The 72,089-nt window shown below is 39.8% G+C and overlaps 1 long non-coding RNA gene across 1 annotated transcript; it reads right to left on the reverse strand.

Annotated features, from left to right (window-relative positions):
• Positions 1 to 10,692: 10,692 nt before the first annotated feature.
• On the reverse strand, positions 10,693 to 52,354 carry LOC103279902 (uncharacterized). The gene is made up of 3 exons (XR_010006666.1): positions 52,136 to 52,354; positions 32,290 to 32,630; positions 10,693 to 11,843 (listed from the first exon to the last, which is right to left on the reverse strand). It is a non-coding gene; the product is annotated as an uncharacterized LOC103279902 (long non-coding RNA).
• Between the last annotated feature and the right edge of the window lie 19,735 nt (positions 52,355 to 72,089).

The raw sequence follows: 72,089 nt of genomic DNA on the forward strand, positions 1-72,089 counted from the left end.
CTCCAGGCTTACAGTAATGTCCTATGCACACTGTGAAGTAAATCCTACGTTAATCTTATTTACTAGCATTAAAGGTCTGTATGTGTAGAATTGCCTTAGGCTAGATTTATACTGTCAGTTTAGAAATTTAGTTATTGATTTATTTACAGAAGTTATATTCCGCCCTTCTCACCCCGAAGGGGACTAAGGGCAGATCACATTGTACACATATAAGGCAAACATTCAATGCCATATAACATAGAACAGAGACAGACGCAGAGGCAATTTAAACCTTCTCCAGCTTCCAGCTTCCTGAGGGTATGCTTGATTCCGGCCACAGGGGGAGCAGCTGTTTCATCATCTACTGCGACGGCAACTTCCTCATTCCAACGGCAGCTGGATGATTTTTATGGTGTCATAAATTAGCCTCCCCACATATAAGTGGTACCTACATTTCCTACTTGATAGATGCAACTATCTTTCGGGTTGCTTAGGTCAGCAACGAGCAGGGGTTATATTTTATTTTTAATTGTCGGGTGCTCACCCCGACATGGGCTGGCCTTGAACTCATGACCTCTTGGTCAGAGTGATTTATTGCAGCTGGCTGCTAACCAGCCTGTGCCACAGCCCGGAATGCATTATATGGTCAGTGTATATCCATATAATGCAGTTTAACTACATTGAACTACATTCTACTAGTCTGCACTGATCATATAATGCAGTTCCAAACTGCATTATAAGGTAGTGTAGATCCAGCCTTCATCCAATAGGATGAAGTAATGCAGTTAACGTGGTAAATAGTGCACTATACTTCTGTGGTGCAAAAGGACTGAAATCCCATTGAATTAATCAGAGCTCCTGAGTAGGCTGCATTTCAAATCTTATCGATGCAATTCCAACATACCAGTAGCGAACAGTATAAGTTAAGCATCCCATATCTGGAATTTTGAAATTCAAAAATACTCCAAAATTCAAAATTGCTCACATGAGTGGCTGAGACAGGCAATGAGAAAATTTTAGATATGAAATTGCTTCAATGTATACAAACTCTGTTGCACACACAATTGTATGAAAAGGAATTTTGTGTTTAGATGCCATGACATCTCATCATGTACATATGTGTAAATACAAGTATTCCAAAACCCAACAAATAAATACATCCCCAAATCCAAAATTCTTCTGCTTTCAAGGCTTTTGGATGAGGGTTATTCAACCTCACCTCACACCTCAAGCTTAGAAATGTTTCTTTTTAGATGACAACCTTCAGAATCCCTAAGCCAACATAGCCAAACTATCTGAAATATTCTAGGGACCTCATCAGACACAGGGTTCCCTCCCATTTTTACACACTTTGAAAACATTTTAAAAATGCAGTTAGCTGGAGCCCATCAAATGATGCAAGACTACTTCCAACAGTTTTCTGTGGGACTCTGTCCTCAAAATGTTTTTAAAGTGTGTAGAAACTGAGTTTTTTTGGAGTCAGGGACCTATCATCTTCAGAGTTGCTGATTTGCACAAACACGGCTAAAGGCGCTTATTTTAATATGGGATGGGAACTGCCAGATTCCCTCATTTAAGATTGTTGTAATGATGGCAAAGTGTGGGTGTTTCTTTAGGCGGTCTCAAAATGTGCCCCAATATCCCTATTCTTACCATTACTCCTCTTCCATGGAACTTTTTATGGTAATTATTTTAAAATAATGTATTCTTCAGGAATTGTGCCGTTTTGATGTATTACCAGATTGCTGTAGATCTATTTCCCCATTTTTAGACCTAGATTTTGGACTTCTGCAATTCCGAGGGTTCTCCTTTTTAAAAATTTTTTAAAAAAGAAAGTGGTATGGGCAGAGAATATACTTGCGCATGCAATAGCTCAGAAAGCAGACAATTTTTGTAGAAATGGACAGAGTACTATATATACTCGAGTATAAGCCTAGTTTTTCAGCCCTTTTTTAGGGCTTATACTCAAGTGAGGGTCCTGGCTGGCTTCTATTCAGGTCGGCTTATACTTGAGTATAAAGGTATTCAGAGTTGGACAGTTTTATCTTATTAAAGTCTTATTATTGTCTTAAATTACAGTTTTATATAAATATTTAAAAACATTTAACCTACTGATGCCTCAAATAATGCAATTTTATTAATATCTATTTTTATTTTTGAATTTGACCCGAAGCTGCTGCATTTTCCACCCTCGTCTTATACTCGAGTCAATAAGTTTTCTCAGTTTTTGTGGTAAAATTAGATGCCTCGGCTTATATTTGGGTCAGCTTATACTCGAATATATACGGTATATCATGTGTGTTGGAGGCAAATTAATTATCTGTTTTTCTAAAAAATGGAAAGGCACAAAATGTAAGATGATTCCCTCCACTTTATGCTTTAACAGGATGGAATTCCTAAAATGTCACCATTGTCATAATTCTCATCATCATAATTAGATAAGAGTACTTGACCTTTCCAAGATTTCTCCCAAAACAAGGAACTGGAAATCTCCTGAAACATATAGTGTCATGATGAAATCTCAAGAACATTCCTACTGCTTCATATCTTCCTCATTTCTTCTGTATAATTTCATTCTTAGTAATGCATACACGCCAACCCTCTGTATTTACCATTTCTGTTTTTTGGTCCCTGACTCTAGGAAATCAATGTCCCCATTCTGTCGGTTTCTCACCTTGACGGGTTCTTTGCTGTTTTCAGGCTCAGTACTGCAGTTTGGCTTTGCTGTGCACCTGCCAAGAACCTAGAGGCTCAGAAAAGCTTGTCATTGACCCTGCCAACTCTAACAGTCATTCACTTTCCTTTTGCCTTCAATGCTTTTACAGTGAAATGCCAACAAGCTGCATGTTTCAATTGTAATAAAATCTGCATTTTCACTCAGCTACATTAGGTGGTTCCTGAATCTGGTCAACATCTTCAAGACATTACTTCTTTAACAAATGGTGCTTTGAAAATATTGGTCAGTCAGAATCGGTGAATTAAAATGATAACCTGGTGTTTGCTGATAATTTTAACAAGAATGACACTGACTGGGAGAGGGCTATAGCGAAGCTACATTGAATCTACAGATGTTTTACATTTTAAGGCAGTGATTCTCAACCTGTGGGTCCCCAGATGTTTCAACTCCCAGAAATCCTAACATCTGGTAAACTGGCTAGGATTTCTGTAGGCCAAAACACCTGGGGACCCACAATTTGAGAACCACTGTTTTAAGGGCATTTTAAGATGTTTTTGGAATTCTGTGTAAATAACTTACTTGGCTGGGGGAGTATCTACACTGTAGAATTAATACAGTTTGATACCACTTTCATTGCCATATCTCAATGTTGTGGAATTATGGGAACTTTACAACATCTTTATCTCTCTCTGCCAAAGAGTGCTGGTCCTTTATCAACTACAACTCCTATAATTCCATAGCATTGAGCCATGGTAATTAAAGTCATGTCAAATTACATTAATTCTACAGTGGAGATGTACCATTGTAGTCATTCATGTTGTGGTTACTTGCAATTAAAGCCATTTATTTTTTTCCTGCTTGGATGGTGTCTATTTGTTTATTGATTATTTTTGCCAATTATTATTATTATTATTATTATTATTATTATTATTATTATTATTATTATTATTTTATTATTTTATTTTTGTACCCCGCCTCCATCTCCCCGGGGGGACTTGGGACGGCTTACTTATACAAAGTTGATTTGAGTCAGTTTTTATTAAAGTGGAAAGATATCAGGATAAAAATACATATTTTTAAATAACCTAAGTTTCAAAGAAGCTTCATCTGGGGAAGAGGAAGGCTTTTTTATCTAGCAAAACTATATCAGTGGCTGAAAGTAAAAGTTGCAGATATTTGACTTTTTGAGAAATAAGATATACATGAGAACTGTAGCATGTTCTTCTCATGATGACGTATGAAAAATTTCTGGAATGTTTTCACTGCATCTGATAGGATAAAACACAGAATTCTGATATTGTAACATCTCCTTTGGCCACATAATCATTGTCTTTTTATGTTTTTCAGTTTTTCAAAATTGTAATGTAATTGCAATGTTACAATAAATCAGAAAGAACCCTAATATACCATGAACATTTTAAATTCCCTCCTAGATTTAATTAAACTTCCAACTTAAATTATTCCCCCCACTTTCACATGCATAAATAAACTAAAATTAATTTCCTACATTCCACCCCAAAGAAAAAGTAGTAATATTCTCACTATGAGAATATAGTCTTTGTTTCTACCTTATAATTACAAAAATAGTATAAAATGAAATCTTCAAGTCCAAGTGCTACACAATCATTTTCAAACTGACACAGATAGTGAACATGAAACATTCCAGGTATTGCTGAATTGCCAGCGGAGAATGGTGGCTCTCAATGGGTTACTGAATTCACTTCAGGAATGAACCCAAACCTTAAAGGAGCTATCCAAGGTACTGAATCATGGGTTCCTTCTTTAGTTCTAAGATAAAAAGAGAAAACTGCTTAGAACAATGGTTCTCAACCTGTGGGTCCCCAGGTGTTTTGGTCTACAACTCCCAGAAATCACAGCCACTTTACCAGCTGTTCAGATTTCTGGGAGTAGAAAGTCAAAACATCTAGGAACCCACAGGTTGAGAACCACTGTTCTAAGCCGTTTCCTCTTTTTGTGTTGATGCTGCTCCTTGGCCACTGTTTTGTAATATCTCCAAGAGCTTTTATTTAGCATTTTTCCAGGTACTGATGCTAGGGATGGAAGACAGGAGAGCTAAGACAGTCATGTCACACACAAAATGGACAATATTTGAATAGAGCAATGTATTCCTAATAGGTGATCAAAGGTGCTGTTGGGGTTGTATGTATTCCCGGCTGTATGGCCATGTTCTAGAAGTATGTTTGTAGGTGCTGTTTTTCTCTTACTTTTCCCTGAATATTCCTTCCTCACACTGCAGACTCTCTGGGCCATCTGTTTTTCTCAATCTCAAAAAAAAATCCTATTGGAATTGGAGATTCTGGTGGCTGGACAATAAAAGGTAGACGAGCAATGAAAGAAAGGACTTTTGCACAGAAATTCCTTAGCCACCTCATAGCTATATTAAGTTCAGTAACCTTGAACTTCACCCATGAGGAATTCCACAAAATGTCTTCTCTTCTAAACATCTCTTAAAGAAAAAAATACTTTTGGATTGAATGAGATGCTGATGGGAAAATGGGAGAATTCTTCAGCACCATGTGGCTGAAAATCAAGGAAGATAGTACTACCAATTTCATAGGCAGGACTGGGAAGTAAAAGACAATATTTGTGGAGGTGGTGATGAGGGATGACCACAGGCAGGTTGTCTATGTATGGTGAGATCAGAAGAGTGGGCAACCAAGAATAGATTTTACAAAGTTTCCTCCAAAGCCTACTCTTAACATTGGACTTGGGGAGGCTCATGGTAAAAATGTCATATGCGCATGCCTGATTTTTTTATTTTCTTTCCTTGGTGACTTCACAGTCACATTCACAGTTTGATTGTGCCAACATTCGATCCTGTATTTTGATGAATACGATAATTAAAGGTTTAACATCACTCTCATTGTTTGTTTTCAACTTCTTAGATAATATATTGGGTTGTCTTAAATATTTATTTATTTATTTATTATTTACAGTATTTATATTTTGCCCTTCTCACCCCGAAGGGGACTCAGGGCGGATCACATTATATACATATAGGGCAAACATTCAATGCCCATATACACATAGAACCGAGACAGAGACAGACACAGAGGCAATTTAACCTTTTCCTGAGGGGATGTTCGATTCTGGCCACAGGGGGGAGCATCTGCTTCATCATCCACTGTGACGGCACTTCCTCATTCCAACATCGTAAATTAGTTAAATTTGCCTCCCCACTTTATAAGTGGTACCTTATTTCCTACTTGATAGATGCAACTATCTTTCGGGTTGCTAGGTCAGCAATGAGCAGGAGCTATTTTTTTTAATTGACGGGTGCTTACCCCGCCACGGGCTGGCCTCGAACTCATGACCTCATGGTCAGAGTGATTTATTGCAGCAGGCTGCTCACCAGCCTGTGCCACAGCCTGGTCCTGTCTTAAGGAGTGCAGGTTGAACAGCAACAGAAAAGAAATTAGAAAGTTAACACAATTTGAGGAAGTACTAATGAATCAGGGTTCTAAAAAGAAAAATAGCAGCTAACAATTCCAGAATGAAGCCAGAAGAATGACTGAATATAAATGTTCTTTCTTGGCAAGATTCATGAACATAATCTGTTCTTCGATAGGTAATAAATACAATCAAGGCCGCTATTATTTTGCAAGATTTAGATTATGGGGCATATCCTATTAAACTTTTTTTCTGTCTGTTTCCCTTTCTTTCTTCTTTAGTCTGCTGTGCTGTAGTGATTTAGCTAGGACCATGTTTAGAGAGTCCATGCCTGGTGAGTCCATGCTAAATCAGATATACCAGGACAGAAAAACAAATTCACCAGTCTGAAGACAAGTCACAGAGGTTTAATACGATTCAGCCAAAAAGAACGCAAGTACAAGCCATTTGCTTCAAAAGAGACAGAGGAATGCAAGATATCTTATACAGTTCTGACAGCAATTCAAACCTTACTCTCTCTCCTCTGATTGGCTGGAAAGGAGGCTGACCAGGATCTATGTTGAGATTGGCTGAGAGCTTCATTGATGTCACGGCCTCCAGGTGGGGGTTCCCTTGGTGGAGAGAATGGCAGCAGGGGATTGATCAGATTGGAGGACCAATCAGCTGTAGAGATGTCCCCTGGGAGGGCACAGTCCAGTGAAAACAAATGACACAGATATGCTGATGAGTTTTTGAGTAGCTCAAATGTCCAGTTCCATGGCAAACAAAGATATAGATCACAGGAAACAAAGGTGCAAAACTCAAGGGACAAAGGTGCCAATCTTGGGTAATCAAGGGTTTGACTATCAATAAAACAGCCTGTGGCACAGGCTGTTGAGCAGCTGCAATAAATCACTCTGACCATGAGGTCATGAGTTCGAGGCCAGCCCGTGGCAGGGTGAGCACCCGTCAATTAAAAAAATAAAAAATAGCCCTGCTCGTTGCTGACCTAGCAACCCGAAATGGCCAGAAGAATTTGCCCAAATTTCTCCATTCCTAGGAGATTATTTTAACAGGGTCATAAAGGGGTGGCTATCTCTAAGCTACATTTTGATACATTTCTAAAAAGCAGTTTATAAAATATATATATATATAAGAAGTAGATACAACACACAGTTACACCAAAAAATCATCAAATTGATGGATTTTTTACAAGGGTTAAGCACAATATAGTTCATGGGGTTACAGCTGTTGCTGGGTTTATTCTTGATCTTCTAAACTTCAAACTTGCACATCTCTGGATCTTCAGGAAAGCATTTTAATAAAAATAAAAATAATATATTTATTTGTGGTCCCTCAGTTAACTATATATATATATATATATATATATATATATATATATATATTTGGGGGGTGGGGTTACAGTGGCTTGATAACAGTGCCACCAAGGTGACACTTTGAGGCAGAAGACCAGAGACATTTTATAATACATAGTGAGAGTACTAGGGTTCCAATTTAATGGCCAAGGCAATATCCTATGGAAGGTGTGGAGTGGTAGTTTAGGGGAAATTATTTAGAATCACATCAGAAAACTGTAGTGCTTCCCCAAGCTACAAATCCCCAGATTTTATAGTATGACCAGTAGAATGATCAAGATTGCCCCCTAATATAGTAGTAATATCCAAATAAAAAGTATTACCATCTAAAGAAACCTCTCTCCAAGTACTAAAGAGTCTGAGTTCAAATTGGCCAACTGTAAAGCTACCTTTAGTTATCTACATGATGTAAGTTAAACATATAACCACTATTTCAGCATCTGCTTTATAGTATTTTCATTTATATCATTCCTACAAACGGGAATGATTCAGCCAAAAAGTATTATATTTTCCCCATCACCTGTTGTTGCTGTTGTTGTCATCATCACATATGTCATCATTTCACAATTGTCACTTTATGCCTTTGCAATACAGTTTCCAGCAGTTGCAGGATGAGTGATACATAAGGCAGGCATTGCTGTGTTGAGCATCATGGTGATTCATTTTTGTTCAGCTGGCAAAATGTTTGGTTTTTTCTTCCAATATTTTACAATCTGTATGACATAACTTTTTTTTGCTAAAAACAAAACAAAAGCTATGTTAAAAATCAATTGATATTCACTATAGCTTCCCTAGAGAGAAAAAACTCTTACATGATACAGCACTGAATTATAAGTTGAAACCCAAAGATAAACAAAGAATGGTGCATAATAAAGACTCTAATAGTGTGGGTTGTTTTAAATATAGTTTGTGTGTAGATGTCAGCCTTCATACATCCAGTCAGTACAGTCAAGTGTTTAAAACACCACAATCTTGCTTGGACTACCCAATCAAACTATTTCTTATTATTTCAAAATGGAAGAAACAACTGGCCTTACAAAATAGCCTATCTTTCCTTTAGAAAGAACTGCTCTTGTCCATAATAATGGCAAGACATATTATTAATGGAATAACACGAAACATTTGGATATTTCTTAAAGACTGTGTAAAATATCCTGGTAGCACCAGAGCTAATCTGTCCTTGGGAGCTAAGCAGGGTCAGTCCTGGTTAATACTTGGATAGGAAGCCCCTATGGAGTCCTGGGTGTTGTAGGCTATATTTCAGAGGAAGATAGCAAGCCAATTCTGAGTATTTCTTAACTCAAAAAGTCCTATAAAACACATGGAGTGATACAAAGACACATGCACATACACAGTATTTCATAAGATTATTCTGAAACTCAAAGAACATTTGAGGAAGACTTTTTTGATTTCTTTTTTTGCTGTGGTTTGGAAACATCATGGATAAAGCATTGAGGAGTAAATTTGGATTATTTCTTCCATATATGATAATAATGTTTGCTCAAACCTGGGAAAAGACTAAAGCACCGAAAATGGAAAAATGAATTAAGTTGCTCAAAATTCCCAAATTGACACGAGTTCTAAAGGATATGTTAACTGAAGAATTTTTGAAAAACTGGCAACTATTTATGGATTTTTTAGTAATAGGAAATCCAGCAATGTAATAAGCTAAGATTATGCTTAATAGCAATTTAGTAGGGTTTTTTAGTTGAATCTCTAATGGTAGAAAAATACTTTTTTCAATTTTATTTCCATTACTATCAGGATGTAGGTGTGTGTGTCAGGGGGGAGTTGTTAGAGTCCTGTTCTGTATTACTTATATGTCTTTTTTCTTTTTTCTCTTGGTCTTTTCTCTCCCTTGTCCTTTTCTTTTTCTTCATTTTTGAATGCATATTATTTTGAATGTAAATAAGGTTGCATGTGTAAAATTGATTTGAAAAGGCATCTAGAAATATGTGAACATTAAAATATTTATTTTGTTCAGTAAGCATTATCCAGCCTTCACTACTCATAAAGCATGATTTAACATATAAGTGTAGTATATGATATCTCTTTATCTGAGTCACTAAGGTCACGAAGACAATATTTGTGTGTGATGTTCATGTCTCTCTGTGAGTTCACATCACTCCATAGACAATAGGACTTCAATTATTAGTAGCTAGTGAATTCCAGTCATTTCAATGGCTCTATGAGACCAGGGATCCTCAAACGTTTTAAACAATGGGCCAGTTCATAGTAGTCATCTGCGCAAAATTAGTTTCTCCCGTTTCATCCGTTTCTTTGTTTCCTTCGGAGGCACGGAACAAGGAGGCCTCTCCCAGTATGAAAATAGACTCGACACGAAGGCAGGTGGGAGTGAGCAGTGGCTCCAAGCCTGAATCATAGATATAGAGGAGAGAAAAGGGATTGCACTCAAGGAAACATATCTTTTAGGGGCTGGAACATGCTGAGTTCACTAACAGCTTGCCAGGGCTTGCCCTCCATTGTGTTTGCTGGGGGCCTTGCTCTGGAACCGTGCAGGCCCAAAGGCTCTGTCAGGCGCTCACGCTTTGGGCCTACATGCCACATATACACTGTGAGTGTGGCGTGTAGGCTCAAACCATGAGTGCCTGCTGCTAGGGCCTGCAGCTGAGTACCAAGTAAGGAGTGCTCCTTACTCGGTGCTTGGCTGCAGGTCCTGGCAGCAGATGTTTGCGGTTTGGGCCTACACACCACATTCACAGTGTGTATGTGGCATATTGGCCCAAAGCGCGAGCGCCTGCCAGGGCCTTTGGACCTGTACAGTTCTGGAGCAAGGCCCCCGGCAAACGTGATGGAGGGCAAGCCCTGGCAAGCCATCAGTCAACCCCGGGCCCACCACTAGACCTCAGCAGTGGCTCAAGGTAGGAAAATGGCAGCAGCCCTAAAACTGAGAACATGGGGAGCATTTGTATAGAATCACTTACCCATTGCCGCCAATAGGATGAAAATATTTGCTTTTTCGGACCCAGGACAAAAAAGTTCATTCAGAAAGGTGCCTGTTTTCTGAACCAATCCACGAAAACAGGGCCATAAGAATGAAACAAACAGAAACAGTGATCCTATACAAAAGCACAAGACTAGTTCATAGTCCCTCAGACTGCTGGGGGGGGGGGGGAGACTCTAGTTTGAAAAACATGAATTAATTCCTATGTAAACTACACATATCTTATTTGTAGTGTAAAAAACATGAAAGAACAACACAATATTTACAATGAAGAACAATTTTAATCAATATAAACTTACCAGTATTTCAATGGGAAGTGTGGGCTTGCTTTTGGCTGATGAGATAGTCAAGTTAATCAGGATTGTTGTTGTTGTGTTCCTTCAAATCGATTCAGATTTAGGGTGATCCCAAGTCTACAGTTTAGTTGGGGGCTGGGTAAATGATTTTGGGGAACCACATCCATCCCATGGGCCTTATTTTGGGGACCCCTGTATTAGACCATCATCTTCTTGTTGTCCTCATCCTTTTCCATGGTCATGTAGGTGCCTCTCCTGATGCCACCATAGGGCACCTATGACAACCAGGTGCTCTTAATGAACTCTGTTGCTGTCTAGCAGCAGTGACATGAGTCCAATCCATCACCTTTTCCATATGCTGGTGATCACAGGGAAAAGGGGCTGGTGGCAGCAGCCTATGTGGACAACAGACTGGTCCACATCAGACCCAATTGTACTGTCCAGAGGGGTAGTAGTTATTTGGGAGATTCTGCCAAACCCCATAGCATCACTCAACTTTCCTTAATATCAGGCTAAAATGGATTAACATGGTTTACCCAGTAATAAGAAATGGAAGTCTCTAGGTGTCTGATGAAAGGTAGGAACAACTTCATGGTGAGTGTGGGCTATTCGGCTCATGTAGACAAGGTCTCAGACTCTTAAAAGAGCCAAAAAATAATAATGGTGCTACTCATTCAAAGTAGCATATTTCTTATCCTTATTTTTAAGTCTATCTAACCCTTGTTTCAAGATGGAAAATGAAAGGTCAACCCATACAATTTCCATTAAAAGTTCTTGTAGAATCCAGATCTCTAAATCACTTCATTAAATCCTCTCTTCTTCAAAGGCTGTTTTTTTAAAAAGAGAGAATATGATCTTTGGTTACAGTTATGTGTGGAGTCCCTTTTGTGTGTTTAGAGTATACAGTGACCAGGCAGAAAACAAAAGAACAGTTGCTCATATCTAAAGCTCAATGGGATCCTAGTTTTACTCTGTGTTTAGAGTTTCCTTCATGGAGCTCTTTATTTACTGTACTTTACAGAGCTGTTTTGAGTGATCAAATGCACTTTTAGGTTGGTCACAAGGCGAACTGAGAATGTCATGTCACAACAAGAGCCAGGGGCTGCTGTGTCCTCAAGTATTGGGTCGTCTCAGGGTTGTAGGGTTCAGTTCATTGTTTCCTGAAAATAAAGGAGGAATTGCAAACGAAAGAGTAAAGGGAGGCTTATTTAAGACAAAAATAAAAGACTTTAAAAAACAAACTAAAGTGAACTTCATGATCTTTATATTCTAAACAGTATTTGTCCATCTTGAGAACTCTTAATTAGATATATACATAAACACACACAGCCTTATTTAAATTATTTCTTGTATAAGAAAACATACAAAATTTAAAGGTTTAGCCTGTGCAATGTGGCTTACCTCTTGTTGTGGGATACAAGAGTGAAACAACACAAATCAATAGATGCCAGAAATAATAAACACCCAGTTCAGAAGACAGCAAAATGCAGCTAAAAATAATTCACATGCGAGAAACTCAAAAAAAAATTCAAGAAAACAAAGATGTCTTCTGATTATTATTAAAGGTCTATTGTGATGATCTTAAAAATATATACAATATAGATGGCACACTTGTTTCTTCTATCCCTGATATTCTAAATACAAAGGTGTCTAAGTTGGAATGAATATGAAAAAAAATTCTTTAAAATATCCAGTCCCTTTACCACTCAAATATAACCTTCTGGAAGACATAAAAACTTCCCTGCACACACACACACACCCTAATTATTAATTGATTAAAATTGAAAATGTTGAGTATTTTGGAGTAAACATGATACAGGTTGAGGATCCATTTTCTGAAATGCTTAGACCAGAAGTGTTTTTTTTTTTTACACCCTCGCCCTCCCCCCTCCCCCAAATCTTGGAATGTTTGCACACACATAATGAGATATCTTGGAGATAGGAACCAAATCAAAATACAATATCCATTTATGTTTCATATACATCTTAGACACATAGCCTGAAGGTAATTTAATGCATGATATTTTAACAATTTTAAAATTATTAAAATTTAAAATTATTAAAATGTTGCAGCTGGCTGCAGCTGGCTGGTGAGCAGCCAGCTACAGCCAGCTGCAACAAATCACTCTGACCAAGAGGTCATGAGTTCGAGGCCAGCTCGGAGCCTGCGTTTGTCTCTGTCTTTGTTCTATGTTAAGGCATTGAATGTTTGCCTTATATGTATAATGTGATCCGCCCTGAGTCCCCTTCGGGGTGAGAAGGGCAGAATATAAATACTGTAAATAAATAAATAAATAATTTTGTACACTGAACCCTCAGAAAGTTAAGGTGTCACAATCTCAGCTACTGATGCAGACATTTTTGGATATCGGACTATTTTGGATTTTGTAATTCCAGATATGAGATATTCAAGCTGTACTATAGCATAACTGTTCTACAATACATTATAAAACACTTCACAATGCACACCATTGGATACAGTGGCCACAATCCAAAACCACTGCTAGTGAAGCACAACCCCACTGGTGTAATTCTACCAGTTGTTCAGTGATATGTCTTCCAACCAACCCTAGTGGAAAGGTATCATGATCACAACTGCCCTCCTTGGCTGACACCTCCAAACCACTGGGAAACATCCACTGCCTAGTACATCAGGGATCATATTAACACAATCCAACAACAAAAATCTTGGTGTCTTGGTTTTAAGGCCTGTTCCTCGGTTTATTTAGGGTGCTGATACAGAAAATTGCATTGGACAAACTGTATCAGCTCTAGATATGGTTATCATGATTTTCTATGGGCAACCGGATGGCAATTGATAGATGGCATATGTTCTGTATCGGATAGGGGGAAACTAGTGCCATTTTTGGAATAATCAGGTAAAATATACTGAGAAACAGAGCTAACATTTGAGGCACCAAAATGTGTGTTGGAATGGCCAGTGTATTAATGGACATCTTCAAGGACCTTGTCCTTAGAGAACTGTATCATTAAACCAGAGTTGAACTACACAGCCTTTCAAATAGCAAGTACCCTCAAACAAAGGGCTCATAAGATACAGACACCCTAGAGCTGCCCATTGGTTAATGTAGCACTGGTATAGTACATGCTACATACTTGCCAGTGGCATAACTTCACACATTGTAAGTTTGACAAACATTTTGCAGAGCGACATTTAAGCAGTTACTAATGCAGCTCTCCTTCATTTAACTGCCTCTGGCAATCAAATGCCATCGGAGCTCTTGTGCCTTTTAAGGGCTGAGCAACAAAGATTTATCCTCACTCTCTCTTTGTCATTTTACAAGAAAGGGCTGATACGGCAAGCTGCCACCTGAGAAATAGGAAGCACAGAAAATTAGGCACACAAAGTCTAGTGGCTAATTTGGAACAACGGAAATCTGTATCAAGTGTTTGGAGAATTGAAAGGGTAGTTCTGCAGATATTGTTATTTTCTTTTCCTCAATCCCCATAACACTTGACCCTAGGACCAAAAACAATAATTACCAAAAAGAGAAAGCAATGTAAATGTTTTACTTGTTTCCAAGTCCAACCTTGTGATGAAAGAAGGAATAAGGCGAAGGATGCTGTATGGGTTCCTAATCTCAAGTTAAGTTTATTTTGCCTGCTGAGACTGATAATAAAACTGTGCTATTAATTTGCCTTCAGGATCTTATTTTACATCCCACAGATGGAATGAAGGTATTTGCTTGAATGAAGCATCAGACCAGTATGTTCTGGCCAAGCTATTCTCTTTGATTTCAGATCTGTTCATCTAAGCCTAGATCTATACTGCCCTATATCCCAGGACCTGGTCCTAGATTATCTGACAGTGTAGATTTATACATATATTCCAGTTCAAAGCAGATATGGGATCAGACCCTGGGATACAGGGCAGTGTGGATCCAGCTTAAGAGGTTTGCTCCAGCCTACCTGACAATACTTTTGCTATTACCTTTCACAACCATTGATAACACTCAACACTAGGCAAGTTTAAAAGGTGAAATACAAATGTTGAAAAGCAATTAAAAGCAATTAAATAGTAGCAATGTGGTAAAACAAAATTAAAATAAAGTAGATATACTAAAATGCCATTTAAAACTCATATTCCCCCCAATCCTACCCACAGCACCCCTTGAATTGAAAACCACAGCACTCCCTGAACCAGGGTTGTTGTATGTTTTCCAGGCAGTATGGCCATGTTCCAGAAGTATGTTTCACCCACATCTATTGCAGGCATCCTCAAAGGTTGTGAGACATACCTCACTACCTCTGAGGATGCCTGACATAGATGTGGGAGAAATGTCAGAAGAGAATACTTCTGGAACATGGCCATACTGCCCGGAAAACACACAACAACCCTATGATCCCGGTCATGAAAGCCTTCGACAACACTCCCTGAAGCGAACTTAAAAACCTTCATGAAAACCCTGCCTGAATAAAAAGGTTTTAGCTTGCCACTGGAAGGACAGCAGGGAGGAGATCATTCTCTCTTCCCTGGGAAGAAAAGCGTTCCAGAGTTGAGGGAGTAACCACTGAGAAGAAAGGTCCATTCTTTCATTCCCACCAACAGGCTTGAGTTGGTGGTGGGACCGAGATAAAGGCCTCTCCTGAAGATCTCAGGGCCCGAGCAGGTTTGTACAAGGAAATGCGATCAGCCATATAGTCTGGACCTGAACCATCTAGGGCTTTAAGGGACATAACCAGCACTTTGAATTGTGCCTGGAAACAGACTGGCAGCCAGTGGAGCTGCTGCAACAGGAGGGTTGTCCGTTCCCTGTAGTTAGCCCCAGTGAGCAACCTGGTTGTAGCTCTGACCAGCTGAAGTTCCTGAGCACTCTTCAGAGGCAGCCCCATGTAGAGCGTGTTACAGTAATTCAGACAGGATGTAGCCAGATCTGCATCACTGGAGCTTGGACACCAGGTGTACCTGTTCCTCAGGATATTATATCTACCCAGAGAGACGTATGCTTTAGTTAAATTCTCTTGGGACTACTGTAATATCATCTGCACAAAGTTATCTTCAAATGGTGTTTAGAAATGTCAGCTGCTCCCAAAACTTCAGCCAGATTGCTTAGCTGGGCTAGATATAAGGAGTGTATATCTCTATCTTGTTAAACCTCAAGTAGCTACCTATCTATTTCCAGACACAATTGACAATGTTGATGATATATAGTATTATAAGGCCACATCTGAAGAACTGTAGTCTCCCTTATGAATGCCCTGATTTTGAGATCTTCAAGGAAAACCTTTCTTTCTATCTCACCACCATCTAGGATAAATCCAGTAATAAAACAGGAGTTGTCTTCTTGGTAACTGCATCTGATTTTTGAACATCTATCCTAGAGAGTGGGAAAGGAGTGAGTCAGGGCCGTATACTTTCACCCTATCTATCTATCTATCTTGTACGCAGAACACATCATGCGACGTGCAGGGCTTGACAAATCTAAGGCCAGAGTTAAAATTGCTGGAAGAAACATTAACAACTTTAGGTATGCAGATGATACCACTCTGATGGCTGAAAGTGAGGAGGAGCAAAGGAGCCTTATCACCAAGGTGAAAGAAGAAAGTGCAAAAGCTGGGCTGCAGTTAAAAATTTAAAAAACCAAGATCATGGCAACCACACCTATTGATAACTGGCAAATAGAGGGAGAAAATGTGGAGGCAGTGACAGACTTTATATTTCTAGGCACGAAGATCACTGCAGATGCAGACTGCAGCCAGGAAATCAGAAAACGTTTACTTCTTGGGAGGAGAGCAATGGCCAAACTCGATGAAATAGTGAAAAGTTGAGACATCACACTGGCAACGAAGGTCCGCATAGTCAAAGCAATGGTATTCCCCATAGTAACCTATGGATGCGAGAGCTGGACCGGAAGGAAGGCTGAGCAAAGGACGATAGATGCCTTTGAACTTTGATGCTGGAGGGAAATCCTGAGAGTGCCTTGGATCGCAAGAAGATCTAACCAGTCCATCCTCCAGGAAATAATGCCCGGCTGCTTACTGGAGGGAAGGATGCTAGAGGCAAAGATGAAGTATTTTGGCCACATCATAAGACAGGAAAGCTTGGAAAAGATCATGATGCTGGGGAAATTGAAGGAAAAAGGAAGAGAGGCCAACCAAGGGCAAGATGGATGGAAGTGACTGGCATGAACTTGAAAGAACTGGGGGTGGTGACGATCAACAGGGAGCTCTGGTGTGGACTGGTCCACGAGGTCACAAAGAGTCGGAAATGACTGTATGAATGAAGAAGAAAGATCCTAGAGAGTCTAGATACTGCCCCTTTCCAAGATATTATGTATGCAATTGATGTTTTAAAAAAATCACTGGGACTACCCAAACATGATACAGAGCTAGATCTTCCATGAGGAGGGGAAAATCAAGCCCAACCATTAAAGTTTTCTGCTTTAAACTGAGTCCGCACTGCCAGATAATCTAGGATAAACAGAAAACATGGGATCAGATCCTGAGATATAGGGCCTGTCTGGAGGGGCCTGAAGACTTGCCCAAGGTCACCCAGTGGGTTTCATAGCTGAGTGGAGGTTCAAACTCTGGTCTCCAGAGTTGTAGTCCAACACTCAAACCATTATGCCAGGCACAAATAGCCTTTGTTTAAAGGAGCTTCACAATTTGATTCTTTCTTAACTGAGGTGTGCCTGTATTACAACCAGTCTTATTTGGAAAGAAAAGATCAGTGATGTATTATTAGAAGAATCTCTGCTTCACTGAGCACTTTATGCTGCTTCAAACTGCAGACTAGAAAAGAAGGCAGCATCTGACATTTAGGGCAGTGCTGTGTGCTACAGATAGCTCAACAAATAATTTTTCCAGAGATGTCCATGGCGTGTGAACAGCCTGTGATCAGTGCCTCTCCCCCCTTCCCTCAAACTATTATTATTTAAAAGGATGGCTCACTGATGTTGACCAGGAAACATCTTCAGTAAATGTACGTCAGTTTATTTGTTGCCCCTGAACTGTTTCACTTATGTATGGGCTATTCATGGGCTGTGACGTCAACCTGGAGCACTGAGGGAACCAATGCTGACAAAAGTTCCTGAATTAACATTGTATTTGCACAATGACGAAGGCAGATTATATGATCTGACACGAGTTTCTTTTATTCGAGAACGTACTGATGAATATATTACTGTTCTTTGTCAGAACACTCTACATAGTTTTTGTACTTCCTGTAGGTTATACCAGAGAACATTTCTCACATCATATTACTATATTTTTTTCTTCTTGATAAACAAGGTAAAGGTGAAGGTTTCCCCTGATGTTAAGTCCAGTCATGTCTGACTCTGGGGGTTGGTGCTCATCTCCATTTCTAAGCCGAAGAGCCAGCGTTGTCCGTAGACACCTCCAAGGTCATGTGGCTAGCATGACTGCATGGAGCGCCATTATCTTCCCGCTGGAGCAGTACCTATTGATCTACTCACAATGGCATGTTTTCGAACTCCAGCAGAAGCTGGAGCTAACAGCGGCTGCTCACTCCACTCCCGGGATTTGAACCTGCGACCTGTCGGTCTGCAAGTTCAGCAGCTCAGTGCTTTAACACACTTCACCATCGGGGCTCCATTGATAAACAACCTATGCTCAAAAAGTGTGGTGCACTTAATTACTGGAATATATTGTTTTGTCTTCCTTCTCCTCCTAACCTTGAACATTTTTTAATTTAAGAAGTGCTAATAATTACTAAGCACTGTGTCAAAAATACCCCAAAGGAAGCAGATCTGATCTTAAAGCTAAGTAGATTCAGCCCTAGTTTCACTTGAATGGACAACTGTCAATGAATACCAGACACTGTGGGCTATATTTCAGAGGAAGGAACTGGCAAAACCATGTCTGCTTATATTGGGTCCCTCAAAGAGCCAAAATTATTTGCCTGTGCTGTTTTAATCTGTTTTTGGGTTGTGTGAGTGCAATGGAATTAATGCAGTTTGACACTACTTTGACTATCATGGCTCAATGCTATTGAATCCTGAGAGATGTGGTTTTGCCAGGTCTTTAGCCTTTTCTGCCAAAGAGTGCTAGTGCCTCACCATAATACAAATCTGGAGATTCCATAACACCAACCTATGGCAGTTAAAGTGGTGTCAAACTGCATTAATTCTACAATACAGATGCACTGCTTGATCTTTGTTTGCAATCCACACTTCACCCACTGGAGATTGCTAAAGCCATCCCTGAAAAACTTCATCTAGAGCTAAGTATCAGGTGAATTATACTGACTTGAAAACAGTATACGTGAAAGGGATCTAGGAGTCATTCGACCTCATCACTTGGACGAGCTCCCCCCATGCAATTTCACAAGCTTCCATGGAGAAATGGCAGGGACCACTCCGTATGCCATTCCTGAGTGGTGCTACTTCCCCCATAATGTGGGGGAAGTGTTGCTGAAGTTTGCTGACTCCATTGAAGCCAGCAAAACATGGGAACCTTCCTGTGTTAGGAGCAGAGCGTCCTACAACACTTCCTCTCCAGTTGGGGGTAAAACTTCAACAGGAAGTCCAGAAACATCATGTGATGGGCAGCATTTCCATCCATCACAGGACTGTCCCTTTCGTGTCCTAGGATGCTAAAAACAGTAAATGTGATGAGGTCCTTAGTACACTTGAACATGATTCAATAACAGTAGCTGAAAAAGCCAATGCCATTCTAGACTGCATCAATACGAATACAGTGTGTAGATCGAGTAAAGTCATAGTCCCACTCTATTCTGCTTTGGTCAGACCTCACCTGGAATACTGAGTTCAGTTCTGGGCACCACAACTGAAGAAGGATATTGTCAAGGTAGAACATGTCCAGAGAAGGGCAACCAAAATGATAAAAAGTTTGGAAACCAAACTCTATGAGGAACAGCTGAGGGAGCTGGTTATGTTTAGCTTGGAAAAAAGAAGTCCTGAGAGGGGACATAATAGCCATGTTTAAATATTTGAGATGATGCCACACTGAGGAGGAGGAGGAAAGCTTGTTTTTTGCTGCTCCGGAGACTATGACACAGAGCAATGGATTCAAATTGCATGGGGAAAATTTCCACCTAAACATTAGGAAGAACTTTTTGATGGTAAAAAGTGTTCAGCGGTGGAATATGCTTCTTCCAACTGTGGTGGAGTCTCCCTTCTCTAGAGTTTTTAAAGCAGGTGTCCTTCAGGGGTGTTTTGAATGTGTGTTGCTGCATGGCAGGAGGTTGGACTGGATGGTCATTGTTATTTCTTCCAACGCTATGATTTTATAATTACATGGTTCTATGATTATATAACTGATGCAAAAAAATGTTAATGCATTTTTAATAAGGAGAAAGAAATTATGAGAAAGAAAGAAAGAAAGAAAGAAAGAAAGAAAGAAAGAAAGAAAAAATTATGGAGTTCCAAACACAATAGCGAAATGACAGATAGGCAGTGATTTTGGAGGTTGAATGAATCTCTTATCCACCTGTCAATTGCTTTGCATATCTTGACACTGCAGGGTCATCAAAATCAGAACATTTATTATAGAAGAATACCACAACCAACTTATTGTGGATATCCAAATACCTGCATATAGAGCAGAGGTTCTCAACCTGTGGGTGTCCAGGTGTTTTGGCCTACAACCCCCAGAAATCCCAGCCAGTTTACCAACTGTTATGATTTCTGGGTGTTGAAGGCCAAAACATCTGGGGACCAACAGGTTAAGAACCATTGTGATAGACACTGGCATTTAAAATGCTGATTTCTACCTGATTTTCAGCCAAACAGTGGCCCAAAATCTTGCGATTTGGAGGCCGGATGGCTAGATTCCCTCCTGGTTGATCAGAAATCGACCATGGGGCATCACCACCAGCCTCAAACTAGATTAGCCTGAGGTGTCATTTGAATTTTGGAAGGAAACATGGGCTTTAGGACTGTATAGATGGGCCCCGAGTCAATCCATATCAGGTAGATCTTATCAGTCGAATGACAAATATGTATAGGATGGAGTAATTTGGGAGTCTTTTTGACATCATTGCCCTACAACAACATAGACCTGACCAAATGAAACATTGGACAATTATCCAGATGCTGAGATACTTATGCAGTAGGACTTCATATTGTATTGGTTATCAAAGTTTCAACAACTGACATAGGACATAATCCTCAATTGCACTTGAGTGTAATGGACAAGCTTAGGAGATGCAGGATTGATCTTCTTGTACACAGCTCTGTAAACATCCATTCCTGCCCATCAACTTCTGCTACTGTTTCATTCTGCCTGATGGTAAGACTGGTCCTAGAAATGTGATTAACAAAACAGTACAACATAAAGATGGTGTACAATGTGTAAGGACACTGCTGAACATTTATGCCATACATGTGCCTCACAAAAGAATAAGAGGAATAAAATAGAGATTTATGCTCATTTCATTCTTTTTCTTTTTGAGAAATGAGAAGAGAGCTGGAATCAGTTTCGGGCACTCTTTTGAGAGATATCAGAAGAATGGAACACTGAAAATAACAATTTCTGTGTAAGACAAGAGAGCATTTATTACTGCTATCTGTTGCTAATACCTTCCACTGGTATTTTCAGGTGATAGATATGAAGGATGTAATTACCCAAATTATACATAGCTACCCTCATGTGATCATTGATACTTCTTTTTAATTAAAAAAAAAGATAATTGCAAGGTCAAGGGACTTTAAATCCAGAAATAAGAATAATTAATCTGAATAATTTTGAAACAAAAAGCTTTAAAAACGTATCAGAAAAAAATCTTTTGTATGATTCCATTTGTAGTCATTATAAAAGAAGTAAAGTTGGAGACCTCCCCTCTGTTAAAGGACTTGGATTTTGATGAAGGCAAAAGTGTAATCAAAAACTCAATATGAAACAGAAAACCTGGATGATAAATTAAAATGATAACTTCTTTTACGTGATGGATGTGTTCAGAACCTTCCTGCAAAACATTATTACCATCAAAGTACACATGGCCAGAGCCTGGAAAAATTAAATTTAGACTGTACCTCCTAGAATCTAACAGCCAACATGACCACTAGCTATACATGAATGACTCAGAATGCATTTACCTGAAGTTAATGCACTTTACCCGTCATGGCTGAAAGCTATGGAATCACAGGAGTTGTAATTTTACAAGGTCTTTAGCCTTCTCTGCCAAAGAGTGCTGCTGCCTCACCAAAGTACAAGTCCTAGGTTTCCATAGTATTGAGGTATGGCAGTTAAAGGGGTGTCCAACTGCATTAATTCTATATTGTAAATGCATCCTAATTAGCTCTGCTAGAACTTCATGTTACTGCGAGTTATGTTGATACTTTGAATATAATTATTATACCCAGAGCCACCCTTAGGTAATTTTCATGAGTAGGCAATAAGAATTTTGGCGCTCCCCCCCCCGAATTTTGGCACCCCCCCCCCAAACCGGGGTGGGGCTGAGGAGCAGGGAGGGGAGGGGAGGATCAGGGCCATCCGGGGCTTCTGCTCCTGGGACCCGTGACCCCCGCAGACTTACAGCGAGGCACAGCGCTTGGCGCTGGAGGAGCTGATCGCGGGTGGGCGGGCGGCTTTCCAGGCTTTCTCGTGGCGGGAGAAGTGGGCACCCGCTTCTCTTCTCTGCAGCGCGCCGAGGAATGCCTTCCTTCTCTCCAGGAAGGCGTTCCTAGGCGCTTTGCAGAGGAGAGAAGCGGCGCCCACTTCTCTTCTCTGCAAAGCACTGAGGAACGCCTTCCTTCTTGCTGGGAAGGCGTTTCTAGGTGCTTTGAAGAGGAGAGAAGCGGCACCCACTTCTCCTGCCACAGGAAAGCCTGGAAAGTCACCCACCCACCCACAATCAGCTCCTCCAGTGCCAAGCGCTACACCTCGCTGTAAGTCTGTGGGGGTCGCAGGTCCCAGGAGTGGAAGCCCCAGAAAGGCGCATTCTCCAGGCACTAGGACAGATTTGCCATGGGGCTGGTCCTTAACGGTGCCCCCTACAAGATGGCGCCACAGGAAAGTGCATAGTTGGCCTGGCGGTTGAACCGCCTCTGATTATACCACTCAAATGAAAATTCTCAATAAATGTTCTATGATTTGAACCTGGATTTCAATGATGAAAAATAAATTCAAAGTTATTCCATGTTTCAAATATTTCTCCAAAATAAATAGGGCCAATCCAAAATACTTTGCAGCCCTAAACAAATTCCATGCTGAACTGAAAATCAAAACCGCTGGACAGATATAACCAATGAAAGCACTCCCTTTAAATACATTCATCTGGGAACCTACAGGTTTGATTTCAAGAATTTAAAATAACAATATCAGCATGATCCTATAATCCTATAGGTTTAAAGGGAGGGCAAGGGTGGAGGGTTTCATTCTGCCCCCTTGCATTTACCAATATATGCAGGAGATATGTGAAAAGGCCTCCAGTTGCACAGGTGAACTCCCCTTGGTGAAATGCATGCACTGATCCATCCCATGGTTGTCACATTAGATGTCTAGAAGATAGAACTGTCAAGGAGATGTACATCTCCATGTTAAATTCTCCCTCTCTATATCCCTAACATGTATAAACACTTACTAGTACTGCGATGCAATCTTTCACCACTCATTCAATATCATTGGGTGCTATTAACAGTGATGAAATCATGATGTATGGTTAGCAATACTACATCTTTTGGGAGAACGAAGAGAATTTAAAATAGATACCATTTTGAGTTCCCACTGTTAGCCTTAGCTTCTGCCAATCTAGCAGTTCGAAAACATGCAAATGTGAGTAGATCAATAGGTACTGCTCTAGCAGGAAGGTAATGGCGCTCCATGCAGTCATACCAGCCACATGACTTTGGAAGTGTCTACAGACAACACCGGATCTTCGGCTTAGAAATGGAGATGAGCACCAACTCCCAGATTCGGACATGACATGACTAGACATAATGTCACAACTAGACTTAAACATTTACCATTTTGAGAGATGTTCCTGGAGAACACCTATAATGTAAAATTCCACATTTCCAGTTATGCATTCTAACTGATTGTCACCAACAGCTCATATGCCTTTTTTGTACCTGGATGGCTAGTGGGTAATATATTGTTTTTGGAGAATTCTGGGAGTTCTAGTCCAGTTTTCACTCTCTCAACTCTGACCAATCTTACATATTCTGCTCTGAAGACAGATGATAAGATGATAATAATTCACATGTTTATGTGAAGTCTCCTTATCCTTTTTCAATATTTTTGCTCTGTTGGGACTACATTTCTCCTTTCATTTAGTGCACACCCTTTATGCCGATGATTTGTTCCCTATCATTCTCTAGTTTGGGGACATTCCAAAACTAAAATGGGCAACACTTGTCGATGTAATATTACTAAAGCTGAAGTACAAAGCAGCCTCCCAGGAACAATTGCACAAGCTGATGTCTTTTGTCTGTCATTTGTAAGTAGAAAATGGTTTTCCTCTCCTAACATCCAGTATAGATGGGAAATAAAGGAAGCTTTGTGACTCATCAAGGAATACACAGCCACAATACAGCTACTCTGATATTTTTCCAATGTTTGTAGCATAAAGTCTACAGAGCCTTTGATGGATGTTGTGCGTAGAAGTGGAAGGTCATATGTTGGGTCCCTTATTGTTTGGGCTTTAGTGAAAGCAAGGAAATCAGAGCAGGTGTCACTACTTTTCTTCCTGAATCAATCCAGAGCTAACTCATGAAAGAACTGGAAACAAGACATAGTTCAGTTTCAATTTCTCAAACCTGGCCAGAAGGAGAACTTATAAGTTAACCTGACATATGTGAGAGATCACTGATAGTTTTGACTCCATGTCCATTACATATTAGCAACATTCATCTCTGCTTCATGGTCTATGCTTCACTGAGTATTTCACTTTGGTGTAGAGACAGTAAACAAGCTCACATAAAGTATACCTCATCTAAAGATGCCTTTCACACTAGACAATTATAGTGTAACTTTTACTCCTATGTCTCCAACCTATGCAATCCTAGGATCTGTGGTTTCATACAGTGCTTTGCATTCTCATTCTGAGACCTCTAGCACAGAGGTTCTCAACTTGTGGATCCCCAGGTGTTTTGGCTTGCAACTTCCAGAAATCCCAGCCAGTTTACCAGCTGTTAAGATTTCTGGGAGTTAAAGGCCAAAACATTAGGATACCCACAAAGTGAGAACCACTGCTCTGGCACTTTATCAACATGAGTCTGGGGCCCCTGGTGACACAGTGTGTTTAAGCGCTGAGCTGATGAACTTGCGGACCAAAAGGTCCCAGGTTCAAATCCCGGGAGCGGAATGAGTGCCCGCTGTTAGCCCCAGCTCCTGCAAATGTGAGTAGATCAATAGGTGCCGCTCTAGCGGAAAGGTAATGACGCTCCATGCAGTCATACCAGCCACATGACTTTGGAAGTGTCTACAGACAACACCGGATCTTCGGCTTAGAAATGGAGATGAGCACCAACTCCCAGATTCGGACATGACATGACTAGACATAATGTCACAACTAGACTTAAACATTTACCATTTTGAGATATGTTCCTGGAGAACACCACATGACCTTGGATATGTCTATGGACAACGCCGGCTCTTCGGCTTAGAAGTGGAGATGAGCACCAACCCCCAGAGTCGATCACTACTGGATTTAACATCAGGGGAAACCTTTACTTTTTACCTATGAGCCTGTAGGCTGCAGATATAGGAAGGTAAAGTGGTATAAAATTCCTGTTACCTAAAGATGCCATTCACACCAAATAATTACAGCATTTTGATATCACTTTAACTGCTATTCTCCATCCTGTGGAAAGGCTAGGATTTATAGTTTCATGCAGTGTTTCTTATTCTCTTTCTGAAACCCTTATCACCACACTTACCTACCATATTCTGTAGGCTGCAGACATAGGGAGTTAAAGTGGTGTAACATAAAAGAAACAAAAATATGTCTCTGAAGCTGCTTATGTGGCAAGATATTTGTTTTGAAATCTTGTAATGTCCCCATAATGTGAGATTTTCATGTTTCTACTACACTTTGCAATCCAGTTTGTAGTAAGGATTTTTTTACGCACTCCACTTTTGTTTTCCTTTCAGTGTACTTTCCTTGCCCTCATTCTGTTTGTCCTTTTGTTTCAATCCCTTGCCAGATGGTCTTCCACTATCACGTGACCAGTGAATCACATTCACAGGTGCAGGTTATAGATGCATCAAATATCCAGGTAGTGGCCAGTTTTATCCATTAAAGCTTGGCATGTGATTAGCAGGCTTAATTAACGGCTAGTGACTCATGTTCTTAACATGGCATCTCGTTCTAACCAGTTTGTGGCAAACCTTGCCTGTATCAAAGGCAAATAGCCTCTCAGATGCCTAATACCTTATGCTAATGCATTTTTAAACTGCAATGGGACAAAGTTTGAAACTTCAGCATCTATAATAAATATGGGCCAGCTACATATCCTACAGCAACTAGCAGTGTGTTAACTGGTACTATATCTTAAAAACTACACTGTTAATGTTTACTGAAGGGCTATTATAGCACTGTATCTATGTTTAGGGATCCTAATTTTTATATTTTTCATTTAGGCTCTGAACAACACTTGCATTAGGATTTACTTGGAGTGGACTTGAGCCAGCATGAAGGACATACAAATACTAGATGCTATGAAGCAAATATATTTTTAATTAAAACCTACAAAAGCAGATTCATAAATGTGTATTAACATGATCTGCTGGTTATTTCAAACAAAGAAAGGATTCTGTTATTTTCAAATGTAGGGATTTCCTCTTAACATATTACAAGGTGTGATCAGATAAACAGAGGTCACATTCCAAGTATAAATTCAGAGAGCAAAGTTAATCCTAACTGTCATGGCTTTCTGAATATACATTCAGAAGGAAACCATTAAATGAAAGTTAAATGTGAGCAACAGCTGGAACCACACTTGGAAAATACCTTTGTGAAACATCTTACAGAATACTGTAAACTGCATGGCCATGGGCAAATCCTGGATATTGTAGTCCAAAAATAATATTTTCAAGTACTAGAAAGAATACAGAGAGAGCTGTAGGGGCAGGCCCGTAGCCAGGATTTTGTTTCGGGGGGAGCTGGGATTTTGGTTTGGGGGGCGGGTGGGTGGGCGGGCTGAGTCTGAGCGGGAGAGGATCTACTCTAGCAAACCTTTTGTATCGTTTTCCCAATACCCCCATGCATATGGGATATATTGAGCATAGTGATCAGATCATGATATGAATAAACTTAACAGTTTAAATAATAAATGTAAGGTCTTCATGCGGACTACCCTGAGCATTTGGGGGGGGGGCTGAAGCCCCTGAAGCCCCCCCCCTCCGGCTACATGCCTGTGTAGGGGATAGCTGTAACAGTAGATTTACCCTAGAAACCCATGTATAACCACCCCATCACATTGAGAGCGGAAAGCATGGGTGACCATCCCTTCAAAAGTAGAGAATCTCCCCTCTTATATTGTCAGCAGTCCCGTTTAGTGTTCTGCCTCCCCATCACACTTACATTGACATGTGGAAACTTAAGAGTTGTCAATACATTAATCTTACATTCATCACAATGACAGTATTACTTTTTTGTTTTTAATCAGGAGTAACAACAATATCCAAAAAACAAGAGATCCCTTGCCCTGTCCAAAGCCCCTTACATTAAAAGAGACGGACACCAGTTTAAAACCATGGGATCATATGGTTCTGCATCAAACCCCATAGGATACAAGATATAGTGATCCAGGTTAAAACAGTTGGGAAAGGAAACAGGATGGGAAACTGTGATAGTTCCCATCACACCTGTTTTTCAGTTGTAAACATGGGAGTAAATTGTGATAAGAGGTAGGTGCTCTGAATACGATTGCTGGTCCGTGTTCAGAGTTCTCTCCTTTCAGGACATTTTTTCCTCTTTTCAACCCTGGAACATGTGATGAGCTCCATGCCTCTCCATGCTTGAAAAGAGGCTGAAGTGTCCTATCAGGGGGGAATTTCTCAATGTGATGAGGTCGATTGCCAGAGTTCCCTCCTTTCAGGACACTTCTGCCTCTTTTCAACCACAGAGGGCTATGCATGACAGCCAGCAGTAGTTTATCTCATGTGATGAGCTCAGTGTCTTTCCACACTTGAAAAGAGGCTGAAGTGTCCTACGACTGGGAAATTTCTCAATGTGATAAGGTAGTAAGTCTAGAAATTTTAGTAAAAAATTCACCCCCACAATGGGTTGACTAATCCATAGGTCAATGTAAGTATTGCACATCAATTCTTATCGCCCTGCCTATGCACATATTTCTTTTCTGTGGAATTGATTCTAGCTGTTTCCACTCAATATGAAAGTGAGCTGAAACAACCTGAAAACAGCGGAGTGCAGAATATCACCTCCCATTATTTTTAGTTTCATCACTGACAAATGATACCCTTGCACAGAAGTGCTACTCTTACATGGGGATCCCCTTTATATATTTATAGTGCTATGATTCCACTTTATTTTCTATTTTCCATGGTTCCATCTTACAGATTTGAAGTTTAGGGAGGAGTATTCAGAATTCTCAACCAGAGAACTCAGCAAAGCACAAACTATAAGATTCAATGGAAAGTTGTTGTGGTTGTTAAAGTGGAATATTATATTATAATTGTGTAATGTGAAAGGGCCAGGGGATGCATTACTCATCTGCAGAAACAACAAGTCAGGGTTCCTAATACACATGGAAATCATCCACATGTAAAGGACGCTCTCACATACTCAGTTATTGATCTCCCTGTTAGTGGAGTGAGGAAATTAGAGATGGAGCACAGTAAGTACACACCTTTCTATGTATACACAACACATTTGATCAATAAAGCTACATAATGTCTTTGGAAGTTAATTGTGAATAATGTTTTTACATTACAACTATTTTTCACTTAAACATGCTGGCCAACATAATTTTCCCATGGGATAAAGATCCGTGTGTTCCTCATACATTTTTTCTGTGCAGAGGACAGAACACACATTTTCTACACAAATTTTGAATTTTTCATGCAAATTGGTCATCCCAGATAGGCCATTTGCTGCTTGGCCATTTGCTGCTTGGCTATGTGAGTTGATGTGGGGCATAACTAAGCCAGTCTCATTTCATCCATGGTATAGATCTCTGCAGCAATATAATTCCAGTGTGGACCTTTGGGAAGAATTGCAAGTATAGCTTGATGCAGCTGAGGGGAAAAGGAATGGCAAAAAGTGTGCTGAACCATGCTTGAAGATCTGATGCAGCTGGGCCTCATGAGAAACTTGGCATTTTTAGAATTCTTCCACTTTCAGTAGTGGTCAGGCTGTGGGCCAAGAAATTTTCAAATGGATTTCCCTGTTCTAGTGCAAGAACTATCTGTATTAGTACAGATAATCACATTTCAAAACCTCCCAAGGCAATGAAACTACCCCATCTGTTTGTTCTTGTGCTCCTTGAGAACAATATACTGTTCATAGCTAAGTATGTCCCTGGAGGCCAGAATTCCAAAGTAGATGCCCTCTCCCAGTTTCCTTTCCAAAGGGTCTACCACCTCGTGCTGTCAGCTGCACCACAACTATTGAGTGTTTCCCTAGGGTTCAGAGGCTGGATGTCCTTTCCCTTGCTTTATCTGCTAGGAAAGCTTACACTAACCGCATGGTAGCCTTCTGTAAATTCCAAAATGTTGTATCCTAGCCTGCACCTGAGCTGTCAGGTAAGCCTGAGGTTGGGCCTGTTCAGCCTGTGATTGTACCTGCACCTGACCCATCAGATAAATCTGGGTTGGGGCCTAGGATTCCCATGTAGCCAGAGTTGGATGAGGCTGCTCTTCCTAGACAGCCAGAGTTTGTCCCTGAGGATTCTGGGAGCAGGCAGACAATGTTTTCAAGCAAGCAGCTTGAACCGCATTCCTTGGGAGAGTCAAGGTCGAGTTATCCCTTGGCAGATGGGCATTCGAGTTGTGATGAGAGTAATGAGGTTGACAGAAGGAAAGCAATATGTCAACAGAGACAAGAAAGGGAGGTTTTGAGAAGGAGCAGGTGGTTGCTAATGAGAAAGGGTTTTGAGCAAACTTCCCACAGAAAAAGGCCTTGATTCCAGCTTGAAGAGGAATCTCTTCTGAGAGAGATTTTCAGAGGTGGTAACTTTGCTCACTGAGAGTGTTGTTCCTGTTTCATGGACTCTTGTTTCATATTTCATGGAATCTTGTATCATGTTCATGCGGACTTTCATGCCTATTTCTTGTAGCCTTGTATCTTGAGTTTTGTTACAGCTATTGTTCTTGCTCTTGGGGAATTTTGGATTATCCAGTCATTGTTTCTGAAAGTTTTGCAGTTTGGATCCCTTGTTCCAGTTAAAGATCCTGTTCCTTGTTCCAGTTTTGATCCTGTTCCTTGGACTAATTTTGATACCTTGTTGAAGTTTAATCTTGTACTTGATTTTCATGGACCCTTGCTTCAAGATTCTCAAGTATCTTGTACCTGGTGTACAAAAACGTTGTTTCATTGACTTTGAACTTTGATATATGATTGCTTACATATATTCTTCAATAAACAACTTGCATTGCTCATAGTCTGTGGCTCCAGTGTGATTTTGAGGTGTCTGCAGTCTAGGGATGCAGCACAAAAGGAAATATAGGGCAGAATGTTGGCCAAGACTTTTGTGAAGTAATCTGTTATGTGGTACCTCTATATCAGTGATTCTCAACCTGTGGGTCCTCAGATGTTTTGGCATTCAACTCCCAGAAATCCTAACAGCTGGTAAACTGGCTGGGATTTCTGGGAGTAGTAGGCCAAAACACCTGGGGACCTACAGGTTGAGAACTTCTGCTCTATCAAATTTAGGCTAGTCTAGAATGGTTCTCAGTGGGTCATGAATAACTTACTCTGTTAGGAAAAGGTGCTTTCTAACTTGAAGTTGCCTCTTGAAGAGGACCTCCCTGGTTTCAGAGGTATAAGACACACATATTCTCTTTGCTAGACTATGTAAAGAGTATTTTTTTTAGAAATCACAAAATTGTCAAAACATTTTTTGTGTTTAAAAACCCTGACAAGTACAATCTTGGCTTGATTGGAACTTAATACAGGGTAATTTATTACATACATAGAGGTTGTCAGGAAAGTAATTTGCAAGCCTCTATGATTTGGGTCAGGGTGGATGACAAAAAAACAGGATTTTAAATTATGATTTATTGCCAAACTGTAATCTTGTATACATATATTGTGAAAAGATTTCTCTTTAAAAAAAGATATTTGTCAGGGAGTCAAATCTACCAGGGATCTCTCACAAATGTCAGGTTTGCTAACAGGTTGGAGAAATTGAAAAAAGAGCCATGTGTCCAGTTCAATGGTTGCATGTGACCATTTTGCGCAGAAGCAGCATTTATTGCTTAATAAACTACATGTGAACTTTGTGCAAAATCAATTCTACTTACACCATTTTCTGTATGAAAAATATTATTATGTAGAATCATAGAATAATAGAGTTGGAAGAGACCTCAGGGTCATCCAGTTGAACCCACTGCCAAGAAGCAGGAAAATGACATTCGAAGCACCTCTGACAGATGGCCATTCAGCCTCTGCTTAACAGCCTCCAAAGAAGGAGACTCAACCACACCCCGTGGCAGAGAGTTCCACTGCTGAACAGCTCTCACAGTGAGGAACTTCTTCCTAATGTTCAGGTGGAATCTCCTTTCCTGTAGTTTGAATCCATTGTTCCGCATCCTAGTCTTCAGGGCAGCAAAAAACAAGCTTGCTCCCTCCTCCCTATGACTTCCCCTCACATATGTCTTCTAGTATTCACTCTCTGGGAAATATGTTTGCAACACCACACAATCTACAATGTGGTCTTCTGTGATAATATACTGACATTCTGCAATACACAAACTTTTCAGAAAATTGTATAATGTTTTATTTAAAAAGACAACAAGATTTCGCTGACTTCTAATATCTCCCCCTTCCTCCTCTAAATTTCTAAGCAGCTTCTGTAAAAAAAAAAAATTGAATGCTGTCCATTGGGAAAGTATGTAAAATCCCTATTGCACAAGACCCAGCCAGGAGAATTTCCCTGTGGATAATGTCTCTTTGTATGCAGTATTTTTACTGCTACAATGTTGGTGAAAGAGATTCAAAGTGATTAACTAAAAGTGTTTTAGTCCGGTAATTGACTAAAGCACACATGATTCATTGGTTAATTTCTCAATTACATTTGCATGCATTTGCATATTGGTAACATAATTTATACATACAATCCCCACTCCAGTTTAGGCTGTGTTCAATGTGCATTGAATCTTGATCTAAGATGCTAATTAAGATGCAATTCTAGAGGCTGAGTGAGATGCAGGGTAAGAGGGAGCTTTAAGATGGGGTTAGCCACCTGTGGTTTTATTACAATTCATATTAAAATTAATTTCTTGATCATTGTCTCCTGCCCGTTCATTCTGAGTAATAATTAGCTGATTAATTTAATTGATACATTGATCCCAGTCTCCTAGAAGGGATTTCTAAAGGTCTCTCTGATGTGGCATCTCTTGCAATAGAGATGGAGTTCTGCAGGCAGAGCAAAAGGTCACCCATAATTGCTACTTTGATAGCAATTGAAACCAATTGAGAGAGAAATTAAAAGGTAGATAATCAGGTAGAAAAAAGGGAGGACCAGAAAGCTGCCTCACCTCCGATAGTACTTGCTTGGCACAACAAGGCAGACAGTGCTGGAGAAATTGATATTCCTCTGTGCCCCCTTCGTAAACTTCACAAGGCACATATGAAATGGACAGTGGTCTTCCTTCGAGATAAGAAAGAAACTACCTTGTACTACTGCTGCTGCACATAAATTCACACCAGGAGATGAAGACCGAAGATGGTATATAAGCTGACAAGCACTGAAGTGTTCTTTAACATCTCTTTATGGGTCAAGACGCAGTAGAGTATGAAATAGCTGGAATGCAGTTTTTTGACACCTTTCCTTTGCAGCTCCCAGACCTTGTAAATCACTCCCAAAATATCTTCCTTTCTACACATGAGAGAAAGAAAAAAAAAACATTTTGCTTGTCAGAGGAGGTCAAGGAAGCTTCTCACTTTCATCTGCAATTCTGGCAGCTCAGGGAAATTCAGATTAGTGAAAAGGGAAAATGTTTCTTATGGTCAATTAAGCCACTGCTTCAAATTCCCATCAGAGTGATAGCTTTGATCCTTAGGTGTTCTCTCTCTCCCTCCTTTTGCAAGGACCAACTGCCTCTGACTCTTTGATGTGTCACTGGGAAGCTCATTAAGACCTGATCGTTCCTAATACATATGTTAATTTCCCTGCTACAGGGGAAATTAACCATTAGGACAATTAAACAAGAATCCGAAATAACATCAGTAGATAATAGTTCAAAAGTCCTTCTAGCAGTCTGTGCCTCCTTTCTAAAGATATTAACAATGGCAGACACGATGTTGGGCTGAAAGCATCCTGTTGGAGATGGACGGAAAAAGCTGTGACCATGCCCACCATAAGATAGTCCAAATGGCTTTTGTGATTTATTATACCTCACCAGTATGCATTTTGCAAAGCTTAGCATTTTGTTCTTATAGAGACCCTTTATTGTTAAATGCTGTCAAGTCAACTTGCCATCCAGCCATGGTAGCCCCCCCCCCCCCCCCCCAAGAAGGTTTTATAATTCACCAAGAGACAACAAATACTGTATATACTTGAGTATAAGCCTAGTTTTTCAGCCCATTTTTAGGCTTATACTCGAGTGAGGGTCCTGGCCGGCTTCTATTCAGGACAGCTTATACTTGAGTATATAGGTATTCAGAGTTGGACAGTCTTGACTTATTAAAGTCTTATTATTATCTTACAGTTTTATATAAATATTTATTATTTATTTATTATTTATTTACAGCATTTATATTCCGCTCTTCTCACCCCGAAGGGGACTCAGGGCGAATCACATTACACATATAGGCAAACATTCAATGCCTTTTAACATAGAACAAAGACAGACAAACATAGGCTCCAAACGGGCCTCGAACTCATGACCTCCTGGTCAGAGTGATTCATTGCAGTGATTCATTGCAGCTGCTCTCCAGCCTGCGCCACAGCCCGAGCCAAAAACATTTAACCTACTGATGCCTCAAATAATGCAATTTTATTAATATCTATTTTTATTTTTGAAATTTACCCATAACTGCTGCATTTCCCACCCTCGTCTTATACTCAAATCAATAAGTTTTCCCAGTTTTTCTGGTAAAATTAGGTGCCTCGGCTTATATTTTGGTCATCTTATACTCGAGTATATACGGTAAATATATCATTTTTTTCTTTTCATTAAAAACTTTTCCAGAAATCCGGAGTTGCACAAGTTCGAAGCTTTGGAAGATTGCGAATGGACCTAGCAATAGCTGTACCCCATGAATTATATTATGTCTGACCCTTTAATAAATTGTACCAATTTGGTTATTTTTGTGTAACGTTTATTTTTCATGCTGTGTACTGTATCAATGTCTCATATGACGTGTATAAACTCTTTTTTAAAAAATATATCAAAATGCAACATAAGGACAGCCACCTCCCTGTGATGCTGTTTAGACAATCTCTTGGGAACTGAAAAGTAGAGCACTTCCCTCCAGCTATTTCCCAAGCCAGATAACTATTGAGTTAAGTGTATACATGTACAGATAAATGATCTTTTTTATTAGTAAGATAAACTCAGGATGTTTGTCCATTTAAACTGAGGTTGAGAGTCTGCCACTCACATGGAAGCAGGGGCTTAGAAAATGTGTATACATTAACTTTCTTTACTGTCAACCGAGCCTTTGATTGCTCCAGACCAACACCTTTGTCTTTTTAGTCTTTTAGTACTTTTTGTTTGTATTGCACAGACCTGGACTCTCATCAGCATATCTGTACCATTGTCTTCTTCTGGACTTCATCTTCCCAAGGGGCATCTCTGCAACTGACCAATTCCCAGCTGCCATTGACCCCACCATTGGAATTCCCATCTGGAGGTGTTGACATCAATGAAGCTCCCAGCCAATCCTGGCACAGATCCTGGCCAGCCTCCTTTCCAACCAATCAGGGGAGGGAGCAGGAGGTTTGAATAGCTGTCAAAATGTTACAAATGTCCTGCAATTTTCTGTATGTTTATGCTTGTACCTTTTGAAGCAAATTGCTTGTACTTGCATCCTTTTTGGCTGAATTGTATTAAACCTCTATGACTTGTCTTCAACCTTGTGAGTTAATTTCTCTGTCCTGGCTGATCTGGTTTAGCACAGATTCTTTAACCGTGGTCCTAACTGAAATTACTATAAACTTTGACCTATGGTAACCCCATGAATGGGAGACATCAAGTGAGCCTGTCCTCAATAGCTCTGCTCAGGGCTTGTAGAGTCACAGCCGTACCTTCCTTTATTAAGTCCAACCATCAGAAATTGAGTCTTCCTCTCTTTCTGTTGCCTTCTCAGATCAAAAGTTGTTGTCTTTTCTAGTAAGTAATGTCTTCTCATGATGTCCAAAGTAATGCAGTTTCAAATTACTGTATATACTCGAGTATAAGCCTAGTTTTTCAGCCTTTTTTTAGGACTAAAAAAGCCCCCCTCGGCTTATACTCGGGTGAGGATCCTGGTTGACTTATATTTGGGTCAGCTTATACTCGAGAATATATGGTACATTTATTATTTTTCTCTATTATTATTGGTATTATTACATTTATTATTTTACTCTTTTATTATTGCATTTATTATTGTACTCTATTATGGTTGCTACTATTACATTTATTTTACTCTATTATTATTATTATTATTATTATATTTATTATTTCACTCTGATATTATTATTATTATTATTATTATTATTATTATTACATTTATTATTTTACTCTATTTATTATTACATGTATTATTTCCCTGTATTTATTATTATTATTACATGTATTATTTTACTCTATTATTATTAAAAGGATACATAAGCACATTTACATTGAAGATGAGAATAATGATTTAATCAGAGTTAGACAACCTTATCTTAAATTAGAGCTTGATGTAAATATTCAAAAAGATTTAACCTACTGATGCCTCACTTAATGTAATTTTTTTGGTATCTATTTTTATTTCTGAAATTTCCCACCCTCGGCTTATACTTGAGTCAATGATTTCCCAGTTTTTTTGTGGTAAAATTAGATGCCTCGGCTTATATTCGGGTCGGCTTATATTTGAGTATATACGGTAATCTGTTTTGCTTCTAGGGAGAATTTAGGCTTCATTCGTTCTTGGACTCACGGATTTGTCTTTTTAGCAATTCACAGTACTAGTAGCACATTTCAATGTAGATTTTTTTCTATCAGCTTTCTTGGCTGTCAAGGTTTCACAATCATACATAGAAATGGGAAATATGAAGGTGTGGAAAATCCTGACTTCATGATATATTCATGATATATCTTGATACCCCAGAATCTTCGCTAGTTCCTTCATAGCAGCCTTCCAAAAGCTTTCTTCTGATTTTTTGACTGAAGTCTCTATTCTGATGAATGAATGGGACAAGATATGGCAAATCTTAAATTGATTTCAGTGTCTTCACCATCTACTTTAAAGTTCAGTAAATTACCTGTGGGCATTATTTTTTTTTAATATTCAGCTTGACTTCGCACTTTCTTCCTTGTACAATTTCCAGAAATATTAGAAGCCATGAAGGAAACTATCCCTTTCTGATGTTTTAAGAAAAATGGGGAAAATGCATCCTTTATAGATTGTAAAGTGCTTTATTTGGCTTGGCATAAAAGTATCCTGTCTGATATAGTTTAAAAAATCAAATTATTTACAAATTGCATTTACTTGTTAATTGTTATTTTATTGGTATAGGTACAACTACAAGGTTCAAAACAATAATGAACCTGTTTGCTTTTGCAATAAATACAGAAGAAATGAGCTGCATTGCTAAATCAAATAATGTTATTTTGCTTCCTCTAGACTTTCAGAGTGCTAAGTATACATAAAGCATTTGGTTTCCAAAAAAGAACTGAGTCAAGGCAATGAAAATATTTTTTCCTTTATCCTAAATGAAAATATTCCATTGTACATTTTATCTCAGTTGTTTTTTTGGGGGAAAATGTCTTTTTACAAAACAGGAAAGATGCTTATCCCCTAAATTTATCTGCCTCACCCTTCCCAGCCTGGAGTTCACATCTGTAGCAATGCGATGCCCTGTTAGGCTTTTGGTGCAACTTTGCTTTGATATAAACAAATGGTAGAATCTGATTACATGGTTAATCGTTTTCAAGATTGTACCATTCTGGGCTTCTGGATGGAGAGGGAATCTAATGACTACGTTTTTCATACAGGTTCATCCCATGGTGGTTAGTGGCTTCCATGTCAGTACAGCACTCATTGTAAGGCATACGTCTGAACTTTATATTAACTGCCCAAGATGCTGAAACTATTCTGAGGACAAGGTTCAGCATTTTCATCAATTTCTTTCATGTTTGGGCTAAAACATGGAGCAAGAGTCACCACTCCACAACATGTCAACTATAAAATATCTAGAATGTCAGCTATTACCATTATTAAAACAATCATGAGGCATTGCAAAGAAAAAATCATAAAGCATATTGTCATAGTGCAGAAGATCCCAAGAGAATAACAATATATAGCACAGCTGAGATTTTTTAATTCATACCTGTGTGATGGTATTTGTGGATTCACCTACCCAAGAGGGTTCACTAGAAGCCACTTTTTTTGTTTCCACTGTAAATTCAAGAACGTATGCCCTGCAAGGTCATATTTAAATGTACACTAGCTGTGCCCGGCCACGCGTTGCTGTGGCAAAGTGGTGGTGGTATTGGTTAAAAATTGTTGTGTAATTTTTATTTGACGTTATTTGTATTTTTAAATTATTTGTATTGTACGTTATCTTTTTATTTATTATATTTTATTATATTCTTGTATTATTTTTAGTTATTTTCTGTTATTATAGTATTTCATTACATTAATTTTTTAGTGTTTTTAATTATTTTTAGTGTTTTTTATTATTTTTTATTGGGTTGCTAGGAGACCAAGTTGGAGGAGCTTAGCCTTCTAACTGGCAGCAATTGGATAAAAGCAATCATTCCTCTCCCTCTAATTAGGACTTTATTTTTCTTTTCTTTTTGTTGTATCAACCTAGAGGCATGGATGAGGGGTTTTATTGTCAAATTTCGAGGTTGGGGGGCCTGTAGTTTTGTTGTTTTGTGGGTCGCCATGATGCCATCACTCTTTTATATATATAGATTTTAATCATTTGGACATTCTCCCACCAAGCATACAAAGCTTAGCACAGTTTTATACATGTCTACTCAGAAGTAGCAGCTTTTCCTTATTACTGCTTCCATGACTGCAAAGCATAGCTTGGTTCTATACAATATATTATGCAGTTATCAGAGAACTAAAATCAGTAAGCTTCCTCTATGGATTTATGATAATGGATTATAATCACTCAGTGGCATAGCCTCTTTGCAATCTAATGTATTTAGCTTCAACAGACATTTCCTTCAGCTTCTGGAAGCAGCCACCAAATACCTGGTTACTTTATAAGAATTTTGATTTGGTTCAAAAGCAACACTGATCAGTTATTTTTCTGCACGTTTTTGTTTGTTTGTTTTTAGCAATGTCCTTCAAATGTTCAATGAGAGCTTCATAAAAATTTCAGCAACAGGGCTATTAAATATATATCTATTTTAGTTGTATTTTTAAAGGATGGAGCTGCTCAGTGCTTGCAAAGGGCAGAAGTGGGTCTAGATAAGAAATGGGAAGTGGTGCTACCAGGATTGCAAAGAGTAATAATAATAATAATAATAATAATAATAATAATAATAATAATAATAATGCTTTAGTTATGACCCACCCTATTTCCCCGAAGGGACTCAGGGTGGCTTCCAGCAATATAAAACACAGTGGCAAACATTCAATGCCAAAAGAAACTCAATAAAAATTATGAAAATAACAGCTTAAATAAAACATGACATAAAACATTCAACACTTTTACAACATATTAAATGTGTTCGACTAAAATTATTAGGGTTGAAATGGTATACAGCTAACTGATGAAGGCCTGAGAATTTATTCCTATAGAGCAGTCTTTTGGGAGATAGCCTACATCTCCCAAAAATCCCAGCCAGTTTACCAGATGTTAGGATTTCTAGGAGTTGAAGGCCAGAAACATCTGCGGACCCCAGGTTGAGAACCACTGCTATAGAGTTAGGAGAAGCTGGAGTTTTGCAAGCTGAGTTAAAGGGGATGGAGTTGCGAAGACACCCTATATGATTCCCAGGACTTTTATATAAACGTTATGGATGCAATCTGTTGGGAACGCTGATAGAAACCAGGTTGAGGGCAGAGAGAATCTGGATGTCAGAGGAAAGTTACTGTATATACTTGAGTATAAGCCTAGTTTTTCAGCACTTTTTTTAAGACTGAAAAAGCCCCCCTCGGGTGAGGGTCCTGATTGGCTTATATTTGGGTCAGCTTATACTCAATAATATATGGTACATTTATTATTTTTCTCTATTATTATTGGTATTATTACATTTGTTATTTTTCTCTATTATTGTTGCTACTATTACATTTATTTTACTCTATATTTATTATTATTACTACTACATTTATTATTTCACCCTGATATTATTATTATATTTATCATTTTACTCTATTTATTATTATGTATTATTATGTAATTTATTTATTACATGTATTATTTTCCTGTATTTATTATTATTATTATTATTATTATTATTATCATTATTATTATATGTATTATTTTACTCTATTATTATTAAAAGGATACATAAGCACATTTACATTGAAGAAGAGGAGAATAATGATTTGATCAAAGTTGGACAGTGTTATCTTAAATTTGAGCTTTATGTAAATATTCAAAAACATTTCACCTACTGCTGCCTCAATTAATGTAATTTTATTGGTCTCTATTTTTATTTCTGAAATTTACCCAACCTCGGCTTATACTGGAGTCAATGTTTTCCCAGTTTTTTTGTGGTAAAATTAGGTGTCTCGGCTTATATTCTCGAGTATATACGGTAATTCCAATTCGTAGTACACATTAGGCTTGTCTACACTAGTTTTAAAAAAAAACATTCTCCAAATTCAGCACTGGCTGTCTACATGATGCACACAGAGATTTCTGGTGAGTAATGATGGTTCTTTAATCCTAATTAACTGAGTATTTTTGATAGCACTGAGAATGATGGTTGGGCATAGAAAATACAAAGCAATGATAATAAATGACAAAGTGGCATCAATAATTTCTTGAGAGGTCATGACACAACTTTCAAATATCTCCTTGCTATGGACTGTACTGTTCACGTTTGGTGCACACATACACACACACACACACACAAATATATAATCTTCCATGCTCTTTTTCTTATTCCAGCAGATATTCCTATAGGCACACCTTTGAAAAGTCCTCTGGGACCAAGAATTCTTGCCTTTTTGTCTAACATTGCAAAATGCATGAGCAGCATTGCAGACCTGCAAGATGTTGACCTCCCACAATGCCGTGCCTCTTCGTTAGGCAAATTAAGTTCATTACACATATGCAAATTTGCCAGGGCCCTCCGGCTCCTCAGGCACTTCCAAGGTGACTTCATCTGCACTGAACAATTTGCAGACTCCAGCATGTTTTCTTTTGATAAACAAACTTGTGCTCCTTTTAAGATTTAGTGACAGATGAAGGCTTGTCATTTCTGCTCAGTGTTGGTGCTGCTCAATACAACTGAACTGCTTGAAAAATGTTGACAGCCTCTTGAATATATAATGGGAAGTGCCTATTTCCATATTCTGCTAGTTCTCCATTTCCTCTATATAAGACAAACATCTAATATGAATTTAAATTAATTTAATTCATATTTCAATTGCCTGTTAGTATCCATACTACAAATAATAATTTTAGGGGGATATCAGCAACAATTTTCAAAAGAAGTTAAATGGAGAAGTTCCTGTGGATTTTGAACTAAGAATGCTTCATTACTGTAGTTGCTAATATATTGTGCCAAAATGTGGAAATGCATAAATATGAGAGATGCTAACAGAAGATAAAGTTTGTTTGTGCTAATTTACATGACGTGAAACAAATTTAAATAAAATTACAGGTTGAGCACCCCTTATCCAGAATGTTAACAACTAAAATACTCCAAAATCCAAAATTGTCCACATTGGTGGCTAAAATAGTAACATTTTTGCTTTGTGTTTTTTAACGTATACAATATATTTAATACACAAAATTATTAAGAAATATTACTATATACAAACCAAAGAATTTTACAAAATAGACAAAGAGAAAGGCTTCCCAGAAAAGGATTCTTTTTGGGACAATATAATGAAATCTGAAAATAAAATAATTACCAAAATATACAAAAGATTATTAGAATGGACTACAGAAACAGAGCAAATCAAAGAGTGTATGATTAAATGGGCAGAGAATATTGGACACCCAATAAAATTAGAAAAATGGGAAAAGATTTGGAATCAGAGAATCAAATACACATATGCATTCGACTTAAGAGAGAACTGGTATAAAATGATATATAGATGGTATATTACACCACAAAAAATTTCAAAATTTTACAAAAATGTTTCCAACAAATGTTGGAAATGTGAACAACAGGTAGGTACTTTTTTTCATACATGGTGGACCTGCCCAAAAGCTAAAAATTTTTGGAAAGATATACACGGAGAAATACAAAAAATATTAAAGACTAACATTAAAAAGTAGCCAGAATATTTCTTGCTAGGAATGTTGGATCTGGATAAAGACAAAGACAAAGAAATTCTATTTAACCACCTGACAATAGCAGCCAGAATAACATATGCGAAGAAGTGGAGATCAAAAGAAATACCGAAAAGAGAAGAATGGCAAAATAAAGTCTTAGAAATAATGAATATGGATAAATTAACGTACTGGCTTTCTGCGAACCAAGGATTACCGAAAAAACAAACAAACTGGGACACGGTAAAAGAATATTTTAATCAACTTAAAATGGAGCTTATAATTTGAAATGACAAGAACAACAAGAAAATATTAGAGATAAAGGGGAAGAAGACGGTTTGGACTATAAATTACTAAAATACAGAAAGTCACAATACAAACACCAAGGATTAGATGGAAGTCAACCCTTCCCACATACCTTTTTTTTTCTCCCCTTGTTCTTACTTTCATTTTTTCTTCTTTCTTTCTTTCTTTCTTTCTTGCTTGCTTGCTTGCTTGCTTGCTTGCTTGCTTGCTTTCTTTCTCTCTACCCATATTGTTCTCCCACTTGCCATGTATTTTTTATTTTATTTTTATCTTTAAATTTATTACTAATAAAAATTAATTTTAAAAAAAGAAATATTGTATACAATTGCCTTCAAGCTATGTGTGTAAAGTATATGTGAAACTTTACTGAATTTCATGTTTAAACTTGAATCCCATCTCCAAGATTCTCGTTATATATGTATAAACAAATGAGGGTTTTTCCAAAATCTGGACCCGCCCCCGGCCCCCCGGCCCAAAATCCGAAATACTTCTGGTCCTAAGCATTTCAGATAAAAGATACCCAACCTGTATATATATAAATAAATAGGAGGACTGCAACAAAATGGTCTAGGTGTCCACACAGTCTCCAGCTCATCTATGAACTTCTAATAGCCAAACTCATTACCTATACTATACTATACTATAACATATATTGCATGTTATCAATAAGACATCATACCTGATAGGATGTAAACTCAGAGTTTACTCTAGTGCATAGTTTACTCTAGTTCAAGTTCCACGTGAAGGGATTGTTCATGTGGCCCCTGTAATGTTTGTTTATGATTGGAGTAATTATTTAAAAAGTGGCTGCAAATGTGCAACTATTGACCTGATGTCTCTAAAATGAACATTCTGGACTCATAAATAGCATCATTATGTGAGTGCAATTAGGCCAGGAATGGTAAATCCATAGCCTCCATGCCCTTTAGAATCCAATGTGGTGCTATGGACCTGGATTGATTCCACAACTTCCCCTGCCCATCCAATTTTTTCTACTGAAAAAAAAAAACTGTTTCAAAAATGGAAAATATTTTAAGTGGTGTTCTTATTCTTAGAAGGGACTCCAAACCAATAAGATCACCCATTCAAATGATTGAAAGGAAAGTGGAAATGATGTAATGCCATTCCAGTTAACCAAATATGGGTAGAAATATCACAATGAGACTTACCAGAAACCCGAAAGCATCAGAATGAGGCGGTATAATTATCCAGGCTCCTATGGTGTCGCCTTCATGGACTTCCTTCCAGGCCAGACCAGACCACAATACCATATTAGAAGGTTTGACAAAATCAACGATATACAGATGAAAACATGTGATTCAAAGTGTTATTGCAATTGGGCAATAATGCCAGCTTTGACTGGAGTGTATTGTTGAAGGATTTTACGGCCAGAATCATTAGGTGTTGTGTGATTTCCAGGCTGTATGGCCATGTGTTAGAATATTAGAAAGTTAAAAACAAATTAGTATAGTATTTTGGCTTTGTGGGAATATTAAAACAGTACATGTTAGCTGGGCTTACAAACAATGTTTGTGTGTATTGTTGAAGACTTTTATGGCCGGAATCATTGGATGTTGTGTGGTTTCCGGGCTGTATGGCCATGTGCTAGAACATGGCCATACAGTCCAGAAGCTACACAACAACCCAATTTTTGGGGGTTATATCAAAATACAATTCTGCCAAAACACTGCACAACTATATTATAGATAGTTATGTTAATGTCACCCCTTTGATGGTATCACCTGGTGCAATGCACGTACAACCTGCATCCCCCCCTCAAACATACAATTGCTAATCCGTGAACTAGGCCACAAAAGGTCCCATGCACTATAAAGTTATATGTTTGGAAGGCCTCTAACCTCAGAACCAGGCCTAAGAATGCAAGAAGGAGCTTTGTCTCTTCAGGAGACAAAAGGAGATGAGAAGCACAGCTTGGTCTTGGTCAAGCTACAGCTGTGACTCTACCCTTAAGGACACCAGTGCTGTCTAATTCTTTGTTTTAGTCTTGTTGAAAGTATCATGTTCTTTCTTCACCCTCCTGCTGAGAAGTCTGGGTCAATGGGTATATCTTAACTACCCCAGTCTGGTAACATGTTTTGGTCTTTAATGACACCGCTAACGGCCTCTTATCAATTTTCAGATTGCATTACTTTCATGACTGCCCTGCAGCAGAATGATTTGTTAGGAAGTCCTTTGTGAAGCTGGTGGCTGGCCTGTTCCTTGCACGCAACTGGCTGAAATTAGCACACTTTCAGAGCGTTTCCTGACATCCTGCTGTGATCAGAAAGGCAGATGTCTCAGTGCTAGCCAGTCACGCTCAAAACAGTACACAAGTCTCTATACGTCAGTATTTTTGATTTTTCAAAACTTCAAACAAATAGTTTCAAACAAGGATACTCACTTAAGCGCTACATCAGTTCACTCATTATGTTCACTCATGAATTTCAAACCAAGTGGATGAATTCTAAACTGGACCAAAGTGACAGACTAATGTTGGTGAATCATGTCATGCCTGTGAGGCAGTAGAAAGTTACTCTAAGGTGTACTAATGGTGGGAAGGATTTGCAGTAGTCACTGTGGTAGGTAGACCCTCACCAATGCTCTGTGTACTATTCTTTTAACATATTGGGAGATCAAGAGTCAAGGCAACTATATACACTATTTCCGATGTTTTCTAGTTATATTATCATATACAGTAGAGTCTCGCTTATCCAACGTTCTGGATTATCCAACACATTTTTTGTAGTCAATGTTTTCAATACATCGTGATATTTTGGTGCTAAATTCGTAAATACAGTAATTACTACGTAGTATTACTGCATATTGAACTACTTTTTCTGTCAAATTTGTTATAAAACATGATGTTTTGGTGCTTAATTTGTAAAATCATAACCTAATTTGGTGTTTAATAGGCTTCTCCTTATTATCCAACATATTCACTTATCCAACGTTCTGCTGGCCCGTTTATGTTGGATAAGTGAGACTCTACTGTACTATTTATATTAGACATCAGGAGCCCTGGTGGCGAAGTGTGTTAAAGCACTGTGCTGCTGAACTTGAAGACCGAAAGATCCCAGGAGCGCAGTGAGCGCCCGCTGTTGCTCCAGCTTCTGCCAACCTAGCAGTTCGAAAACATGCCAACGTGAGTAGATCAATAGGTACCGCTCTGGCGGGAAGGTAACAGCGCTCCATGCAGTCATGCTGGCCACATGACCTTGGAAGTGTCTACGGACAACGCCGGCTCTTTGGCTTAGAAATGGAGATGAGCACCAACCCCCAGACTGGACTTAACGTCAGGGGAAACCTTTACTTTTTACTATTTATATTAGATAGAGAATAGTCGCAGGCTGCATGATATTAGGTATGGCCATATACCCAATATTCAAGAAATGGATCTACTCCCTTATGCCACTTGTTTCCCGTCTTATGGTTTTAGCTTCTGGTTCAGTCAAAGGCTCAGCAATACTCTCACTCACTTTTTCCACATGGAGGAGGGAGTGATGAAGTTTGCAGTTATTAAATTCAAGACTTATCTGGGGCCCTTCCACATAGCCCTATATCTCAGAATATCAAGGCAGAAAATCCCACATTATTTGAGTATGGACTCAGTTCAACACAGATATTGTGGGATTTTCTGCCTTGATATTCTGGGATATAGGGCTGTGTGGAAGAGCCCTAAGTCCTGAACTGAGGATGCAACAACCTCTTAAAGCACCTACTAAGTGTCCTTCCAGACAGGCCCTATATCCCAGGATCTGATCCCAGGTTTTCTGCTTTAAACTGGATTATATGAGTCTGCACTGCCAGATAATCTAGGATAAACAGAAAACCTAGGATCAAATCCTAGGATATCGGACCTGTCTGGAAGGACCCACAGCCATATAACCCAGAATATCAAGGCAGATAATCCACAATATCTGCTTTGAAAGAGCCAGCCCTAGGTATTTTTCAAGTGTAGGTGAACAGAATTTTGGCGCCCCCCCCCCCCCAAACCAATCACTGAAAAATAAAAGCGTTGGATAAGTGGAAATGTTGGATAAGAAAGAGGGATTAAGGAAAAGCCTATTAAACATCAAATTACATTAAGATTTTACAAATTAAGCACCAAAACATCATGTTTTACAACAAATCAACAGAAAAAGCAGTCTCGACTGCGCCCCGTATGTTTTGTGCCCCAAGCAACCGCTTAATTAGCCTCATCGTTGGACTGGCTCTGTTTGAACTGAGTCCACACTGCCATATAATCCAGTTCAATGTGGATTTTATACAGCTGTGTGGAAGGGGCCCCAGAGTGCTTTATGGCCATCCCTCACCTTTCAGTTCTTCCCATTTCTTGTGTATCAACAGAATCCTGTTTTTACTTTTAGGGCCCTTCCACATAGCCCTAAATCCCAGAATATCAAGACAGAAAATCTCACAATATCTGCTTTGAACTGGGTTATCTGAGTCCACACTGTCATAGATCCCAGTTCAAAGCAGATAATGTGGGATTTTCTGCATTGACATTCTGGGATGTAGAGCTGTATGGGGGCTCCTAGTCTGCCATTTCAGTAGTAGCTATACCTGTAGTATTTATGGTGGGACTGAACAAATAGCCACATTCCTTTCTGACACAGAACAATATGTGGCTTGCTTTTAATTCTGGCAGATATCAATGTTACATTGGATGGTCTCTCAGTTTGTAAGGACTGAATAGAAACACCCTTCATGATTACTTGATCTGGTTTCATATTGGACCTCTTTATGTTTTCTCTGTTATCTAGGTTCTTACAGTGAGTCAGAGGTCAGTATGGTGTAGTGGTGAGACTGGAATTTGGAAATAGATCCAGATTGAGGTTAAGGGATGAGTGACACTGGATGACTGTGGGCCTTCTCTTAGCCTAACTTACTATGATAAAAGGGAAAGGAAGAGTTAAGCATATGCTGCCTTCAGCTTACTGGATGAAAATCAGAATACAGAATACTGAAAATGTAACTATAAAGAAAAAAGGGCCAGTATATATGGGCCTCACATTAGTGGTGATGTTTCATACTTCCAGCACCTTTGTGAGGTCTTTGCATAAATTGCAAGCACATTCGTGTCCCTTCCACACAGCTGAATAAAATCCCACATTTTCCGCTCTGAGCTGGAATATATGGCAGGGTGGACTCAGATAACCCAGCTCAAAGCAGATATTGTGGGATTTTCTGTCTTGATATTCTGGGTTATTTGGCTGTATGGAAGGGCGCTAGGAAAGCATATGTTTGTGTCACAGATTGCATGGGGCTGAAGCTATTCTGACAGTCTGAACTCTACCTACTGTATATAAATAAAGATTTAAAGATTATTTTTTTTTATTATTATTATTATTATTATTATTATTATTATTATTATTATTATTATTATTATTATTCTTGACACAATGACATTGTATGACACAGCAAACAAGATAGATATGGTGGATTTCGTATCACAAAATCACAAGTCGAACACTTCCCAAGTGTTTAGGACTGTGTGATGTATTTTCAGGTGATGCGCGCAGATCCCAGTAGGGTGCCCTTTTGCAGTTGACAGATCGTAACTTTGTCAATGTCTATTGTTTCCAAATGCTGGCTGAGATCTTTTAGTACGGCACCCAATGTGCCGATCACCACCGGGACCACCTGTACTGGTTTCTGCCAGAGTCTTTGAAATTCAATCTTGAGGTCCTGATAGCGGCTGAGTTTTTCCTGTTGTTTTTCGTCAATGCGACTGTCACCTAGTATGGCGACATCAATGATCCAAACCTTTTTCCTTTCCACAACTGTGATGTCTGGTGTGTTGTGTTCCAGAACTGTATTTGGAAGTCCCACAGTATCTTTGCGTGTTCATTTTCCAATACCTTTGCAGGTTTGTGATCCCACCAGTTTTTTACTGCTGGGAGGTGGTACTTGAGGCATAAGTTCCAATGAATCATTTGGGCCACATAGTTGTACCTCTGTTTGTAGTCTGTCTGTGCAATTTTCTTACAGCAGCTGAGGATATGATCAATGGTTTCATCATCTTCCTTGCACAGTCTGCATTTTGGGTCATCAGCTGATTTTTCGATCTTGGCCTTAATTGCATTTGTTCTGATGGCTTGCTCCTGGGCTGCAAGGATCAGGCCTTCTGTCTCTTTTTATTATTGTTGTTGTTATTGTTGTTGTTGTACAAATAAAACCTTGTCATGTAGCTTTATGTATGTGCACTCTTATATGTGTAGGCCATGTCTTATAATGTCACATCATCAGTTCTACTTGTTTTTACCTTGAGGCCCTTCCACACAGCCATATCAAGAATATCAAGGCAGATAATCCACAATATCTGCATTGAACTGGGTTATGTGAGTCCACATTGCCATATAATCCAGTTCAAAGCAGATAATGTGGGATTTTATACAGCGGTGTGGAAGGGGCCTTGGAATACATTTGTTATGTCTAACCAACGTATTCTAATGGCTACATGAACTGCATTTGAGTGAGGTTTGGTATTGCTTGGCTTCCAAGTACAAGTCCCAATAGTACCACACTTACACATGCAGTAATAAACAGTAGCAACAATTAGTGGAAAAATGATTTAATCAACATTCAATGCATATAGAAGTATGTTAATAATAGTGATCATGCTGATAAACCGGCACTGTTGCAGGCTTTCCAATTTATGAGAAACTGAGCGTTATCACTGAATTATTGATATTAAACTATTATGTGTACAGTAGATAATTATATGTCAGTATCTCCTTTAAATGTGGCATTTTGCTGCATGGATGCTTTTGTATTGAGGCATCTATCAGTGAAAGCACTGGCTGTGCTTTCTTACCTTGAAGAGAAGATGGTGAGTCGTACTAATGCACCTGGGAAGATTTTAGTCTCATTTTCAGTCATCCTGTATCAAATCCTTCTTCATGATTCTAGCTTCTAGAAGGTAATACCAATTACAATGCTGTTTCTAATCTTCCAAAAAGAAGCATCAACGTGTAGCTCATTTTCTTCTCCTTCTGTTAAGTGAAACACACACCTGTTTTGCAACATTTTCACTGTGTTTGAGTTTGTATTTTGAGCGTAAGCATGCATGTGGAGTAACAGAGAGAAAGCACCAGAGGTACAGTGAAGGGGAAGGTGGAAATCACATGACTGAGTTTTAGCTACTTGTAAGCTTCTTTACGGAAAAAAAGTTTTGGTGCTATTCTCCGGGATCTGTTATGTATCTCCATTATATATGTGAGCACATACATAATGGACAATGAAGCCAATTATACAAGCATCCCGTCACATGCTGACTCAAGATGCATTTTAATCAGGGAAGGAACGAGCCGCTTTTAAGGCTGCCAGAATTGGACATGCTTCAATGTTGCCTTTTAATTAAAAGTTCAAATTTCTGAGAGAGTCGCTGGAAAAGAATGTACCGTAATCTTACACAAGGGCTAGGCTTACAAAACATAGGAGTCACATGGCCTTGTTTCCTGTCACACACTGTTAGCATCAATGACTTTGCCTCTGCCAAGTTCACTTGATCTAGGCATAAAAGAGATGCTTGCTTTTTAAAGAGGAATTTGCCCAGCAGTACCCCAAACGTCCCGGATTCCTTTGCTGTGATCCAGCTCTAGTTCCTCTTGCTCTCTTGTAACTTTTATGAATATGTGTGGCAAAAGAGAGGAGAGGAAATGAACCCTGAACCAAAACATTTAATGTTGGGGTTTTGCTGGTTTTTTTATTCCAAAAAAAGAAACAAAAAGGCTTTTAAAAATACAAAGTGTGTGAACAGTTTTACTTTGTTTCTGGTACGTTTTTTTCACTGAGAAAGCTCAATCCACTCAGAGCTAAAAGAATCTCCAGAAGGATAATTTTTGTACTGAGAAGCAGGAAAACCCCAACAGACTGAATTTGCATTTGGGTAAGAAAGGGATATTCCCTTAGGACAATGGTTCTTTACCTGTGGGTCCTCAGGTTAACTCCCAGAAATCCCAGCCAATTTACCAGCTGTTAGGATTTCTGGGAGTTAAAGGCCAAAAGAGATTGAGAACCACTGCCTTAGGATACAGCTATGGGGGGAGGCAAAGTGAGGACATTGCGCTAACAATAAAGAATTCTTCCCCCTTATTTTTCTTCAGTTCTAACATTATACAGAGTGATACTTTGGAAATTATTCATGTATATAACTCTTACATTTAGTGACCAGAGATAATAACAATAAAATCACGACGATGATGATGATGATTATTATTCTGTTTGTTATTATTCTATTTTTCCCTAGATTGGGACTTAGAATAGCTTACAACAAGTAAAAAAGACATCAATCCATTAAATACAAAAGTTAAAACAAGATTAAACCATGAAAAAATAAAAGGTAAAGGTAAAGGTTTCCCCTGACGTTAAGTACACTCATGTCTGACTCTGGGGGTTGGTGCTCATCTCCATTTCTAAGCCGAAGAGCCGGCATTGTACATAGACACCTCCAAGGTCATGACTGCATGGAGCGCCGTTACCTTCCTGCTGGAGCGGTACCTATTGATCTACTCACATTGGCATGTTTTCGAACTGCTAGGTTGGCAGAAGCTGGAGCTAACAGCGGGTGCTCACTCCGCTCCCAGGATTTGAACCTGGGACCTTTCGGTCTGCAAGTTCAGTAGCTCAGTGTTTTAACACACTTTACCATCGGGGCTCCTTAAAATACACCCAGATTAAAACACTGTGGTCTAAGTTATGGAACTTCATCATGGTCATCATTATGTAATTTTACATATACAGTACAACCCTTGTATCCATGGGGTCAGTACCTAAAGTTTCATTTATCTATGTTCTACAAAATTTTGCTAGACATTTTAAGTTCTTCAGCAGGACAGTATGGTACCTTTAGGCTGGAAGACCTTCAATTGAATATGGTTGTTATTATTTGTGCTATCCCCCATTAATATGGGGCTTGTACTATACTTACGTTATAAGAAACTCTTAGTAAATTTTGAAGATACATAAGAGAATATCAGCAAGAAATCCCAATGGACATTGGGGTCTGCCAATATGCATTAGCACTCCCTAACTGAAGTTTCCCAACATGTCATGTTGGTAACATATGTTTTAGACATACATCATTTCACCACACAGTAATTCAGTTTAACAAGCAGAATGGAAGGGTGTGCCCTTCTCTCCCAAACCAGGTTAAAACTCATGTCTTACCACTTTACTTCCAACTTCCTATATGCCTGTTGTGAGCTCTGGGGTAGCCCCTAGACCAGGGGTCCCCAAACTTTTAAAACTGGGGGCCAGTTCATGATCCCTCAAGCCGTTGGAGGGCCGGACTATAGTTGGCCAGGTGGCCACCAAGCAATAATAATAATAATAATAATAATAATAATAATAATAATAATAATATTTGGCCCAACCCCTTTCTGCCTTTGTGCACAAGCAAAGCACCCCTGACAGGTGGCCTCCCAGCCTCAATGTTAACAACAACAACAACAACAACAACAACAACAACAACAACAACAACAACAACAAAGAGGGTTGGAAGAGACTCCTTGGGCCATTTAGCCCAACCCCCTTCAGCCTTTGTGCTGTGGGGGCTGGATAAATGGCATGTGGCCCCCGGGGCATAGTTTGGGGACCCCTGCCCTAGACATTAGGAGTGTGCAATTTGGTTAAACCCTCTTCTGTTTTCAGTATCTGGATTTTGGTGGATCCTCAGGGTGGTTCCACACAGCCCTTTAACCTGGGAGAAATTGTGTTTTAAAAATGTGATTCCACCCAGGTTCTAGTCAGCACACACCCCAGAAAGAACGTGCTTTTCTGTGTGTGGGGAGGTGTCCACATGCCCTCTCATATTTTTCCGGGCAGACAAGAAGACATTCACACCCCCTCCACAAAACCCCTTAAAAACGGAGGGGAGGAAGAACTTACCCAGCCACCATTATAGTGCTGCTGGCCCTATCCTGGCATGTCATTCCTACACGCCAGGAAAAATGCGGCAGAAGCGATTTTCCTCCTTCCCTCGTTTTTCCCGACATGTTATTCCTACATGCTAAGAGAGGGCCGGCAGCACTTTAATGGTGGATGGGTAAGTTATTTTACTCCCCCCCCCCCCCACACACACATTTTAAGAGGTTTGGGGGAGGGGATTAGAGCCCTCTCTGATATTCCGGCCTCATAGAGACCAGAAAACATGAGAGTGCTGTGTGGACGGCCCCCTCAGAAGTCCCAGGACTTCTTAGGGGGCAGTCCAGACTACGCCCACAGCAGGAAAGACATGGGTCTTTCCAGATGACCCACGTCTTTCTCACTAACAAATTACCTCTGCACAAAGTAAATCTTTCCTGCATTGGACACCCTACAGGAAAACATGGGAGCTCCCACTTTTAAGGGGCTGTCTGGATGTGCCCCAGATCTGTTTTTCAGGGGCTTCCCAAATTCAGTAAGGAAAAAAAAATCATTTTTTGATTTGGCAATCGAAAGATCCGGCACATTGGCGGCAATGGGGAACTTACAAGCTTCCCTTTTCGTCATTTTTAGGGCATCAGTCTTAAGAAACCATCATTTCTGGGATCCTTTCTCCTTGAACCTCTTCACACATGCTGCCAGTGATACCTGCATCACACCTTGCACCATCCAGGCTTTCCCCTCATTACACAGAGGGAAGCCTAAGCCTCAGTAAGCCAGCTGGTTTCAGGCTTTAAAAAGGGGGACCCAGCTATTTCTCCTTCACTCGCCCTTCTTTCCTAAGCTGCTTCAAACCTCAAGCCAACTAGGTTCAGGTTTTAAAGGAGACTTCTCTATTCCAAGGGGCCCCTGGTGGCACAGTGTATTAAAGCACTGAGCTGCTGAACTTGCGGACCAAAAGGTCCCAGGTTCAAATCCCGGGAGCGGCATGAGCGCCCGCTGTTAGCCCCAGCTTCTGCCAACCTAGCAGTTCGAAAACATGCAAATGTGAGTAGATCAATAGGTACCGCTCCGACGGGAAGGTAACGGCACTCCATGCAGTCATGCCAGCCACATGACCTTGGAGGTGTCTATGGACAACGCCGGCTCTTCAGTTTAGAAATGGAGATGAGCACCAACCCCCAGAGTCAGTCACGACTGGACTTAACGTCAGGGGAAACCTTTATCTTTTACCTTTCTATTCCTCCCTCCACTCTTCCTTCTTTCCACCACCTGGGTTTCATGTTGCCAGAGGTAGCCTGCACTGTCCTGGCTTCCCCCGCATCACATGAGTGGAAGCCTTTTTAAGCTGACTCAACACATCTTTCCTTATGGAAAGCCGGGAGGCCTCCCATCCTTTCTGGCATAATTTCTCCTTATATCCTTCAATAAGATCTGGGTTAAATGCATCAGACTTAAGAAACAACCCTTTCTGGGATCATTTGCCATCAACACTTTTTCAATGAAGCAGAGTTGAGGCAGGCACCCTTTTTGAACACTTATTTCAATGGGAGCCATTCTTTGAAAAGATATAAATTACCTCCTCATTTTATGGCCGCTTTAGAAAAGGTAAGATATGTCCTCTACCTCACATTTGAAGCTTGCCTCATGTGAAGGATAGCATCAGTAGCAGTTTCTTAAGTGTGTAGAAAGTAAACTGCTTATTTATTGCCATTTAAGTCTAAATTGAACCCCGGTGGCGCAGTGTGTTAAAGCACTGAGCTGCTGAACTTGCAGACCGAAAGGTCCCAGGTTCAATTCCCGGAAGCGGAGTGAGTGCCCGCAATTAGCTCCAGCTTCTGCCAACCTAGCAATTCGAAAACATGCCAATGTGAGTAGATCAATAGGTACCACTCAGGTGGGAAGGTAACGGCGCTCCATGCAGTCATGCCGGCCACATGATCTTGGAGGTGTCTACGGACAACGCCGGCTCTTCGGCTTAGAAATGGAGATGAGCACCAACCCCCAGAGTCAGACATGACTGGACTTAACGTCAGGGGAAACCTTTACCTTTACCTATATCCTTCAGTAAGATCTGGGTTAAATGCATCAGACTTAAGATTCCACCCTTTCTGGGATCATTTGCCATCAACACCTTTTCAATGAAGCAGAGTTGAGGGAGGCATCCTTTTTAAACACTTATTTCAATGGGATCCATTATTTGAAAAGATATAAATTACCTCATCATTTTATGGCTGCTTTAGAAATGGTAAGATATGTCCTCTACCCCACATTTGAAGTTTGCCTCATTTGAAGGATATCATCAGTGGCCGTTTCTTAAGTGTGTAGAAAGTAAACTGCTTATTTATTGCCAATTAATTCTAAAAGGAAGCCAAGCCATGCAGAGCTGTGAGTGGCACTGATAATTTAGATCACTGATCGGTCTGTCTAAAAATCCTGCTTGCAACAGAAAAATAGAAGTCCTGCTTGGCTAAAAGACACATCATGACTTTCTTCTGTTCTGATTGGCTCAACAGGCAGGGCTGATAGGGAAATCCTGAGTGGGTGTGTGTCTGCCTCTCCACTCTCCACCTGTAGCCAAAAGAAACAAAAAGCAGTCTTTTTTGGCAGCCATGTGGTCTGTTGCAGCTGGGGACAAAATGGCAGCAGAGCCTATGCTGTTATGGATGGCTGAAACAACTGAAACAGCCAGAGCCCATTTTGAAAAACAGATCCATGCACAGCCCTACTAGACATTGCTATAACAATGCACAACAGCCAACTCAGGAGGGGTGAAAGCTAGGAACAATTGGGAAAGGGGGCACAGAGAGGAGCTTGGACGTAATGAGTTACACTTTGTTATTTGTTATTTGTTACATGTTATTTTTTTGTCATAACAAGTATGTAACAGCCACATGCCAAAAATTATATCATGAGTAAGAACAATTTTTTTTCATGTCAGGAACGACTTGAGAAACTGCAAGTCGCTTTTGGTGTGAGAGAATTCTCCATCTACAAGGGTGTTGCCCAGGGGAAACCTGGATATTTTGAAATTTTACCATCCTTGTGGAAGGCTTCTCTCATGTCGCTGCATGGAGCTGGAGCTGATAGAGGGAGCTCATCCGCACTTTTGCTGAGTTGGATTCAAACCGGCAACCTTGAGGTCAGCAACCCAACCTTCAAGCCATGCACAAGGGTTTAACCCACTGTACCATTGGAGGCTCCAGAGCAAAATTACTTTATCGATATACTAAGTCATATTTTCTGGTGACTTTTGAATTTTACTTTTTAGATAAACATGTATAGACATGTTGGGAATGGGGATTTGTCCCAAAATATTCGACCAGAATAGGCCAGAGAGAAGTGGAAATGTAGTAAATAACATAAGAAACAATATTATGGGTTAATGTATTTTCATCATTGTAATTAATAATAGCAATGAGTTACTTCTGATATGCTGTAACCAAGAATATAATACTAGAAATTGATTTTAAAAAGTTTTCTAAGCTTTGAGTTAGTTTATTGTGTTTCCCCAGAGTTTGTGTCTGATCCATTCCTGGATTCAGATCAGCTTTGTTGGAATGTCCTGGACTGAGTGAAAAGTCCACTCCAGATTTTCTGATTGGATCTGGAAAAGCAAAGACAGTTGCCATGTGGCCTTAATCAGAGAATTATAGAATAATAAAGTCTGCATCTTCTAAGCCTTGGAATGGATCCAAACTCTCACTTTAAAGAGCCCTAGGCCTCTAAACATAACATGCAGTAATGTGAGAAATCCTGAGCCGAATGAGAAGAGAAGTCCTCTTTGAGATGATGTAGGTGTCAACTATTTAAAATCCAACATAGCTGAGCACAGGTTGGCCCTGCCATTAGGCAGAACAGAAGTGTAACTTTGAGGGAAGCAGAATTTCCCTCCAAATCTGAAAAAAATCTTACCAAGAAAACCCCATGATAAGGTTGTTTTTGAATCACCATAAGTTGGAAATGACTTGGGGGCCCTTCCACACATCCATATAACCCAGAATATCAAGGCAGAAACTCCCACAATATCTGCTTTGCACTCGATTATCTGAGTCCACACTGCCACAAATTCCAGCTCAAAGCAGAAAATGTGGGATTTTATTCAGCTGTGTGGATCAGCTGAAGTTTAGGTTATTGCTATGTTAGCATTTGGGAGACTGGGGGAAAATCTAGGGTTGTATATAACAGAATTTTTCTTTGCAGGAGCCAATGGATATGTTGGTGCTATTAAAAAGGCAGCAAGTATTTCCAATGCACTACTATTGTATTTCTATTGCTGGGGTATATTGGGAGAGGTATTGTATTTCATCCATAAAGATTAAAAAAACATGGTTGGTTTGGCTTCTATAAGCAATGATTATGTGGGAAAGTCACCATTCTCTGGTCTTTCCACCTCATATGTGGCTTGAAGCTTCAGAGAGTGCATCTACGTTCTTGAACTCAATGCTATGTAATCCTGGGAGTTGTCGTTTGGTGAATCATCAGCAATCTTTGGCAGAGAAAGCTAAAGACCTTGTAAAACTACAACTCATGTAATTCCATAGCATTGAGTCATTACTGGTTATGTGGTATCAAACTGCATGAATTGCACAGCGTAGTTTTAACCAGGCTGTCACAGGAAGTGCTTGACCTCAAGAATGACCCTCTAATGATACGAGAATTATTCAGAAAGCAGATTACGTTTTGGAATTAAAAATGAACAAAGTATAGGAGAAAACATTTACCATATGCAGTTGAAAGCCTCACCGAAATACCACATCTCACATAGTTGCCATTCAAATCTAGGCACTTACCATAGTGATGAATGAGCTTTGCAACTCCTTCCCCACTAAATTCTGCCGCTTGCTTCCTCAACCAGCCGGTCACCCCTTCACGCAGCTGCGCAGCATCGCCAAAATACCAGCCACACCCCCATTGGTGAAAACAAGTGGCAAATGAGGTGGCAAATTTATAGATAGTGCCACTTCTGATGGGCATAAAAAGAGAGCAAAAAAACTTCTGTCCTCTTTAATAATGTTTGTTCTCATTGTTTCATAAAGGAGTGGTGCCTCATACGTTATACATGTCTCTTACATACTTGTGTCTTCCTCTCAAATCTCTCTCCAGTTCTTTTACGTGCTATGCTTTGAAACTAAATGTATCTGTCTATGTGTCTATTTTAATTTGTGTGATAGTCTTCCAGCAGTACTGACTATATTTGGAATCATTCCCATCTTTAAAAAGAAAACATACACAGAGAACAAAACAAAAGTTTCTTACGTCGTAAGCTAACTAACACACCCGAAACAGATTTCGGCTGAGCCATTTTTTTCCTGAAGTTCCAGATTACTCTTTGCAGGGATACTATATACTGGAGGCAAAAATACAGCCTGGAGTAGTATAGTACAGTACAGAATTCAACAAATTCAGTATAGCATTGTAATGTGCAAAGATGTAGAATTGAGGATAATTCTTTCAGAGCACATTGCCAGCAGAATTGTTCCACTCACAAAGCTCAGATAGCATACATCAAGGCATAAGTCAAGACAGTGGGAGACTTATTTCCATCTCTACTTTCCATCCATGCTCACATGATTTGTCCTATTGAATTGAAATCTTATGTCCCGAAAAGGTCATGTCAGTGCACAGTACTTATCTAATACAACTTAATAGGACCCACTGATCCTGGACCTGTTACAATCTACTTAGTTCCTTTATCTGCACAACCCTGCTCTGCATTCCTTTGCTTTACGACAATAGTGTAGAGCTTAGGCAAGAGACATATCTCGAAAGTAATGAGTCACAAATCATTAGTCACATGAAATGAATTCCTTTCCAACAACCACGACATAATTAAGGGTACATCTATATTGCAGATTCAGTTAACTGAATTATATGCAGAGGCGGTCCAATCGCCTCTAGACATTTGCCTGTGGTGCCATTGTCCCAGGGATGCCATTGAGGCCCCCGAGAGGGTGGTGCAACACCCCGCCTCCTTACCTTCGGGACGGGCCTTCCCGTCGCGGCCTGGGCCTTGCCGCCGCAACCTGGGCCTTGTCGCCATGCGGCCCGCACAACCTGACCCCACCATGCGGCCCGCACAACCTGACCCCACCATGCGGCCCACGTGGCCTGGCCCCGCCTTCCAGGCCCATGTGGCCTGGCCACGCCTCCCAACCCATGCAGCCTGGCCATGCCTCCCGCATGGCCTGGGCCTTCCTGCCGTAGCCTGGGCCTTCCCGCCGCAGCCTGGGCCTTGCTGCCATGCGGCCCATGTGACCTGGCCTCACCATGCACCACACGTCACGTGACCCCGCCCCCGGCACTGCGCAGCCTCGCCTCCCCACGCTGCGGGGGGTGGTGGTGCAAAAATTACCTTTGCCTACTACATTAAAATACCTAAGGATGGCTCTGATTATATGGCGGTGTAGATCCAGCCTATGGGGACCAGTGTTTGAATCCCCAGCTGGCTACGGAAGTCTATTGGGTGGCCTTGGGCAAGTCACGCTCTATCAGCATCAGAGGGAGACCAAGGCAAACCTCCTTTGAACAAATCTTGCTATTAAAACCACATGATAGGTGTGCCTTAGGGTGACCATTGGTTGGAAATAACTTGAAGGCCCGCAGCAATAGCAACAAAAAAGGATGCTACTCCTTTCCTAGTATTACAACAATATTTTATATTATTCATTATAGTTATGAGGGTGTGTCCTTACTTAGGAAGGAATGTCACATGGGTCAAGTGCTGGCTTGTGGTATGCCTTGGGCTTTTATCTCATGCTCTTTTGCAGCTCTTTGGGCAACAATGACATACATGGAAGAAAGCGTGTGCTATGTTCCACAGGACAGAGGCTTGCAGCATTCAGATTTTTAAAGTAACTATCCGAAGACATTTACTTCTTGGGAGGAAAGCAATGACCAATCTCGATAAAATAGTGAAGAGTAGAGACATCACACTGGCAATGAAGGTCCGCATAGTTAAAGCAATGGTATTCCACATAATAACCTATGGATTTGATTTCTAGACCATAAGGAAGAAAATTCTGAGAATGCCTTGGACTGTAAGAAGATCAAACCAGTCCATACTCCAGAAAATAATGCCTGACTGCTCACTAGAGGGAAGGATATTAGAGGCAAAGATGAAGTACTTTGGCCACATAATGAGAAGACAGGAAAACTTGGAGAAGACAATGATACTGGGGAAAAAGGAAGGGAAAAGGAAGAGGGGCCAACCAAGGGCAAGATGGATGGATGGTAATCTTGAAGTGACTGGTTTGACCTTGAAGGTGCAGGGGGTGGTGAAGACCAACAGGGAGCTCTTATGTGGGCTGGTCAAAAGTTACTGAACAAATAAACAATAAATAAATTACTAATATAGACCCCTTCTACACTGCCATATAATCTACATTATCAAAGCAGATAAACCACATTATCTGCTTTGAACTGGATTATATGAGGCCTTCTACACTGCTATATAAAATCTGGATTATGTGATCTGAACTGGATTATATGGCAGTATAGACTAGTATAATCCAATTCAAAGCGGATCATGTGGATTATCTACTTTAATAATATGGATTATATGACAGCGCAGAAGGTACCTGAGTTTACACAGCCATATAATCCAGTTCAAAGCAGATGATCCAGATTTTATATGGCAGTGTAGAAGGAGCCTTAGTCACCTTTGAGAAACAATAAGGTAAAATGTTATTCTAATAATAGTTTATTTGAGGGATTTGGAACTCTGACTTTCAGGCTGGATCTAGACTGTCACATTATGAGGTTTGAAACTACATTCTATAGTTAGTGTAGAATCATATAATGAAGTTTAACTGCATTGAACTGCATTGTATGGGTGTGTACTAAAATATAATGCAGTTCCAAACTGCATTATATGGCAGTATAGATGCAGCCACATATAATGCAGTTTGAACATCATTGAACTGTATTTATATGGGTCTCTACACTGACCATATAATGTTAGTTCAAAGTGCATTACTTGGCAGTGTAGATCCAGCCTAAGTAATTACTGTTGAAAAGTAATATTTTGAGCCTTAGGAGAAACCTAAGGATTTAAAAAAGTGTTTGAGAGTAATTTAAAAATCTGTACAATAGGCTGCATTTTTCTGTTGTTTATACTGCTGGTTGTACACAACCGTTTCAACTTTTGTCCCAGTGACCTATCCTTCCAGTTAGTGATCAACTATTTGACAACATAGTTGAGCAATATCTGATAATGTCACTCATAGGCTAAAAATGCTAGCTTCTGTTGTACTACCAGAATCAACCTTAAGGTAAGCCATAATGAACCAAATAGCTCAGGTAGCAAAACAAGAGAGGTGGTGGATTTTGACCCCTCTCTGTTGCTTGCTAGATTGCATCCATGATTACAATAGCTCACCTGCCATAGACTAAAACTGTCATTTTTGCCTCTGTGGGAAAGTGGCCATTCATTTTGCTTCCTCGGGGCTTTGCTCTAGGGATTGCTCCTTAAATGAAGGTATTATGGGTAGGATTGCTGCATACCACTGTTGTTTTGCTGCAACAAATATAGTTTAAGTTCCGACAAAACAAACCAATGTTTCTAACAAGTATGGTCAGTTTAAACGTTATTCTAGAAAAGCTAACACAGTTCATGCACAGGTAATTTCAGGGGGTCATCTGGTCACAATGTCCCACTCTGACTAGCCATGCTGGCTTGAGAATTTGGGACCTTTTGGTCCAAAAAATAATATTTTCAAGCTCTGGTGAGAGCTTTAAAACGTTTGGACTTGTCTGATCTGTGCAGGGTGTTGTGTGCAAAGATGAGGCATGCAAAGTTTGTCATTTACTGTCACTGATCCTATGCTTTTATTGATGATATTTCAAGATAGTTTGCTTCCCAACAGTGATTATCAACAGTTTCGAACAGTACCAACTACACATTCAATCCATCCTTGAATCATGTTCCACTCTTTGGGCTTCATTTAGATTCCTGAAAGGTAGCATAACCAGAAAAAGATATGAGTTGAGTTCAATGAAATCTTTCATTGAACCAGTGTGCATCCTTCAGATGGATTTTAAACCATAAAGTTTACATTAAACAGCAAGATACTGGCTTGAAAAAATAAAGAATAAGATTGTTTTATGGAAGTGACATTATATTCCATCATATTTAAACAAGTCATAGCAAATCCATCTATCTATCTATCTATCTATCTATCTATCTATCTATCTATCTATCTATCTATCTATCTATCTCTCTAGTATGACCAGCTGCTAGTGATTTTAGACAGCCTCAAATAATAGGATTAGCTTCTGGATGCTTTTGGCATACTAAAATAGACAAACAGCATTCAAAACATGGGATCTACCACAAGACAACAGCATATCTCTGAAAAGGAATGACTGGAATGCCAGTGGTTTACTTCAAAAGCCCAACATTTTTGTAACTTTATTTGTATTATAAGGATCAAAGGATTCCTTTCAAAAAACGCATAGCTTGTGCTGTCCTAATGGTAAATAGGTCTGTCAGCTGCTACCAAATTTCCCCTCGGGAATAAGATGTACCAAGGAAGACAGTAGAATGACACCTTTTCTTGGAATTCAGAATACAGGCAGGTTTCTAAAGTTCCATAAGAAATTAATCATAGGGCACTTCCACACAGGATGAAAATCCGCACCAAAGTGGGCTTTTAAAACCCACTTTGGCACGGATTTGCATTCCCACAAGCCCCCCAAAAACCACCCCAAAGCTTCCCAAATGTACCCCTAAAAAGTTAACGTTACCTGACCGCCATAACTGTGCTCCTCGTACCCTCCTGGCATGAGGAAATGATGCACCAGGATACCGGGGAGGAGGGATTTTCCGCCTGGCTCCCTCCCGTCTCCTGTTGCATTGTTTCTTCATGCCAGGGGGGCATGAGGAGCACAGTTATAGCGGCCAGGTAAGTTTAATATTTTAGGGGTACATTTGAGGTTTGGGGGAGGGGGTGGATGTCTTCTCAGTTTTTTGGGCTCTTTGAGCCTGAAAAATGGAAATGGTTGTGTGAATTGGGCCTGGGAATTGCGTGATGCAGTCCCTAGGCCCAATCCACACAGGGCCACACTTGGTAAGACCCGAATCTTACCTTTAGATCTGGATTTAGATCTGTTTAATTACTTTGGAACAAAGCAGGGAAATCCTGGTTTCATTAGAATCATAGAATAGTATAGTTGGAAGAGACCTCATGGGCCATCCAGTCCAACCCCCTGCGAAGAAGCAGGAAATCGCATTCAAAGCACCCCCGACAGAAGGCCATCCAGCCTCTACTTAAAAGCCTCCAAAGAACTCCTTCACCACAGTCCAGGGGAGAGAGTTCCACTGCCAAATAGCTCTCACTGTGAGGAAGTTCTTCCTGATGTTCAGGTGGGATCTCCTTTCCTGTAGTTTGAAGCCATTGTTCCGTGTCCTAGTCTGCAGGGCAGCAGAAAACAAACTTGCTCCCTTGGTTTGTTCTGAATTAATTTGGTTATACTGGAAGCATCATCTGGATGCCTCCCATAATACCAAGACAGATCCCTCATTATGGGTCCGTCTGGATGGGCCCATGATCAGGAGCCTATGTCTAGGCTTTGCCTGTTTGAGTTTGCCAAATTCTGTTTTCACGATATCCAAGTTGGTAGCTATTATTATACACTGTAAAAGTTACTTCTATACTTGCAGCCTGGGATCATCCTTGGAACTGGCCAGCCAGGCCAAGACACATTGGGGTCATCACTCTTGCTTCTGTATCAACAATTACAAGCAGCTTCCTTGCAGAGGCATGCTGGCAACACCACTTTTCCTGGACACATGGTTCAGTGCACTATTGTGATCTCACCAGAAGTGGTGTTGTCAGCAAGCCTCTGCAAGAGAACTGCTTCTGGCTGGCAACAGAATCAAGCTTGATGCAGGTGTTCACACCTACAAAACACGAGAATCGATCTGCAACTTCCTGGAAGCCCTGGACTAAATCCCATTTCTCCTTGTACTGGATTAATGGCAGGATGCAGCCCTTCTGCTGTGAATCCATTTGTATGTTGGTTGGACTGCTTGTAACAACTGAAAAGCAAGTTCACTTTATTCTCACCCAGGCCCTGCCCAGCACGTGGTCCCCTTTCTAAAAGTCTCATGTAGACACAACCTCAGATTCTAATATCTGGAGAGATTTATTTTTAAAAAACTCATACTTCTTTCTATACACTGTGCAAAGCTTTATACTCCTCTGTCATACCACCCCTAGCTTTTGCTAAGCCAAAAGGTAAGTGATTATCCATGAATGTGTTTTATTAGTTCATTAAACAGATGTAAGGGATGGAAATAGACCAATGGCATGATCTCACATCCTCTTATACTTTGTGAAGTGCAATGTGTGATATGCTTATTGATAAGATCATGTCAACTTCAAATCCTTACATTTTACTTCCCATTTTTTTGGAATCAAGCATAAACTGATTGTTCTCATCTTCAAAGCTCCGCATAGCATTTGCTAATATATTTGCTAGAATAAGCCTTCTGGCTGCCTTTGCTATAATAATTCGATAACCCTCTGCTGTCAAAGGATTTTTTAAACAATGTATCTTGTTCTTCTCTTATAGCCTGATACTCTGGTGTTCCAAAACCAAATGTCGTATGATTTGGTTACTCTGCTCAGATTTCAGAGATAGTGTGTTAAAGCACTGAGTGTGCAAAGTGTGTTAAAGCACTGAGCTGCTGAACTTGCAGACTGAAAGGTCCCAGGTTTAAATCCCGGGAGCGGAGTGAGCGCCCGCTGTTGCTCCAGCTTCTGCCAACCTAGCAGTTCAAAAACATGCCAATGTGAGTAGATCAATAGGTACTGCTCTGGGAAGGTAACAGCGCTCCATGCAGTCATGCCGGCCACATGACCTTGGAGGTGTCTATGGACAACGCCAGCTCTTCGGCTTAGAAATGGAGATGAGCACCAACCCCCAGAGTCAGACATGACTGGACTTAATGTCAGGGGAAACCTCTACCTTTACCTATATGTGCTGTAAAACTCAAGTTAGAATTTATGATACTGGACCGGCGACCAATCATTATATATATTTCATTATGTTTAGTACTTCCAGGTTTCACATTACGTATACAGTTCTGTCACCACAGAAAAGATGAGGTGATGGGTTAAGCTGAACATTCCCCAATCCTCAATGTATGGATGTTTTGCCCACTCTATCATTACCAAATGTGCTTGCCTGCAAGTGCATTAATCCCTAGTTAATGACAATATTCCTTGGGGAAGATAGCAGTTATAGGCAAATGTATTTGGAAAGTGCCAAGTTAATCAAGACTATGGCATGGCTTTCATGTGCATTTACATTTCAAATATCTTTTGGCAAATCAGGACCACCACCTCAAAGAAGTAAGTGTTTTTTAATACTGAAGAAACTTCTTAAATATGTAGCTATAAGGAAATTTGCAAATTAAAGTGAGAAAATTTTATTTTGACAACACTATTTGTGGAAATTATTGTCTGTTTGAAGGTATTCAAGCACGTAAAATCATGCTGTGTTCATAATAGTTGAGGGTAAACTTACAGCTAAGTCCCACTTTAGCAAGATTGAAATTAATCCATCAATTTCCATTCTTTTCAACAGGTCTTTTCTAGATAGCACTAACAGTGGATTTAGTCCTTCTTTTCTGCCGTAAGCACATTCTAAAAAAGCACACAAGTGGATTTGTCACTTTTGACAACCTCCTGTCAAAAGCCTCTGACAGAATGGATGTAGGAACAAGACTATTTCTCGTAACTGGAAGATAAGCCAATACGTTCAGTTTGTCAGAGCCCTTTGGCAATGTTGGGAAATCCCAGTTCAGTGTCACAATATGGTACCAACAGGTAATTTTCCCACATTGGTTAAGAAACAAGAGCAATATTGTACAAACAACAGCCCAGGCTATTGTTTTTTATTCAGCAAAGGCTTTCTACCCTTCCCATCCCCCTTTTTAGACCTATAGAAATATTTCTTTGTTAAATAATGGATAAAAATAATAATGGAAATGCTTTTAACTGTGCAGTCATGACAGTTGTGCTTTATTTGGATGCTGGAAGGGTGATGCAGTTAGACTGAGGATGAATGATACTATGTATTTCTCTCTATGCAACTCTTGTCCATGAGAACTAGCTGTTTAATTTTCCTCACTAGATGCCAAATATTTGGACATATGAAGAAATGTAAAGCACAAATAGGCCTCTCTCAGAAGTTGCTCATTTGGTTGTCCAAATATTTGACCATCTCCCACCATGTTCTGATCCAGAGCTCCTAAACTCATTTACTTTGTTATTTGGCATTTAGCAGAATGGTTGTACAGCTCAAACAATAAAAATAATCACCATATATACTCATGTATAAGTTGACTTCATGTATACATCAAGAGCAGACTTGGAGACCAAAATTATGATATGACCCATAGGTAAGTTGAGATTCATTCCATGGGGAGGAGAAAGGGCCAGAACGGACTCAGGGGCCAGCAGCTTCTGGTCACCATAACCACCACCACCATTTTCCTGCACAGATATTCAAAAAGGCATTCTACTCAGAGAAGGGAATGGTTTCTTTTTAATGCACTGTTAATACTTATCAAGAAACGAATAATAATAATAATGATGATGATGATGATGATGATGATGATGATGATGATGTAATGTTTTGTTGTGCCAGCTGCAACCCAACAAAACATTGAATGGAAAGTTCCTTGAAAAAATTGAAGAAAAAGCTGATAAGGAGAAGACCTGGCTGCGGCTCACGAATGGGACACTGAAGAAGGAGACAGAAGGCCTGATCCTTGCCGCCCAGGAGCAAGCCATCAGAACAAATGCAATTAAGGCCAAGATCAAAAAAATCAGCTGATGCAGACTGTGCAAGGAAGCTGACGAAACCATTGATCATATACTCAGCTGCTGTAAGAAAATCGCACAGACAGACTACAAACAGAGGCACAACTATGTGGCCCAAATGATTCAATGGAACTTATGCCTCAAGTACCATCTCCCAGCAGAAAAGAACTGGTGGGATCATAAACCTGCAAGGATAATGGCGAATGAACGCGCAAAGGTACTGTGGGACTTTCGAATCCAGACTGACAAAGTTCTGGAACACAACACGCCAGACATCACAGTTGTGGAAAAGAAAAGAGTTTGGATTATTGATGTCACCATACCAAGTGACAGTCGAATTGATGAAAAACAACAGGAAAGACTCAGCTGCTATCAGGACCTCAAGATCGAACTTCAAAGACTCTAGCAGAAACCAGTACAGGTGGTCCCGGTGGTGATCGGCACACTGGGTGCCGTGCCAAAAGATCTCAGCTGGCATTTGGAAACAATAGACATTGACAAAATTACGATCTGCCAACTGCAAAAGGCCACCCTGCTGGGATCTGCGCGCATCATCCGAAAATACATCACACAGTCCTAGACACTTGGGAAGTGTTCGACTTGTGGTTTTGCGAAACGAAATCCAGCATATCTATCTTGTTTACTGTGTCATAATAAAATAACTTTATTCTTATATCCTACTACCATCTCCCCAAAGGGACTCTGGACAGCTTACATATGGGACAAAATGCCCACAAGACATAAATACAAAACAATCAATTAAAACATAAACACAATTAAAATAAGAGCATAGTAAAATATAACAATCCAGATAAAAGCACAATTAAACTAAAACATAAAAATATAAAATGGCAACGTTGGAACTCAATCAAAACAATGCTCAACAAAACCAACAGCATTGCATTGCCTGAGTAGACTGGCAAAAGGCAAGAGCTTCTCTCTTCCAGAAGAACATAAAACAAACACCAACTACCACAACTAGCTTAGTGCAAAAAACCTGCTGCCATCATTTCCCTGCCCAGGCATTTTAAAAAAGCAGAAGCCACATCACAATGGAGAAAGTAAAGTGGGATAGTGCTTTTTTTAGGTTCCCCTGGGAGACACTAAGCTCTGACATTTTTCTACTCAAAAGAGATGGTTATTTTAAAGCAAGAGTTAAGGGTAAGTTGACCTGGGTTTTTTGGGATGATTTTTGGCTAAAATTTCTAGACGTATATATACAGGGGCCCCTGGTGGCACAGTGTGTTAAAGCGTTGAGCTGCTGAACTTGCGGACCGAAAGGTGCCAGGTTCAAATCCTGGGAGCGGAATGAGCACCCGCTGTTAGCCCCAGCTCCTGCCAACCTAGCAGTTCGAAAACATGCAAATGTGAGTAGATCAATAAACTCTAAAAGACTATTATAAATCATTAAAAAAATACAATTTACAGCCTAAGGAAGGGAGGAAGGAGAAGCCAAAGGGAGAGAAAAGGAACCCAAGCGGCAATGGGAGGAGAAGGAGGTGATTTATAAACACACGACTGGTTGCTAGAGACTTAAAATAGTGTATAACACAGCCCAGGGCTGTGGCGCAGACAGGAGAGCAAGCCAGTGCAATTAACTGCAATGATTCACTGACCAGGATGTCATAAGTTCGAGGCCCGCTCGGAGCTATGTTGTTGTTTGTCTTTGTCCTATGTTAAAAGGCATTGAATGTTTGCCTAATATGTGTAATGTGATCCGCCCTGAGTCCCCTTCGGGGTGAGAAGGGCAAAATATAAATGCTGTAAATAAATAAATAAATAAATAAATAGTAAAATAATGTATAAATATTAAAATAAATATAGTGTCCCTACTTCGCGGATTTTCACTTATTGCAGGTGGTCCTGGAACTTAACCCCTGCGATAAGTGAGGGAACACTGTATGTGGCATGTTGTGGCTGGTGATAGCTGTGCTATGGGGGAGGGACAACAGTAGGCCACTATCCCCTGTTCTCGGGATCCTTCATCCCAAGAATGTGGGATGACAGTCCAGACATGCTGCGGTCAGTTCCGGTTATGAACTTATCTCCCTGTCTTGATAACTCCAAAGTTGAGGGAAAGCCTGAATCATGAGTCAGGATTCAAGTTTTTCCACAACTTTGCTTAACGTAGGGCAAGGCTGCGTTAATGTGATGTTGCCCCGGTTAAGCCAGATGAGCCCTGTATGGCATTTAGTCTCTGCTGGGCTGATCCAACTGCACACCAACCTAAGTGGTCAGTGTAGATGAGCCCTAGTCAATTATCAGTCACTTTCAAATTGTGGATCACAGGTTTTGTTCATTTCTTGCCCATGAAATTCTCTTTCCTCTTATTAGCAGCTTTAAAATATCTGCCCTTTGTTCTGTGTGTGCCGTATGAGAGGATGTCTATCTCTGTAGGACCACATGCCCAATTTCCATGGCTGCCCATACTGTCCAATGTTTTGCCAATTTCTAATGTTTCATTGTATTGGTAAATAGCAAAACAGTAAACAATAGACAAATCCAGTGCTAGCCTTGCTCCTCCTACTTTGGAGTTCAACTATAAGATTACAGCCATAAGACAGTGAGTACCATCCAGAGTCAGGGACCAATGGGATTAAATCAGACCAAAAATCAACATAGTTCAGTGGTTCTCAACCTGTGGGTCCCCGAATGTTTTGGCCTTAACTCCCAGAAATCCTAATAGCTGGTAAACTGGCTGGGGTTTCTGGGAGTTGTAGGTCAAAACACCCATAGGTTGAGATCAACTGATGTAATTTAAAGTATTTGCCACACTGATTTTATTATGATGATATCATTAACTTTCTCTTTGTTGTACGTTTTGAAGGCAGGGCCTCACCTGGTCTTTTTTTACTCAGCTTTCGTAAAGCGAATAAGTCTGTGGGAGACCACCTTCTCTTACAAGATATTGCTTGTGTGTTGAATCTATATATATAAAAGGGTAATGAAATTTCGGCCTAGGACAAAACAACAAAACTACACATCCCAGAAACACTAAACTTGGCAGCACAACCCCTCATCCATGCCTCTACGTTCATACAACAAAAAGAAAAGAAAAATACAGTCCTAATTAGAGAGAGAGGAATAATTGTTTTTATCCAATTGCTGCCAGTTAGAAGGAGACCCACTTGGTCTCCTAGCAACCCACTCAGCCCAGGGGACAGGCAGAGTTAGGCCTCACTCCGCACTGCCTATAAAATACAGATTATCTGATTTTAACTTGATTATATGAAAGTGTAGACTCAAGGCCCTTCCACACAGTTATATAACCCATTTATAATGGACTTAATGTAAGGTAAAACCTTTAACCTTTACCTTAACTACCGCCAATTCCTCAATACTTTATTTCCCATACCACCATACTTCGCCACAGCAATGCGTGGCCAGGCACAGCTAATATTGTATATGCAAACTGAAATTATTATTATGTTATTTTGATCCAGTTTTATTTCTTTGAAAAATGATCAGCTATCTAAATATTGTGGATTGTTGAATATTATGGATATTTAGTAGGTCTCTCGGCATAAAGAGATTTAAGTGTATTTGATGCAGTCTTAGCCAATTATCTATTTAGCGATAGCTCAAAATAGTATTCCTTCTAACATTCATTTTCATTTGGATACACTTCAAAATAGAAACATTTTGGATCAAGTCCAAAATTGCCATTTTATTTTGTTTTATTGTCAGTTGGTTACAATATAATTCTTCCTGAGTTTGACAAAATTGAGGGATTTTTTTAGTGTTCCAGGAGAAAAAAAAGAAAAGAAAAATGGGGTAGTTTTGCTTAGCATGGCAGGATTTTCCCAAACCTTTGTGAATCTAATTAAATCACAGAGCTTGTTAACTACATGAATATCATGAGTGTTAAATGGACTTTCCCAAGAGTCATTATATAGAAATGATGATGTTCCTTCAAAAACAGACAGACAGAAAGAAATTCAAATTCTTGACTTTTGAAGACATTGAACTGTAATAAATTGTCACAAAGTGATTGGGTTTTCTCCCCCCAAAAAACCATTCTGCTATTTTTTTCCTGAAGACAGAATTGGAGAGCTCAGCAGTTGAGAATACATTTAATCTTGATTGCTTTCACTCTACAATTACTTAATTGAATTTCTTTTATCCCTATCCTTAGCACTGAAATCTTACTAGCTTGCTCCAAGACAACATGATAGATAGTCATATTACCCTCTTGTGAATTTGGACTGAAGGTGATGATTTTTCTCTTTGAAAGCAATGCCACAAACAAAATTGAAAACCATTTTTAAAAAGAGCAAAGTGTTGATGGTTTGGGCAATATATATGTATAAAAAACACTGACCAAGGGAATAATAATAAACATAAGGCTCATTTTCTCATATTCCTGCATTTATTTTACATTTTATATCAACCTCTAAGTGGCAATTTGAATGCTAAAGTAGCTGTTACCTTGGAATATGAGTCGTCTGAATAGATCAAGTGCAGAAACTGTAACACCCCATCAATGCTTCTGTCGTTCAAAAAGCAATCTTCAAAGCCGCAATTTTCAAACATGACTAGATATATTCTCCTATTAGAAAGTGCTGTTAAGTGGAGTCTTGAAGCCTGAGCTTATTTGTGTTGAGTTGAAAGCTGGTTTAGAGGTGTTCAATGGGATTTACTCCAAATAAGTACACAGGATAACACCTTCAGACTCATATGCAACCTGCTTCACAAACTGAAGAGCAGGGTTGAACAAATTGTGTCCTGAGATCCTTTTCGTGACCCCCCCTCCCCTGGAGCCCTGCCATATCGTCCTCACATACTGGAAAAAGTATGGAAAATGTTAAGAATTAATTACCTTTGCATTTGTATATTCAGTAACAGTAGTTTGCATGTTTGCTTTATCACACCCTTTCTCTCTTCCTGCATGAATCTTATTTACAACCATTTTCTCTTCTCTTTTTCCTCATCTCCATTATACCGTCTATTTGATTACACTATGTGACAAAATTTGAAAAATAATGTTCCTGGTTTGAAAGTGTTATTCCTGTTTAATTATGCAGTAATTACTCTGAAAGTAGTCGCTATACTCCAGAAACTTCATTTTTATCGCTGCCACAAACTATGTTGATTTGGTGGAGACTCGGTGAGACATTCATTGAAAAACTAGAACAAAATGTGCTGCAGAATATCCTGCAGTTTAATATACTTTTTACAAGTTTTTATGATAGAACCAATTAAGAAATGATATTTATAACCCAGGAACAAGAAGTGTATTGCTTGGTGTTATGAACAACCAGCAAACATCACTGGATGTTAGGAAGGGGAACAAGAAGGTGAACAGGAAAGTGTTCATGAATCTGAGGGTGAGTTGGAATCTGAGAAGGAGATTTTGCAAGTACCCACTTTTCAGGAGATGCGAAAGGAAACAGAGCAGAGACGTCATTCAGCTAGGATAGCTGCCAGCTGAGTAATTAGGAACTGCCCTAGCAGCTGTGAGGGGACCCAGGGCTATAAAGCAGGAGCAGGTGCAGCCAGCTCTTGCTGGTAAGAAACTGACTAATGCCTTCACTCCCCATGTGCCTGCTCCGAGTCTGCATCTGGATTTATTGCTGTTTCTTTGTTTGAAGTAAGACTGCTATTTGATTTGGGACTGTATCAGAGACTAAGAACTGCATTTGCCCTAAGACTTTCTTGCTTTCTTTTGCATTATTCCACTGAGTGTGCTGTACTGTATGTTTTGCTGAAGTAAAGCAGTTTTCATTTACTTACCACAGTGTTTTAAGGCTGTTCTTGAAAGACAAAACAGGACACTGGGGCAGTCCAGTAACTCATGATGTCACTCCCATGGATCCTTTTGTGTCCAGAAGTCAGAATTCTAGGGCTCCCAGTCTACTGCTGCAGAGGTCTAGATGGCATGTCTAAGTGTAATGTATCTGCTCTTAATTATTCTGCAAAAGTGACTATTCAAATCAGTTTAACCTAAAATTATGATCTTTGAAAGCTGAAGTTCTTCCAAAGCTCAGTATGATTGAAGTTCTTCTAAACTGCAGACATCATCACAATCAAAGGCATAATCATTATTATGTCTTTCTTTCTATGTCTTTGTAAGCCAAGTATGGGCAAACTCAGGCCCAGGGGCTGGATGCAGCCATTTGGGCTCTTTCCTCAAGCCCTCCTCTCTTTCTCCTTCTTATAAGCATGAGAATGTGATGGCCTGTTCATGTCCTCATGCTGAAAGAAGACCAGGGAGGTCACGTGCGGCTGCAGCACCAATGGAGCAGAGCCTATTCTTGGCCTGCACCTTGGCCTGCACCTCCATGGGAATTAGTTGCTCCTCAGTGGCATGCATGGAACCAAGTCATTCACCTTCTTCCAGGCCTCTGCCCATAGCATTAAGGAGGACAGCTCCTCTTTCTCCTTCTCTTCCTCCTTCTCTATTGCTGCCAACTTCTGCAAGGGTATGTTCTTCCTCAGAAAGAAGAACAACAGGAGCAGGAGGGAAGGGAAGGAGAGCACTATGTAACTGCATGCCTAGGTGGCAGCAGTGGAGAAGGAGGAAGAGGAGGAGGAGCTGCCCTCATTGTCACCTGGGGAAGAGGCCCAGAAGAAAGGGAGTATGCTGGCAAGGAGCAGCTGAGTCCCATGGCAGTGGACACCAAGGTGCAGGCCAGGAAGAGGCTCTGCCTGGGGCTGGTGCTGATGAGCACAACTTCCTGGGCGCAGCTGTAGACCAGGCAAGCTTTGTGTGAAATCCTCCCTCCAC

The sequence above is a fragment of the Anolis carolinensis genome, chromosome 5 (assembly GCF_035594765.1).
Source record: "Anolis carolinensis isolate JA03-04 chromosome 5, rAnoCar3.1.pri, whole genome shotgun sequence".
Lineage (NCBI taxonomy): Eukaryota > Metazoa > Chordata > Lepidosauria > Squamata > Dactyloidae > Anolis > Anolis carolinensis.